Source organism: Eptatretus burgeri, chromosome 24, assembly GCF_056783735.1.
Source record: "Eptatretus burgeri isolate ZD-2024b chromosome 24, Ebu_testis_v1, whole genome shotgun sequence".
Taxonomy (NCBI): Eukaryota; Metazoa; Chordata; class Myxini; order Myxiniformes; family Myxinidae; genus Eptatretus; species Eptatretus burgeri.
In genome coordinates, this window is record NC_140984.1 from 905,251 (window position 1) to 976,765 (window position 71,515).

At 46.7% G+C, this 71,515-nt stretch overlaps 3 protein-coding genes across 6 annotated transcripts in view; all 3 read right to left on the reverse strand.

Annotated features, from left to right (window-relative positions):
- LOC147007852 (uncharacterized) overlaps positions 1-6,839 on the reverse strand; it is an 8,693-nt gene extending 1,854 nt beyond the window's left edge. The window contains exons 1-2 of the mRNA XM_085866285.1: positions 6,414-6,839; positions 1-758 (exon numbers count right to left, since the gene is read on the reverse strand). The exon at positions 1-758 is cut by the window's left edge and continues 1,854 nt beyond it. Coding sequence (XP_085722411.1) covers positions 1-758; positions 6,414-6,483 — 828 coding nt within the window. The 5' untranslated portion in view covers positions 6,484-6,839. The remainder of the gene's footprint in view (positions 759-6,413) is intronic.
- Positions 6,840-9,084: 2,245 nt separating this feature from the next.
- LOC147007853 (cytoplasmic polyadenylation element-binding protein 1-like) lies at positions 9,085-26,757 on the reverse strand. 3 transcript variants are annotated; one of them, XM_085866291.1, is made up of 11 exons: positions 26,467-26,757; positions 25,093-25,225; positions 22,707-23,131; positions 21,875-22,169; positions 21,581-21,694; positions 21,043-21,132; positions 19,370-19,512; positions 18,678-18,876; positions 18,109-18,203; positions 12,041-12,124; positions 9,085-11,469 (listed from the first exon to the last, which is right to left on the reverse strand). In XM_085866291.1, the coding sequence occupies exons 1-11, from the start codon at positions 26,611-26,613 to the stop codon at positions 11,362-11,364; spliced, it is 1,833 nt and encodes a 610-aa protein (XP_085722417.1). In that variant the 5' UTR covers positions 26,614-26,757; the 3' UTR covers positions 9,085-11,361. The 3 variants fall into 3 exon arrangements, with proteins under 3 accessions (XP_085722417.1, XP_085722418.1, XP_085722419.1); XM_085866292.1 differs by having other exon boundaries at positions 26,539-26,755; XM_085866293.1 differs by having other exon boundaries at positions 26,502-26,730.
- A 3,621-nt stretch (positions 26,758-30,378) lies between these two features.
- Positions 30,379-52,899, reverse strand: LOC147007854 (cyclin-dependent kinase 4-like). 2 transcript variants are annotated; one of them, XM_085866325.1, is made up of 8 exons: positions 52,687-52,899; positions 42,839-43,079; positions 39,416-39,551; positions 38,665-38,832; positions 33,165-33,274; positions 32,287-32,337; positions 31,981-32,116; positions 30,379-30,742 (listed from the first exon to the last, which is right to left on the reverse strand). In XM_085866325.1, exons 1-8 carry the CDS (start codon positions 52,808-52,810, stop codon positions 30,599-30,601), a joined length of 1,110 nt encoding a protein of 369 aa, XP_085722451.1. In that variant the 5' UTR covers positions 52,811-52,899; the 3' UTR covers positions 30,379-30,598. The 2 variants fall into 2 exon arrangements, 1 of the variants encoding a protein (XP_085722451.1); XR_015053835.1 differs by lacking the exons at positions 30,379-30,742; positions 31,981-32,116; positions 32,287-32,337; ... (2 more) ...; positions 42,839-43,079; positions 52,687-52,899 and adding exons at positions 35,551-35,786; positions 35,921-36,308; positions 36,403-36,668; positions 36,786-37,324.
- Positions 52,900-71,515: the final 18,616 nt, after the last annotated feature.

Here is a 71,515-nt window from a genome sequence, read left to right on the forward strand (position 1 = left end):
AGAACACTTGTAGGGTTTATCCCCAGAATGTATTCGTTCATGTTTACGTAAAGTTGATGAATACGGAAACGTCTTGTTACACGCAGAACACTTGTAGGGTTTATCCCCAGAATGTATTCGTTCATGTTCATGTAAAGTTGATGAATACGTAAACGCCTTGTTACACATAGAACACTTGTAGGGTTTATCCCCAGAATGTATTCGTTCATGTTCACGTAAAGTTGATGATTGCGTAAACGCCTTGTGACACACAGAACACTTGTAGGGTTTAACACCCATATGTACTCGTTCACGTTTATGTAAATTTGATGATTGAGTAAAATCCTTGTGACAAAGAGAACACTGGGAGGGTTTACCCCCAGAATGTATTCGTTCATGTTGATGTAAAGTTGATGAATCACCAAATGCTTTGTTACACACAGAACATATGTGGAGTTTATCCGTGGAATGTATATTTTGGTGACGATGTGAATTTGATGAAGTAGTAAACGCCTCGTTACAAACGAAACATTTGAAAGGTTTCTTCCCGGTATGCAGTATTGTATGTTGAGATAAAGTTGATGAAGTAGTAAACGCCTCGTTACAAACGAAACACTTGTCGAGTTTCTCGTTTCCTTGGATCTGCTTGATCATCTGTAAACAACTTTTGTGGTTGTTGCAAGAGACGCTGCTCGATTTGTCATTGTCCTGACAAGAAGGATTTTCTTCTGTGTCGAACGGGGCAGAGTTGGTAGAGGAAATTATTTTCATTTCTTTGTCTGAAAATACAATGAAACTCAAAATTAACTGGACAGTGTCTAAAAATGCATCATCAGAACCCCCCCCGACCCTCCCCTCCATCGTAGACCCCCATAATTAGTGCAGATTTTGTGGTCGATAAACTTTGGTTCATCACAAGTGAGGAATGTTGTGGTCAAGTTTCATTGAAATTGTGTGTGTAGTTTCGAAGAAGAAAGCAAATAGGCTCTGTCGATATCGATTTTGTACTCTCGATGAACTCTTGGGGTCAGAGTGGTATGTATCGGTATATCGATATTATTATCAAAAATAATAATAATAATTAACTCATTTTTTAAAAGTAAGTTCTAAAAATACACAATGGTCCAATGGTTCATTATGTATTGTTACGTCTGAGGGGGGGTATGCATTCAAAGGGTAATTAGGATGTTTAATTAGGTATGCCATGCTGTTCGAGTGTACCAGGATCTCGATGTAATAAGTAGCAATTCAGTGGTGATAAGTTGTCTAGTAAATGTCCATTTCTTCAAGGGGAAATAATTGTCACGTAATTAGATAGGAGACGGGATAGGGTAAGTGTGTCTGCGTAAACCCTGTTAGTATTCCCTGGAGGCTTGCCGTGACGTCACAGGACAGTGCTGCGGATGGCTCCGCCCCGTGATCACGATTGGCGGAAGGCGACGGAGGAGGGCCAATAAAACGGCTCGATTGGAAGTGACGAGGACTCGAGGATAAAAAGGTTCTGTTCGGGAAAAAGGTGGGAGGAAGAAGATTGGTAAAGAAAAACCGTTTTGGTGGAGGCTGTTGTGCTGGGAGCGTGCTGTTTTGTTGCGCTGATTCGATCCTGGATTGATCGTGTCTCGTGGCCTTGCTGTGCCTCGTGCCTGACCTCGGTTGGCTCTGGGGTTCTGCTGGCTCGGAGTACAGGGTCGAACGGCGGGCGGACCTGCCTCCCTCTCCTGCTCGCAACTTGGCACCAGAACTGGCTCCCTGGCGGCTGTGAGCGGACTTGCGCCGACACCAGGAGGTTGACAGCACCACGGTGTCTCCTGCCCCTGACGAGCGCAACGCCAGCTCGTCCGACGCCAATCCAGGGACTGTTGCGTCTACACCATGGGCCAGCCTGACCACCAGGACCAGCTACGTTTTGTGTGTGTGTGTGTGTGTGTGTGTGTGTGTGTGTGTGTGTGTGTGTGTGTGTGTGTGTGTGTACCTGGCGCCTTAGAGGGTTTGAGATTGGTATATCCATTGGAATTGTTTGTGTTTTCCCCACGCCCGAACCCACACCACCATCCCGTCGAATCGCCCTGGATCCCTCCTCTTGCCGAGTCTTATTATTTCTGGTTAGAGAAATAAACGTTATTAACTCAGTGAAAAGCGACTCGTGCCACCTTCCTCATCCCGTTTGCGGTAGAGCGATTAAAACCGCCATCTTTGGGTTATAAAAATAAACCGCCTCCATCGTTTCGGCTCATTCTACGTTGGCGGGACTGTTTAAGTCCCGTGGACGTCACAGTATTCATACATGAAATACACATCATTGATGCACGGTCATCTTTCAAACTATTCTGACACGGGGATCCCACCCCCCATGATGAGAACGGTTATTTTACTTTCAACTTCAACTTGTATTAAAAATTATTTTGTTTGAATGGGATTAAGGGTAATAAAAAGACATAAAAAATGTTTCCAATTAAACTTGATTGATAATTAACTGGAAAAAAGTAAAAGTTTATATCATATAGCACAATGTATTGTTATATTGTTGTGGTTCCGGGTTCGGGGGTGGGGAACGACCGCGAGATGGAGCAGATGGACCGCCCCCCCCCCAAACACCCGGAATTGAAGATCATCACTCCGGATAACTCCGAAGTCGACGGGTCGCTTCATGGACCGTGGACGCCAATATTTCGACCGCGCGATTAGGGTCTTTTTGTCTGATTCCAATTTACCTAATTAGCCGCGCGGTCCAGCTACTGAGGAAGCCACACCCTCGGCCGGCTTTGTCCGAACCGAGTCGCTGTTACCGACTCGGATCCGGCGTAACCGAGAGGGAATTACCAAAACCGCGCCGGTCCAAATAACAATTTACAGCACAATCGGCCTCACTATAACTCAAACCCGAACCATGCTCGACCAATGAGAGAGACTAGATCTGACCTCTGTGCTCAGCTTCTTTTTCTTTCCCCACAATGGTCATTATATTGACCAACATTGCTCAGGCATACCGCAGTCCTCTTGGACAGGACATTACCTTTTCGCCCATGTCCTGCATCCTGCTTCTTGATGGTGTCATGCATAGCCACGAAGGGGTTTCTGGACGGAGTTAGTGTCCTCCCCAAGCCGCCCGTGACAGTTGGTACAACCCAGTGGATTTTGTACACCTCCTGTATATTCCCACAAGTCAACGGCACACGTGGCAGGGGAGACCCAACAGTGACGGGACAGGCGGCAGGATGGGCCAGGAGGACTGCAAGTTTGTCACGACCCGTGAGTCAGTCAGGGACTCCGCCAACATCTTGAGGCTGTTAGCAAGGTTAGCTAGGCTGCAGGGCCACGTCATGCTCCAACTGCAGGTCTGATGGCGCGATAATTAACAATTATATGAGAACTACAGTCCCCGTGCACCCTTGGGCACCACTGTGTAGACCGTCCGACATCTCTGCTGGGATGTCCGTGTCACGCCGCTCGGGGCCGTGTCCATCGGTATGAACCACGTGCGTCCCAATCACCACATCCATCACCGCACGAGACAGTGGGAGACCGGTCACAGCTGCAGCCAAGTAGCGACCTCCTGGGACGTCACAAAGACGGCAGGCTCGGTCAACGAGGGCAGTCCACTCTCTGGGTAGGTAGGGATTGGAGTGCTCTTGGTGGCGACACCGAGACCGTCCATCTCGGGTGATGACCCTCATGCTGCAACACGGGCAGCTCATGAGACTTCACGAAACTGGTGACGTTCAGGGACACACACACACGGGATGTTGGAGACATGACTCGCAGCCATGGGTGATGGGAATGTGAGCGAATGGTCTTCATGCTCATCCTCCAGGCTGGAACGGTCGAGAGACGGTTGTGCAAATGGGGTTTAAACAGTCGTTCGTCTCCTCGTCCTTCCCTTCCGGCAATCGGTTCAACACTAAATGCTTGACCACACATGCCATCCTCAAGAAGACCTCAATATCGTCTATGCCCTCATAGTTCACACAGCCTCGGCACACGGGCTCGGAGAAGGTCCAGAGCATAGACCAAGATGCACGTGGAAGGTCACATGAGGAGCATGACCGGTGATTTGCAGCCTCCCCGAGGTGGTTTTCCACGTTAAAAACTCAGGTTTGCAGGCTGCAAATGTCCCTCTGAAGAACGATCAAATGGTCTGTGAAAAGGCACGTTGGGACCCTCAACAACCACAGTGGAAGTGTTGTTGTGGTGGAGTGGGGTGTGGGGCAGACTCGTCGAAATGAAAAGCAGAATGAGTGAACAAACCGTCTGACAAATTGGCTTTGATGAACTCAACGGTTCTTCGGACATAAACGGTTTATTTGCAGGATCGGCAGTGAGGTCACACTGCGTCACTTCCTGATTCTTCTGGTGGAACCATGTGGGGTGAAATTGTGCGAACAACACATTTGTGTGTCCACAGAGTGGATTGGGATTTGGTGATTAATGGTGAATAACAGACCTCCACCAGGATGAACAGTTTACGTTTTGGATCTCACGGATAGGCCGGATCTGCTGACCTGAAGCAAAATTTAATTGGCTTGTTCTTGTCATCTGACCACTCATCCACCAAATTTTGTGAAAGTCCATCCACAACTTTTTTCAGGGATTTAAAGGGTGTAACGGGGTCTGCAGGGTCCTAACTTCCAAAGTGTCTTTGTGTCGAAGGTCTGAAAGGCTCTAAAGTGTCTTCAAGGTTATTTGGGATATTGTGGTTCGAAAGGGCCAGAGGGATCTTCAGGGTCTTATTGGGTTTTCGGGTTCTTAGGTATCTTAAAGGGTGTTACGGTTTGAAAGTCTTCGTGATGTTCTGGTTTTTAAATGGACTTCGGGTTATAAAGGGTCTAAAAGTGTCTTCGGGGTGTCAGAGGGTCTTAAGGTTTGAAAGGCTATAAAGGGTTTTGTGTCTCATGTGTTTCAGGGATATTTTGAGCTTTTGTGTTCTTTTGAGTCCTCTGGTCTTAAGGGGTCTTATAAAGGGTCTGAAGGGTGTTAGGGGTCTTCAAGGGTCTTGCGGTACTTCAGGATCCAATGCAAAAACAAGGACAAATGTGTCCAAGAGCCGCTTTCCTAAAGGCAATAACAACAACTTCCGATATTTCGTCACGTGCCTTGATGGAGCCAATAGCGAGACCAGTCATGGAGGCTCCTGTTCATGACGAGAAAATCGTGTATTTACGAAATCACAACACATTAAATGGAATAATCTTCAAATAGTAACGAGAACTTTTCGAAACTTTAAAGCAAATGTCCGAATATATTTAAAAGTTCATGATAGACGCTCTCAAAAGGCACCCTCAATGTGAGGATGTGCACAGGTGTTTAGTATTCAAGGAGATCCGGATCCTGTATAGAAAAGAGCCGAGTCCTAGAGAAGAAAGGTTTTGTCTTCACCAGAAAAAGAAGAACAACAACAACAACAACAACAACACGGAGCTCTCTTAGAGCCAGCGTTCGCTACGCGAGACGCGGCTAAAAAAGAAAAACAAACAAGAATAAGACATAGTGCAGAGCACGATACTTGGAAAATCCATTCCCTCTCCAAAGGTTGCCATGGATACATCCAATTGTCCATTTCATTCGGATTAAAATTGACAATCTCAATCAAAGCTCAGGTCAATCGGACGAAAATTGATGATTTTTCAGATTGAAATTGATGATTTAGAAGTTTGACCTTCAGTTGAACTTTGACCTGTTGACCTCAATAATAGTTCCCAATTCAGTGACGCAACATGCAAATCAAGTCAATCGGATGAAAAATGATTTTAGAAACTTGACCTCAAGATGACCTTTGACCTCAAAATCAACTGGGTTCTCAGATGAGACGACCTCTACAACTTGGTAAAGTTCCATGATGATCGGTTTTGAATTGTGACCTGTCGGTGATGAACAATCAAACAGAAAGAATGAGCAATATATTTAAAATCACTCACACAGCGACACCTGGAAAAACTCGGGAGAGAACACACCTGTCCGCCAGGTGGAACAGGTTGTGTTTTCTCTGCCACTGATTGGACGGATCGGTATCCGGACTTGAACCAGAATCGAATCGTCTTGTTATTGTCACCGAACCAACTCATTCACCGATCTTTTTTGTTTTTTGGTCCTCGTCTCTCGATGGTGAAGAATTACTTACGGTATTAAAAACATTCCCGGATTCGGATTCGGATCAGATCTTCACCAAAATCGAATCAATTTGTCCTTGTCACACACCGAACCTGTTCACCAAACTCCGTCCGAATCCATCCACAACTTATTAACATATCCTGTTCACAGACAAACAAACATGGATGAAAACATAACGTCCGTCCAAGCTGGGGGGAGTGGAGGGAACAACGATGTGTGAAGAGGTGGGAGGAGCACGGATTTCCCCGACACGGTGATGACGTCATACCGCAGGTGATATCCCGTCCCCATCTCACCAACCCCCCCCACCCGGATCCCTCCCCACTAACCGGGCCGACTTTGCTGATCCTGACAGTCGAGGAATTGTGCTGCGGTCAGTAACGTGTCCATGATGTACATCGCGGGTTATTCAAATGGAGGATCCCGATCTCAGGGGTTCCCCGTGTCCCCCTCCACTCCATCACAGCTCCATCAAAGGACCGATTTCCTTTGATCTGCGATGCACTCGCTTCTTGAGCCTCGACCTTCCCAAATGAACTGCGTGCTCCCTCATCCCTCCCCTCCTCGAGTGCGGACCGGGGCCTAAACCCCATTATTAGGTCTCAGGGAAACGAACCTCCCAACATTCCATTCTCTCGTCCCCATTCCCCGACTTTGAGGATTCGTCACGATCAGGGGCCACACAGAGGAAGGTGAAGCACAAAACTTCACCGGATTGTCCGCAAAATGGCGGATGAGGTGAATGTGATGAGGATCACGTGGTGTCAAAACAGCGGGCGAGTAACAAAATCCGGACTGGATGTTTGGATTCGGAGCGACGTTTATCCGAAATCTTTTCCCAGGCGAACATTAAAACAATTAATGAATTCAACTAAACGGGAAAACTCGTCTGGGCTGAGTTTTTCCACCACAACGGGAAAAGTGGGCAAAAGTACCCGTTCCACAGAACTCCCATTCACCCCACTTTCCCCTCCCCCAGACCCACTATCACCCCACACACCCTCCACCAGACCCACTAACATCCCACCCCCAGACTCACCATCACTCACACACCCTCCACCAGACCCACCATCAACCCACACCCCTCCCCCAGACCCACGATCACCCCCATTCACCCCTCCCCCAGATCCACTATAACCCCACACACCCTCCACCAGAGCCACCAACATCCCACCCCCAGACCCACCATCACCCCCACACCCCCTCCCCCAGACCCAACATCATCCCACACCCCTCCCCCAGACCCACTATCACCCCACACACCCTCCCCCAGACTCACCATCTCCCCTACCCCAGACCCACCATCATCCCACACCCCTCCCCCAAACCCACGATCACCCCCATTCACCCCTCCCCCAGATCCACTATAACCCCACACACCCTCCACCAGAGCCACCAACATCCCACGCCCACACTCCCCATCACCCCCATACCCCCTCCCCCCGACCCACCATCATCCCACACCCCACCCCCAGACCCACTATCACCCCACACACCCTCCCCCAGACTCACCATCTCCCCTACCCCAGACCCACCATCACCCCCATGAACCCTTCCCCCAGACGCACCATCACCCCCCACACCCCTCCCCCTCATCACAACTCCCACCCCCACTAACGTCCATTAAAACTTTTTCATTCCAATTAAAGAAAGTCGTCCCTGTCCAATCACCTTCAGCTTGATGAATTCTCCACCTCCTTCCTTTATCTCTGACCCCGGTTCAGGGTTACTCTCCTGTTGAAAGGACGTTTGGACCTTTATCCACTTAAAAACAACTTCCACCTTAAAAAAAAAACACACTAAGATCCAAACACGTTGACATAACAATCCAAGCTCATCGAGCACCAGATCCACTGTGAAACGATTGAACAACTGGAAACTTCAAATGTAAACGGTCGATGAGCAGGAGACAAGAAACGAACCAGCTCTCTTTCAGCCAACAAAGAAAGCTTCGCTGTTGGGTCACGTGGGGAGAAGATTCATGACGTTTGAAGCACATTGATGAGAAAATGTTTTTACCTGTGACTCGTTGCTGTTGTTGGGTTCTTGCTGGTGGAATTGTGGTCGATATTTGGAATGTGCTCCCATTGATCAGAGAGCTGCCGGACCGCACCCACATCTGTCCCTTGACAACACCCACATCTGTCCCTTGACAACACCCACATCTGTCCCTTGACAACACCCACATCTGTCCCTTGACAACACCCACAATGACACCCAGCCGATATTATATGGCCACCGTCTTGGTTTTCTGGTGTACCGAACACATAAGGCCTGGAGGCCTCTGCTGATTACACACTGCCTGGTTTGTGTTTTTGCGTTCCAGGTTGTGACCATAGTGCAGTCATTTCTCACTTGGTTTCTTTAATTGTTTTTAAATCTGGGAAAGTGAAAAAATAAATTAAAATGCTGTTAACCGACCAACGATTGGCTACGACTACCAACGGTACAACATTTATCAAAAGGTGACAACTCCAACACTTCCATCGCTCAGGATCCAGAAGACTGAGTAGATAGCGAGAACATGTCCCCCCTTCCCCCCCCTCGCCCACCTTTCCACAGCCTGTGCCCCCATGACCTTTTCCTTCGTCTGTGCGATTCAAGTCAAGATTCAAGCTCAAGCTAGATGGTGAAGAGACCAATGTGCAAACCTCGAGAGTCTAGAGTCCCTGAAGTCTGGGATGATCACCAAGGATCTTTATTCAATTCCGAAACTCCAGAATGTGGATTGTACGTGTGTCCTTTGGTTGGAATTCGTGCAAAATCGGTCAGAAGTGTTAACTTACCTGTGGCTGAGCAAACACTGTCCTGTACATGGCTTTATGGTAACAAGCTTTAGAGAAGGTTATCATACCGAGGAGGGCAAGGCCACACTGTAGGCCTAAATTAGGCTCTTTAACTCACTGTTCACCATGATAATGTAAAAGAATACCACAGAACAGAAGGGTAATCGACAAGGAATCAAGATGTCGACACAGATACACAAAAAAGGTTAACAGGTATTTATAAGCAAGTTTAATAGAGTGTAAACCATGAACAGGTTAAAAATGTAAAACATGAACAGGTTAACAATGTAAAACATGAACGGGTTAACAATGTAAAACATGAACGGGTTAAAAATGTAAAACATGAACAGGTTAAGAATGTAAAACAATTCAAAGATAAAATAACGTTTCAATATAAAATCCTTAAACTAAAGGTGTTGTTCCTCTCATCCCCCCACACACCCGTTACGATTCAGGTGAGTGAGGAAATCACTCAGGTGGCAGGTAGTGCACAATAAAAGGTGCAGGAAAACTACAATCTGTGCAGATTTTTCATCCAAATTGAGAACTGCTGTCTCAGATCAAAAAATAAAAAAAAACTACCATCTACAACATCTAACACTCTACTCCCCTTGAAACAACTACCCTCACGACCACCAATTATTCACAAACACCCCCATCCCTTCATACGGCTACCCTCACTACCCCCATTCATTCACAAATACCCCTATCCCTTCATACAGCTACCCTCACGACCACCAATTATTCACAAACACCCCCATCCCTTCATACGGCTACCCTCACTACCCCCATTCATTCACAAACACCCCTATCCCTTCATACAGCTACCCTCACTACCCCCATTCATTCACAAGCACCACCATCCCTTCATACAGCTACCATCACTACCACCATTCACAAACACTCCCCTCATACAGCTACCCTCACGACCACCAATTATTCACAAACACCCCCATCCCTTCATACAGCTACCATCACTACCACCATTCACAAACACTCCCCTCATACAGCTACCCTCACGACCACCAATTATTCACAAACACCACCATCCCTTCATACAGCTACCATCACTACCACCATTCACAAACACTCCCCTCATACAGCTACCCTCACGACCACCAATTATTCACAAACACCCCCATCCCTTCATACGGCTACCCTCACTACACCCATTCATTCACAAACACCACCATCCCTTCATACAGCTACCATCACTACCACCATTAACAAACATTCCCCTCATACAGCTATCCTCAAGACCACCAATTATTCACAAACACCCCCATCCCTTCATACGGCTACCCTCACTACCCCCATTCATTCACAAACACCACCATCCCTTCATACAGCTACCATCACTACCACCATTAACAAACATTCCCCTCATACAGCTATCCTCAAGACCACCAATTATTCACAAACACCGCCATCCCTTCATACAGCTACCATCACTACCACCATTAACAAACACTCCCCTCATACAGCTATCCTCAAGACCACCAATTATTCATAAACACCCCCATCCCTTCATACAGCTACCCTCTCTTCCACATTCACAAACACTCCCCTCATACAGCTACCCTTCTCCAACGAATTTGGGTGTAAAATATAATACCTTGACGAAAATCACGACTGGGGCTTAAACCCGGGGTTGTGGGGAGAGGAAAGGTCTTTGAGCTGTGGAGTTCGAGTGAAACCCGGGTTCGAGGTCATGATCAAGCCTGGTTTGAGTGTGGGGTAAATGGGGGCAATGGGAGTCATATGAGTGGGAATTGTGGGATAAAGGCCTCGTTACAAATCCTATTATTACTGGTTCGAACTTGTAGTTAATGTTGGTGAGACGTGATTACCAAGTCGCTTGTTTTACAACTATAATAACTGTCATCTCACAACACCTCCTCACCCACTTCATCACTCACAGCACTCTCTCATTCTTATCCCAATCTCGTCTCCTTTGTCTCCTCCAACAATAATAACCACATTCAAAAATGCTGTCGATCAAAACAACAGGGAAAACAATTAAATCGATAAATGGACACTTCCACTCGTGCTTCATTCCTGGATCCTGAGCGGGAACAACAATTCCTTTTCCCAATCCCACAAGATCTTTTTTTCAAACTTTAGAAACGGACAATCGTTTGAAAGCATCACGTGACCCTGCGAGGTCCGATCGCTGATGGAACACAACCAGAACGGGCAAGAGGACGAGCCGCGTTCATTGGGAAATGGCAACTCAATTATCAAATATTATCAATGAAACAATTATCACAATAAAAATGGGAAACAATCAATGAAAATACCTTTCATTGGATCGTCATTCACAACGTTCTTCAGGAAAATCAAGATGCAGAGACTTCTTAAATACATCAACCAGGAATTTGGGGAAATGTGAGGGAGCGCAAGGAAAGGGGGAAGAATTTGGGGCTTGAACAAGAAGAAGTGGTGACATTAGCAATCGTAGGGTGAGGCTCTGAGGCCGGGTGATGGAGATCTACAGGTGTCGTTCTTTATGGAAGAGCATGACTGGGCGATGGAGACACCTGTTCTCAGTACCATGTTGTACATCCCAGCAGAATTTGCAGAAGTACTTGAAGCATACCTGTAAGCCGGAAGGTGTGTGATCAAGGTAGGTGGAAACAAGACAGACATTGTATGTTGTGCTGGGAGGCAGGTGCATGATCAGATTATTAAAAAACAACACCTTTCCCGTGGATATTATGACGTCACGTCAAGAATTCACACAAACGAGCAGGGGTGGTGGTGGGAGGGAAGTGAGGAGTGGTGGTGGTGGGAGGAAAGTGAGGAGGGGTGGTGGTGGTAGTAGGGGGAGGGAAGCAAGAATGGGTGGTGGTAGTGGTAGGGAAGCGAGGAGGGTGGTGGTGGGAGGAGGGAAGTGAGGAGGGGTGGTGGTAGTGGGAGTGAACGAATTAGGGGTGGTTGTGGTGGTGTTGGCGGTGGTGGTGGGGGAGTGAAGCAAGGAGGGGTGGTGGTAGTGGGAGTGAAACAATTAGGGATGGTTCTGTTGGTGTTGGCGGTGGTGGTGGGGGAGTGAAGCAAGGAGGGGTGGTGGTGGGAGGGAAGCGAGGAGGGGTGGTGGTGGTGGGAGGGAAGTGAGGAGGGGTAGTGGTGGTGGTGGTGGGAGTGAAGCAAGGAGAACGAACAAGCGTTACCATGTCTCGACAGAACACGCTTCCATGCCGCAGGAAGCACGACTGGCACAATGAACTCTTTTCCAGAAACGGGTCGATCTGGATCTGTGACCACAAAGATGCTTAAAAATTAAACAATTGGAAATGCAGATTGTTTGAAGGAAACGAGTGTCTACCAGCAATAACATGCTGAAACCACAAGCACAATAATGCGATCCAGTTTGAACAATAAAAAAGAAAATCAGCAAATCTCACTCCCATCATCCTTTGCAAGGTCCAGGTGGTGCCTCAAAAATCAATTATTGATAAATTAAAAAAAATTACTGCACTGTATGAACAAAATGAACACCACCACCATCCCCCCCCCCAATCTGCTGCTCCCTCATCCTGCTTCCTCTAAACTTCAACCTCATCCTGCCCCTCTCAACTTCAACCTCATCCTGCCCCTCTCAACCCCAACCTCATCCTGCCCCTCTCAACTTCAACCTTGTCCTGCCCCTCCCAACTTCACCTCTACCCCTCCTGGGTTCCCCCACTCCACACCCTCTCCTTGCTCCTTTCCAAATCCCTACGTCCTATCAGCAGCTCCCCTTCCCTTGTATCTAACTGTGTGGACCTCAAACAACCAAGGTCTCTGCTGCAACCTGACAGGTCTCTCAATCCTGGCTGCTGCCGATAAACCCGACATCATCTGTTTAACTGAATCCTTCCTCCCAACAGGACGTTGTCTCTTCCTCCCAACAACTGACTCCTTAGTGTCTCTTCCTGGCTATTGTCTCCTCCAGTTTGATGGACTTGAACCCATCTTGGCGGCCAAGTTGTGCTTCACATCAAAAACTCCAGTTCTCACTCTCCATGTACTGCTCCTACACCTCCCAAACCCCAGGAGTACCTCTGGCTGCGACTTTGTTTCCACTCCCACTTCATGTTTGTCTGTTTTGTACCGTCCTCCTAACAGTGATGACTCCATCTCCATCTCTCTCAGACGACATGGACCAACATTTAATCACTCATCCAAACTCTCTATCTTCCTCATATCAGGTCAGGTCAGGTATGGGAGCATGTGCCAGAACAGCGCGTCGCTGCGTCCACTTTCCGCCGGTACTCCAGGGGCCTCCGTCTGGCCATCCCCCAGGCAGATGCCAGGCCCATCCCCATCTCCTTGAGATGATGGTCAACCTGCTGCAACCATGAGGCACGTGGTCGGCCCACTGGCCTCCTCCACTCATGAGACTCCCTCGCTGAGAGAATCTGGTGAGCAGGATCAGCGTCAGGAAAACGAGCCACATGTCCATACAGCCGCAGCTGACGCTCACGGACTATGCAGGTAACAAATCCCATCCGAGTCTCTCTCAGCAACCGCTCGTTGGACACAAAATCCGACCAGCGATAGCCAAGGATTCTCCGAAGAGACCTGGTACCAAAGGAATTAAGTCTCCGTCTCAGATCCTTGGTCAAAGTCCAAGTCTCGCACCCATAGAGCAAGACTGGAAGTACCAAGGACCTGAAGACTCGGACTTTCGTCCTCCCGCACAGGTACCGGCAGCGCCACACCCCATGATCCAGTGAATCCATGACCCCCCAGGCCCGACCCAGACGCCTATTGACCTCCGGCTCACAACCTGCGGAGACATGAATATCACTGCCAAGGTAAGTGAATCTATCCACGACCTCAACATCCTCACCACAAACAGACACAGACAGGACAGCAGCATCCAAGATGTCACCGAAAGCCTGGATCTTTGTTTTGACCCAAGAAATCCGTAATCCCAACGGCTCCGACTCCTCATTCAGCACCTCGAGGGCCCCCAAGAGGATGTCTAAAGTCTCCGCAAAGATGACTGCATCATCTGCAAAATCAAGGTCCGAGATCTTGACATTGCCAAACGATGCACCGCAACTTGATCTCTCCGACATCCTCCCAAAAATCCAGTCCATACAAGTGCTGAAAAGTGTGGGGGCAAGTACACATCCCTGACGAACTCCAGTAACAACTGGAAATAAGTCAGAGGCGGTACCACCACACTTCACAGCACTCTCAGTACCAGAGTAGAGTTCAGACATCAGATCGATCAGTTTCGGTGGCACCCCACGAAGACCAAGAATCCTCCAGAGGACATCCCGATTCACTGAATCGAACGCTTTACAGAGATCAACATAGGCTGCAAGCAGCCCTGCCGAAACTCTCGTCTGCGTTCAGTGAGGACACGAAGAGCAAGGATACGGTCAATCGTTGACCTCTTTGGTGTAAAGCCTGACTGCTCTGGACGCTGGTGCTCAAGCAGATGGTGGCGAACCCTATCAAGAATTATCCGAGCAAAGACCTTGCCCGGCACTGAGAGCAGCGTCACCCCTCGGTAGTTGTTGCAGTCTTGGCGATCACCCTTCCTTTCCAGAGAGGGACAACAAGGCCCCTCTTCCAGTCAGTTGGGATGATGCCTGTGTTCCAGGCAGAGCACAAAACTGCATGCAACGACGCGAGTGCAGCATTTCCACCAGCCTTGAGAAGTTCAGCATGGATGCCACAGATCCCTGGAGCTTTGCCCCGTTTCAACTGGTTCACCGCAGCCCGTGTTTCCACAAGCGATGGTGGACCACAGTTGATTCGAGGGTCAGCAACAGGGATTGTAACACCCTTGACGTCCAACTCGACAGCTGGGGGATCAGCCTGGTACAACCGCTCAAAGTAACCGGCCCAGCGAGCCTTCACTTCAGACCTCTGTCAAGAGCCTACCACTCTCTGCCTGAACTGCAGTGCTCCGAGGGATGGGCTTGGATGAACGTAATGCGCGACCCCTGTAAGCGGGACGAGAATCACCTGTCCACAGGTGATGCTCTACCCCTCACAGATTCCTCGCACATAGGCCTCCTTGTCCACCCTCAGTGCACGTACAGTTTTACGCCTCAGCTCCCTGAACAGCTCAGCTCTGCCATTCAGCCTGGCCCTGCGACTCTGGTCAATGGTATCCAGTGTCCCTTGAGAGACAAAATTCTTCTTTGCCCTGTGGTGAACTCCAAGGCATCCACCGGCAACATCAAGGACGGTGGTCTTGAAGGTGCTCCACAACTCTTCAGGACCCCCCAAAGCACCCAGACCCCCCAAGTGTCCACTCAGCCTGTTCGCAAACTCCTCAGCTACTCTCTCATCCCTGAGCTTGGCAACATCCAGCCTAGGCTGGGATGGTACCATTCTCCAGGATTTAAGGTGCAGCTTTAGAGTTGCTACAACAAGCCTGTGGTCAGTATTGAGGAACTGAGCACTCCGGTAGACCCTGCAGTTCTGGATCATCCTCCAACGACCGTCAATGAGGACATGGTCAATCTCCTTTGCCACACCGCCAGCGTTGGAATACCAAGTCCAGCGATGAGCTTGCGGGCGTTGAAACCATGAACCAGCCACCCTAAGTCCATGACTTCTTGCAAAGTCAAGGAACTTAGTGCTATTCTGGTTCATAGTTCCTGACCCATGGGGACCAACACACACCTCATAACCGTCCCTATCAGTTCCAGTCGATGCATTGAAATCCCCCAAGACTAGAAGTGTATCTCGTCTGGGGCACTGATCAACCACAGACTCGAGTGTGGCGTAGAATGCATCCTTCACGGTAAGATCACTCTCGCCTCAGTCGGAGCATAAATAGAGACCAGGGAAATGACACCTAAGGAGTGACGAATCCTTAATCTCATAATACGCTCGTTGACCGGTGTTACCTCAATTATCATTGGGGTCAGCTTATTGGACACAGCTACAGCAACTCCTTGGGTATGGTAACCATCAGAGCGACCAGACCAATAGTAGGTGTAACCACCCACCATTATCTCGCCGCAATCCGGTCTCCGAACCTCAGAGAGAGCTGCAATCCCGATGTCCAAACGCTTGAGCTCAGATGATAACAGAGACAGGTGATCATCCTCTCTTAGGGATAGGACATTCCAGGCACCCACCGAAGGGACCGCCTCAGGTTAACCCAAGGAGACCGCCGTCTGGTGGACGACACCTCAGCACCACTCCGACACACTCTCCCGCAATCTGACCCAGGGATGTTACCCCGTGGTTTCCCTCCTATCAAAGATTGGGGGTCCCGAAGGCTTTGCCCCCAATCCCATCATCCGGTGAGCTGCCCTGCGAAGGGAAGCTGCACAGGAGGTACTTCCCACGGAGTGGGTTTTCAGATTTTTTTGCGTTTTTGCGTTTTGCGGAATGAAGCGTTTTACGGTGGCTGGAGTGCAAATCCTGCCACCAACCTCCAAATAAGAAGTAACCCAACTGCAGGAGGACGTCCGCAGACACAGTTGGGCACTAGATATGGATGGCCGTTGGCTCACAAGGAGCTCCTCCGCCCTTTGACAGGTTTTGTTTTTAATCCTGCTGGGTGTCCATATCCAAACACCCTCCTCACCAGAAAACCTGGTGGGGGAGACGGTTTAGTCGCCGACAACCCGACCATGGAACAGGTTAGTACAGGTTTACATGGTACCTGTAGCAGGTCACAGATCGAACCTGACCTGACAAACAGGTCCTCATATGTGTTGACCGAAATTGTCACCGTGCTAATTGGCTGGGTGTTGGTACCTCTCTCAGCTGCCGTGGCACGTCAACAAAGGACTTCTGTGACTCCATGGGACTGACACAATCTGTGAAGTTTCCCACCTGGATTTCTCCCAATGGCAAATCCTTCCTTCTGGACTCGGTGATGACTAACTTGCCCGCAAATGTATCTTGGTCGTCCTCGACCTCAATTGGCTCATCTGATCATATGCTTGTAAAGGTCAACATCTCTCTGGCCATTCTCAGAGAACAGCCCATACGCCGGCGAATCTGGTAGTTCACTCAAGCAAACTGGTCTCCCATATCCACCGCGGCTAACATTAACTCACCCGGGAATGCCTCCACACAAACCTGCTCTCTGTTCTGCGAGGATTCATCCCATCTCGTCTCCAACTATCTTACCCATCCTCCCACTCTTGGTCCTCTGAACCCTTTAAACAAACTTGCATTCTCTTCCTCGAGAGCCAGAAAACAACATCTGTTCATCCTCAATAATGAACTTTCAAACTTTTCTCCCTCCTCCAAAACCTGGTGGTGCCTTGTTAAGCCTGTCTCTGGTGCATGTTCACCTTCCATCCCTTCCCTTTCTTCAAATGGCACCACAGCCGACTCCGCTCGTAAGAAGGCTGAATGTCTCAATTCTGTGTTTGCTTCAAAATCTTATGTCGATAACCGCTCGATTTCTCTGTACCAACCCTTCTTAGTCACACCCAACCGGTTCTGAACTCTGTGTGTATTGCACCTGAAAAGGTGGAGAAGATTCTGGCAACCCTCGACTCTGCAACTGGACCGGATGGCATCAGCTCACGTGTTGAAAAAAAATCCTGCTCTGCTGCTCTTGCACTTCCTCTCTGTGCCCTTTTTACCTTGTCATTTATCATCGGTCATCTTCCATCGCTCCAGCTGTTCACCACCATCTCAACCACCTCCTTCCAAAATCATGATCTTTTCTACACACGTTAAACCACCCCCTCCCCTCCCTTTGCATTCTCCCTTGCCCCTCATCGTTACCCGCATCCATTTTTATCCATCTCTCTCCATTTCCCTCCACCCTGCTGTCGGCGTTTCCCCTTTTCTCCTGCTGTTCCCTTTGTTACGTTGTGTCCTGATTTGTTCTGTGTCATTGCTTTTCCACGAGCCTCGACCTTGGATTTCCATCCCACTGATGGGTTGGATCTGAATCTGGACATTAACAAAAATCGAATCGCCTTGTTCTTGTCCACCTGAATAACTCTTCCACCTCATTTTGTCATAACTCGTCCACAACTTTTTGAAATATCATCCCCATATATGGTTGTTGGCCCTTTCTTTAAATGGAGAAGAATCACTTTAAAAATTTGTTTCGTCCCAATCCGTCCACAACTTTTTGAGATTTCCTGTTCACAGACAGACAGACAAACAGAAAGCGGTGAAAACATCACCTCCGCACACCTTCGGTTGCAGAGGTAACAACAACAACAACAACAACAACAACAAATAATAATAATCAAATCCAATCAACATTTGCTTTCAGCTCAATGGAAATTTTTAACAAACAAACCTTTCTGTAGAACCTTCGAGTTCTTATTACCACAAATTCAGACACAACCGCCTTCATGTAACTCATGCGGTTTCCAAATACCACAGAAGCTGCCCCTGCAACACAACAACACCAACAACGAGAGAGATTCATAGAACACATTACCAGGTACAGTCGAGAGAAACAAGGACGTGGGCGTGGCCTGTGAGCGGAAATTTTGATTGGTCGTGATACCTGCAGCAAGTCACAGATCTCATCTGGCCTGACCTGACAATTTCATCGGACCAAAATATGAGGTGACGATCGTTTTTTTTTATTTTTTTATTTTATTTTAGACTACGTTGGTTTCCAGAAACTTCGAATCCAGATTGTGCAAAACTGCTTCCTTTCCCGGGATTTGAACTCCACCTATCCATCACCTGCAGTCGTGATGGAGTATCATCTTCCAGTGGAGAAATCTCAAGGCTCGAACTAAGTTTCCCTGGAATAAACTAAGAGTGGACCTGGTTAACCCGAGGGTTTGCTCCCAGCACCCATTATTTGTTCCACTCCAGCTGCGTGCAGGTAAAACAGCTCAGGTGTGCACGCACCGATTGGGTATCGATGTTTGTCGACGTGGATGCGCACGTAAACGACTCCCCCGAAGATGGTGTTGAGCACACTGGCGAGTCCCCATGCTGTTATCAAGCCGTGCAGTTTCCCCACAAACACGTTCAGTCCAGGATCCCCGCGATCCCAAGGATACAAACCAATGCTCGTGTCTGCCACGATCCAGGGGATCACCTTCACCTGTGCAAACATGAAGGCGAGACAAGAGTGAAGAGGATGTGGAGAAGAACCCAAACCATCACTCCATCAAATGGTCGATTGATTGTTTTTCACCATTTCTTGGACGTGCATTTACCGATGTTGTTCAAACTTGGCACACCTATAACGAATGATGGCTTACATATGCACACCATCTTTTTTTTTTTCGACATCAGATCTAAGATGGCCGACCGGCGGCCATTTTGTTACTTAAATGTGTCCCCAACCATTTCCCAGACAAGCATGGTCCGATTCTGTTCAAACTTGACACAAGCACAGCACATGATGACGTACATGTGTGCCTCACTTTATTTTGCGATCTCATCAAAGATGGCCAACTGGTGGAATGGCAGACATTTTAGGTGTACATGAGTATGGGCTTGCCCTTTAACTCCGTCCAGCAAAATTACGGAAACAACAGGGGCTGTGACACTTTATGTGTTTTTTACTTGTTATGATGAAATGTAAAATGTACCTCTCTGGAACACACATCATCTTCAGACTCCATGGTCAGCTTATATATGAACAATGTACCACAATCATTGTCAGCAGAACATCTGCAAGCTCGGAGCAATGCTTCGACACCTGATTCCGACTTGAACAGCAAATACGCATGTCCTACACACAGCACACAACAACATTGTTACACATCACTTTCTCCACAACCAACACCAGCACAACACAGTGACGCACACCACGTGACCATCCCCGTGATTCACAAAGTTATTAACTTGATTCATTTCCAATGAGGTAATAACTGAAAAGACACCTTGATAGCCTCGTTTATTACGCACAACCGGTGTCAGATGATGAGTCTTCCAAATAAAATGATTTGGGTGAAAGCAGGAATAAAAGTTTAAAATTTGAAATAAAAAAAACCAACACACCTTTCCACCGAGTTCAAAGAACAATGGGAAAATGTTCATAAAGGTTCTCTTGGGGAGGTTCAGTCACTGAAACTCCTGGGTCTCACCGTCAGCCATGATCTTTCTTGGACAAACCACATTTCAAAGTTGGACTCCAAAGCCAGCCGCCAACTGGGCATCCTCCGTCGTACAAAGTCCTTCCTCGGCACACCTGGACGCCTATCGAGCGACAAGACCTTGATCCACAGTTTGATGGAGTACTGGTCTCCCCTCCGAGCTGGCTCCCGTGCCTCACACCTTGCTCAGCCTTCAAGATCATTGGAATGTACGGCAATGAAGCTGAGTCTATGGGTCTATCACTTCACCATCGTAGACAGGTCGGTGGTCTCGATCTTCCACCGTCTCCTTTCTGGTCATACACCGTCTGCAATTTCTGTGCTGCCACCCCCCCACCCCAGGTTTCTGCAGGGCACACGCGGTTTTCCAGTGACCCCATTCTGGTGAAACTCAAAAAATCCATACTCATCGCTCAGCTTCACTCATTCGTTCCTCTTTTCTCCCGCCTGTGGAAGCATCTTCCACATTCTCTTCAATCTCATTCTTCCTTCCAGATCTCCAAGACAGCAGTTCACCACCACCTGAGATCATCCCCCATCGGAAACCATGATCTTTTATGCCGCCGCTAATGCCCCCACCTTTTCCCCCAGCCACAGCATCCCCAAGACAACCTCTTTCCTTCCTGAGTTTGTTTCTGTACCCATCGTCCCGCATCCACAACCATGATCTTCTCTACCCTCATTAACCCTCCCCAAGTTCACCTCTTCCTGGGTTTAAGTCTTTCCTTCCATTTCTGGCATTGAGAATTTGCTGATGTATCCATCTTGTTCACCCAATGTGTCCTCCCAGAGCCCTCATTCTTCCCCACTTTTCTTGTTTCTCGAAGTCTCCCTCCATTTTGTCCCTTACCCCTGCTGTTGGTACGTTCCCCCACCCCGTCTTTCTCCTGTTCTTTTCGTTCTGTTCTGTCCTGGTCGGTTCTCTGTTCTCGCTCCTGCAGGAGCCTCCAATTCTTTCCACGTTCTTCGGCTTTCATTTTTGAGATCTTGGAACTGCATTAATTTAATTTTCTTAATTCCAGCGGCGTGTGCGTGTGTTTTGTGTGACTTATCGTTCCAGCTCCCCCATGAACCTTCGACCCAGTTGAGTGAAAAAAAATAAAAAATAATCCCCAAAGTGAAAAGTGTGCACGTGACGTTGCAGTGGTTTTCTCCAGTTACCATACCTTTCATGTTGCTCCATGTGTGCCTGCTCCTCTTTACCGGCCACTCCACCGATACGATGCCAAAAGCGTGAAATGCATCCAACAGGTTGGCTAAACAAACAAAACAAAAAACACAAAAAAAGTTATCAGATTAAAAGGACACATACAGGTTGAGCTACTGTACATGGAGTTGTTGAGCAAACCTTCAAGTCACGTGTCAAACCTGTTGTGCTTATAACAATGAATGTGTATGTATTACAACAATAACTATTTGTGTTGTGTCATGGGGATTTAAAAATGTGATGACCTGGGGACGCAAGAGTGAGACTGGTCGAGTGAGGATTCTGCTCACAAGGGACATGTTTAACACTGAGATAAACAGCTTCGTGGAAAAACAGATTCTCCATGAACATCAAAGCTACAGGTAAGCCACAAACATTGGATCATAAACTTAACATTATTCGGTGCTGATGTTAACACCGACACCGTCACTACAGATCCTCGTTCGAATAAATGGGGAAGGCGAGGGAGAAGGAAGAACAGCAGGAAAAGCCATTACCCTCAGTGACGCTGTCGGCAATTCCGCAGAGGAAGACTTTTGTGGAGAAGACAGGGTTGTTGTAGATATATCGTGGAAGCTCGCCCCACCACGTCCACATCGATTCATCTCTGACTGTTTGGAGGTGGTAAAAGTTCACATCCACACAAACACTCTCTCTCCACGACGTTGAAACACTTTCATCAATCACGATTACAATTCCACATCCCATTCTCAATTCGAACCACAACGAACAAAAAGTCCAAGCACTTCCCCAGGGATTAGAACAGACAGGTGGTCCAAAAAGATGCGTACCAACTGGAGCTTGATGGGGTTGTGGCTGATTACCAATGCTGCTAGACTCTGCTTGCGGTGTTGATGGTGGTGCTTGTGGTTTACAGAATGGACCCCGAGGATACCTTACTGTCTCCAGAGGGTGCCTTGCACTTCTTCCGAGCCAACTTCCTCGTTCAAATCCAGGCGATGTGTCTCTCTGTCTTGCTTGCTTCGTACGAGCGACTTGCGTCTGGCTCGGGCAAGGGTTACGACTCGAGGCAGTAAGTGGAGAGAAGCGTGCCGGAGAGTATGTATCCGGGACATGGAGGCCGGGCTGCAGGGAGTGCGAAAAATACAGTCATATACAAGGAAATACATCCAATTAATGTTAACATAACTACAACTAGAACGGCACTCGGTATAGCACAGAGACCAGATTATAAAAATAACACAGCTGTTGGGGTTCAGAGCAATTCGAGGGAGGAAGGTGAGCAGAGTGCAAAGATGGAGTTAAGGGAGGATCCAGAATATGTGGAACAAGAATGATGAACAACAATGTGCAAAGAGGTAAGGGAAGTGGGGTACAAGGATTAACACAAAAGACATCTGTAAGATTTAAAGAACATTTTTGGGGTGGAGGAGGAGGACAAAGATGAGGACAGAAAACGAGGATGGAAACCTGTCTGCAGCATGTAACCTGAGCTGGACTGGAAAGTCCGAACAAATTACAAAAAGGTAGTAATCAACATTTGAGGATACCTCTTCCACGAGCCTCGACAGGATATCCCAAAAATAAAAAGTTTTAAAACATACAACAACAGGACTCAAAGCAAACCGGCTGGTGGACAGATTTGGAAAAGTTCAAACTTACATTTGAGTCTCCGAAGGCCTTGGAGCCGGAGCTGAAGTCACTCATGTCCGAGTCAGCAGGGATCGTGGAGCCCGAGTCTGCACAAGTACAACCCTCCATTTCACACATCCTTGCTAATTCCGTTCCCAGCTCTTCCATCTCAGCTGATATTCCGTGTTGACCTCCACCGAACATTGGACCCAACTCCGTGCTGGCACCTAGACCTCCGAACAAGCTGCCAAAATGCTCCGTCCAGTCAGAAATAGTCCCTGCAGAACCGCTTGAGTGACATGCCCAAATTTTTTCAACTGCTGAAGATGTCACACCAAAATCCGATGTAAGATGTTCTGTGGAGGCTTCCGGTGGTGTGCTTGTACGTGGGAGGAGGGGTTGGTGCCATGACGGTGGACCCTGCATGGCTTGAACAGGATGCAGGCCGGATAGGGCTGCAAAGGAAATGACATTGCAAGGTTGTGATACAATTTAAAAAATGTTTCGATCACTCGTAACCCCTCCAAAAAAACAAAGAGAATAAATTTTAAAAAAAAACAAATTAAAACTGGAGGGCAAGGTAGAGCACACCCCTCCGCCAGGTTGAACAGGTTCCGTTTTGTGACCACTGATAGACTGGATCTCCATGCGGACATGAAACATGTTACTGTACCAACTCATCCACCGATTTTCGGCCGAATCCGTCCATAAGTTTTTGAGATGTCGTGCTTCATGACGTTTTAGCCGGATCACACAATGGCGAAGAATAACTTGAAAATTAAATAATTCTCGGATCCGGATCCGGATTTGGATGTTCACCGAAATCAAATCAATTCGTCCTTGCCACGCACCCAACCTGTCCTCAAAATTTATCCAAATCCGTGTCCAACCATTTGAGATATCATGTTCACAGACAGACGGACAGACAGACAGACGGACAGGGGTGAAAACATAACGTTCGTCCATGTTCGCTGTTCGAAGAAACGAACTAGAAGGTTCAGAGAACACCCTGTATGTACAGCGTCGTGTTCAAGTATATAATTGAACTGAAATAAAATAAAGATTTTAAAGGTGGTATTAAAAAATTCCGGAAGTTTACCTCCATTGATTCATTGTCTTATCCACCGCCTTATCTAACACGTCCAAGTACTGCTGAACAGAATTGTTTAGAAAATGCTAAAAAGGCGATTTGTGTTCCACGGTGTTGAAGTACATAAATAAATTTAAATGAAATAAAGATTTTAAAGGTGGTATTCAAAAATTCCGGAAGTTTACCTCCATTGATTCATTGTCTTACCCGCCGCCTTATCTAACATGTCCAAGTACTGCTTCACAGAATTGTTTTGAAAATGCTAAAAAGGCGATTTGTGTTCCACGGTGTTGAAGTACATAAATAAATTTAAATGAAATAAAGATTTTAAAGGTTGTATCAAAAAATTCCGGAAGTTTACCTCCATTGATTCATTGTCTTACCCGCCGCCTTATCTAACACGTCCAAGTACTGCTTCACAGAATTGTTTTGAAAGTGCTAAAAAGGCGATTTGTGTTCCACGGTGTTGAAGTACATAAATAAATTTAAATGAAATAAAGATTTTAAAGGTTGCATCAAAAAATTCCGGAAGTTTACCTCCATTGATTCATTGTCTTATCCACCGCCTTATCTAACACGTCCAAGTACTGCTTAACAGAATTGTTTAGAAAATGCTAAAAAGGCGATTTGTGTTCCACGGTGTTGAAGTACATAAATAAATTTAAATGAAATAAAGATTTTAAAGGTTGTATCAAAAAATTCCGGAAGTTTACCTCCATTGATTCATTGTCTTATCCACCGCCTTATCTAACACGTCCAAGTACTGCTGAACAGAATTGTTTCGAAAGTGCTAAAAAAGGCGATTTGTGTTCCACGGTGTTGAAGTACATAAATAAATTTAAATGAAATAAAGATTTTAAAGGTTGTATCAAAAAATTCCGGAAGTTTACCTCCATTGATTCATTGTCTTAACCGCCGCCTTATCTAACATGTCCAAGTACTGCTTCACAGAATTGTTTTGAAAGTGATAAAAAAGGCGATTTGTGTTCCACGGTGTTGAAGTACATATAATAAATAAATTTAAATTAAATAAAGATTTTAAATTAATTAATTCAGGAAGTTTACCGCCGTTGATCCAGTGTCTTATACGCCAGCGTCTTGCACATGATTTTAAATTTTGTGTAACTGCCGGGCAGGCAGACGGTGTAAATAAATTATCTCACTCCTCTCTGCGCTCGCGGGTCAGATCGGGATGAATTCGGACACCAGACAGACAGACAGACAGATTTGAATGCATTGCTTCATCCCGCATTTCGCTTCGCGTGCGCAGGATAACAACATTGAAAGCAACGTCGACACGACCAATCGTGGACCGACGGGTCTCACCGCTCAAGGTAGCCGAGTCACGTGACAAGGCGTGCGAGGAGCTGCCGCCTCCCAGTGATCCGGGAGCGGGCGGGTCGTTGATGTACCCGTACTCCTTGTTGGAGAATTCCTCATCTTCGTCACATTTATATTCCTGAAAGAAACGTTTTCCTGACTCTTCAGGTGTACGAGGAGGTGTACACTGCACAGGTATGTAACTGGTATTTTGAAAAAGAAAAGTTAATGTTTACATACACATACATGAAAATATATATGTATATATATATATATATATATATATATATATATATATATATATATATATATATATATATAAATATTTAACTGATCACATGCCATTGGAGGAGGATGGTGGAGAGGGTAGGAGGGACCAGCTCCCCACTCTCCGGGTCCATGGAGACAGACGATTGGAAGCCAAACCAAATTACGAAGCTCACCTGAGAGGATCATCACGAAGCTCACCTGAGAGGATCATCACGAAGCTCACCTGAGAGGATCATCACGAAGTACCTGTTTGGTGTTTGTATCTTAAGCCCATGGTTCTTGATGTTCAGAACACAATCCGGATTTCTTTATGACCTACTAACACTCATCCATGATCAACGGGTCCATCTCCACCACAATTTGAGCTCAAATCTCCATTTCGGCCTCAAGCACGATTTTTTTTTTTTGGAAACAAAGTCGAGGCTCATGGAGGACTTAGGACATAGAACGGATCAGGACGAAACGGTACAAAAGGTGGTGGGCTTGGAGAGGGGGGTTAATGGGGTATCATGGCTACGCACAGCGTCATTTGTGGAACGGCTGAGCTGTGCCGCTGATGCAGTGCCCCCTATTGGTTTGAGCAGGAATTTGGGATTTGTTTGAAAGCTCGCCTCTCGTCCGCGAAGGACACCGTGGGGTCTTTACCATCCACCAAGCAATGCGACGGACGGGACGCCCGGCTCAACGTCCACCCTGAGGACGGCACACACACCGATGCCTCGGCCTGCCAGCGGAACACCAGGTGAGAGTCTCTACCTGTGGCGGGATTGAAACCCAGGCTGGAGATGAGCACCCCCGCCCCTCGGCCATCCTACCAGCCAGCTTGGTCCCATTTATAACCACGTGACAATGCAGGTAAGGTGTCGCGGTCAAACCATTGTGTTCAACCACTTCAACAAGCGTCCAGTAAAGTGCCAAGCGAAGGTTAACCACACGGTTAAGTGGTTACCTCCAGAGGGTTTACAGCACTTGGTGTCAATAAAAGAGCTTCGTGTGAAGGCAACACCTGGACACGTGACCTTCTCGTCGAACGAACACACCTGCGGACCACCGGCGAACGGGTGGGAAATGCATTCAAACCATTTTAAAGGCGACTCGAGATGATTCCACCTCCATACTGTACGAGGTACGCAGAATTCCCTCACTTCGTCTGAATAACGAGGTGTTAGGAGGAGCACGCACCTCCTCGAGCAGGCCGCTGCTGAGCTCATCCCAATATAAACGGATGAACGAGTCGTCGCTTTGCTGAGCGGACATGACGTCACGCCGCCGGTCTGTGCTCACAGGGAAGCTCGTCGTGTGCCGACCAATCGAGTGGAGTCTTCCTCGACGAGCCACCGCCGTTTCTGGGAACGTTGCTCACGACTGCCCAGAAGAGGAAGTGACGTCACGCGTCCGCTCACTCCCTCCCGGAACCCCCACCGGGCGAGGTCAAGCCACGCCCACTCTCTCGTTCAAATCCTTTCGTTCATTCTTTTTTTTTTGTGCTAATTATGCAACCATCATCATTGTGATTTTCTTTTTCGTCCGATTACGATTAAATTAAGTGTTATTGTACACGTAGAGTGCGATATTAGAGAATAACGTGCGATTATTTCTCCCCAATCCCCCTTTTTGTGAGGGATTATTTCTTGAAGGCGGACGTGGGGGGTGAAAAGACCGCGCGCGTGTTTATCTCTGGGAACTAGTTTTTCTTATTCACCTCCTGCTGTGGTCATGAAGAGTCACTGAAACAGCTCCCGGAGGATTTTTGTGCTAAAATTGATTTGTTTTTTTTTGCTGTCTTGGGTTGATTTGAAGTCCAGCTACTGGAAAATGATGGGGTTCAAATTTTCCGATCCCTCGACCCCCCCTCGTGGGGAAGCCATAAACACAGTCATGTCGTAACTCTTTCTCGGGGTTTCAGGGCACGAGAAAACGAATGGTGAAGTTAATTTTGTGATCAGACTGATCTGTGATGAGATAAGGTCACTTTGAGCAATATTGTGAACAATGTTCATGTGTTTCTGTTGTGTGTGCTTTCAGGTGGGAAGTTGAGCTGCTCCGACCACGATTAGGACCATCGAGCGGTCATGTCTGAAAAGAACCGTGTGTGTGTTTGTGTGTGTCATCCGCAATGAGGGCGCAACCTCAAGCAAGAGACTGACAAACAATCCTGACATGGTTGATGAACTTGTTTCCTGTGGTAAAGTGCGCTCGTCTTCAGGTGAAACTGGCATCAAACAACTTACTGATCACTCAGTTGGTCTGAGTGAACCTGAATGTAAATTGGTGTGTTACCATGGCGATGTGTCGGAAGCCCATTGTTCACAAGAGCGTGATCGAACGACTCCGGGGTAAGCGCGAACGGTCCGATTCCCCTGGATGCCCCCTGTGTGCGAGGGCCTGGTCGCACTTCCACTGCCATTGACTCTGTCCTGCCTAAAGGGACAAAAACCATCCCAAAAGCAGAGGGATGTTTGTTCTCAACCTGCAGCTTCCGTCTTAACGACACGACAGGACCTCTCCAGCGTGTTTTTCCCCACAGGACGGGTGACAATTTCCTCGAGATAAAGCTCAAGACTCAGGATGACCGTGTCCGAACTTGCGTGTCAGGGCCAGAGGACGCTGGGGATGCTTCTCCTCTTGAAAAGTATGATCGTAGACGATGCTGGCGGTCTGCTCAGCGCACCTTTACTCCTGGAGAGCATCGTAACGTTGAGCTCGTCCACTCTGCATGTGATGAACAGTTGCTCCTCTCCGTTCAAAACACACTTACTGATGATGAGGTTTCCCTCAGTATGGCTGATGTGACACGTCATACCACACTTTTTAAAATTTACCTCAGACGTTTTAAAAAATTTACCTCAGACGTTTTTTAAAATTTACCTCAGATGTTTTTCAAAATTTACCTCAGACGTTTTTTAAAATTTTCCTGACGTTTTTTTCAAATTTACCTCACGTTTTTTTAAATTTACCTCAGATGTTTTTTTTTTAATTTTCCTCATGTTTTTTTAAATTTACCTCAGATGTTTTTTAAAATTTACCTCAGATGTTTTTTATTTACCTGTTTTTTTAAAATTTACCTCAGACGTTTTTTTTAATTTACCTCAGGCGTTTTTTAAAATGTACCTCAGATGTTTTTTTTTAAATTTACCTCAGATGTTTTAAAAAATTTACCTCAGATGGTTTTTTTATTTACCTCAGATGTTTTTTTTTAATTTACCTGATTTCAAAAAAATTTACTTTTTTTAAATTTACCTCAGATGTTTTTCAAAATTTACCTCAGACGTTTTTTTAAAATTCGCCTCAGACGTTTTTTAAAATTTACCTCAGATGTTTTTTTTATTTTCCTGTTTTTTTTTTAATTTACTTCAGACGTTTTTTAAAATTTACCTCAGATTTTTTTTTTTATTTACCTCAGACGTTTTTTAAAATTTTCCTCATGTTTTTAAAAATTTACCTCAGATGTTTTTTTTTTAATTTACCTCAGATGTTTTTTAAAATTCACCTCAGACGTTTTTTAAAATTTACCTCAGATGTTTTTTTAATTTAGGTTTTTTAAAAATTTTCCTCAGATGTTTTTTTTAATTTACCTCAGATGTTTTTAAAAATTTACCTCATGTTTTTTTAAAATTTACCTCAGATGTTTTTCCCTCATACGTGGACTCGCGGAGATCTGCAGAATGAGGGAGATTGTTCACATACAGGTTCACATACCAAATCGGCGCCAAGGTGATGATGACAACCCGTGGCGATAATTCATTTAAAATCACAGTTTCAACGACGTGTGTTAAACATGTTCGACGTGTCAGGAAATCTAAAAGCGAATGTCGGAAGAAGACTCGATTCGTATTTGTTCGTTTTTTTTAACACATTTTTATCCGTCATCAGTTCTTCAGCTCTTCGCATCTCTTTTGCTGTGAATTATTTTAATGTGAAGAAGATTCCCGTCGGATGTTCGATTCCCCCTGTTTAACTACGACCGTCACGTGACTGGAATTTCCCACCACGTCCCTCACGTCCATTGTTCAGGTTTACACGAGTTGTGGCTCCAAGATTCAAAAGTTTGTCGGTTTTCCAAACATGTCTGTGAGGAAACAACGATCCGAGATGGCGAGCGACATCGTCCGAACGTGTGGTGGTCCTGGTGTGTGTGTGGTGGGGAGTGGCGCCCTCGGAACCTCTGCAGAAGGACGAAAGTCTGAGTCTTTAAGTCCTTGGTCCTTCCAGTCTTGCTCTACGGATGTGAGACTTGGACTCTGAGCAAGGATCTGAGACGGAGACTTAACTCCTTCAGTGCCAGGTCTCTTCAGAGAATCCTTGGCTGCAGCTGGTCAGACTTTGTGTCCAACGAGCGGTTGCTGAGAGACTCAGATGAGATTTGTTACCTGCATGGTCCGTGAGCATCAGCTGCGGCTGTATGGGCACGTGACTCGTTTTCCTGACGCTGATCCTGCTCACCAGATTCTCTCAGCGAGGGACCCTCGTGAGTGGAGGAGGCCAATGGGCCGACCACGTGCCTCGTGTTTGCAGCAGGTTGATCGGCATCTCGAGGAGATGGGGATGGGCCTGGCATCTGCATGGGGGATGGCCAGACGGAGGCCCCTGGAGTACCGACGGAAAGTGGACGCAGCGTCGCGCTGCTCCGGCGTATGCTCCCACACCTGATATGACAAACTACCCTCCCGTAAATATCCAGTTTTTCCTTCCTGAGAATTTGCTCCTGCATCCATCTTCTCCATCCCCTCATCCCTTGTTTGCCCATCTCCATCTATTTATCCCTTTGCCCTACTGTTGGCATCACCTTCTCTTTCTGCTGTCCCTTTTGTTATGTTATGTCCTGATCTTTTCTGTATTCTCGCTCTTCCACGAGCCTTGACTTCGTATCCCAAAAATACAAAAGCCTGGACATTCGGAAAACGTGGAAATATTTCAGGCGAGGAATAAGAATCTGTTCACGCTCCATTCTTTACATGTTGTCAACTTTGTCTGATTGAGGGGTGGAGGGGTGAGAGGGAGAAGGAGGGATAAAACAGAAACTAAGGACAAAGGAAATAGTATCCTTTATTGAGAAAGTAAGGTTCACATGAAACACGAAAGAAGAAATCACGAACAGGAAAGGTTATGAAGAATGATGAAGAGTTTAAGAGCATCTCAGAGAGAAATCAATTAAAAAGGAATCAGCATTTAAAATGTTGATAAAACAGGATATAAAGGCAAGAAATTGTTTCCCAGACACTCGACCCTCTCATCAAAGATTTCAAGGGTCTTCACTTGTGGTCTTGCCGGGTGCAAGGTCTTCACAGCAGTGTGTCACTGGGTCAACATCGGTCTTGGAGAAGAACTCATGCTGCATTGCGTCACTTGCAGTGACACGGTTTTTGGGGTCGAAGGTCAGAAATTTCTGAAAAATAACGATGACATTAATTATATAATAGGATCATCCGACAAAATCATCAAATCAACTTGAGAGAGAGAGAGAGCGAGAGAGACATAGAGAGATAGATAGAGAGAGAAATAGAGAGAGAAAGAGAGAGATAGAGAGAGAAATAGAGAGAGAGAGAGAGAGAGAGAGAGAGAGAGAGAGAGAGAGAGAGAGAGAGAGAGAGAGAGAGAGAGAGAGAGAGAGAAAGAAGAGAGAGAGAGAGAGAGAGAGAGAGAGAGAGAGAGAGAGAGAGAGAGAGAGAGAGAGAGAGAGAGAGAGAGAGAGAGAGAGAGAGAGAGAGAGAGAGAGAGAGAGAGAGAGAGAGAGAGAGATATGGCAGGGGAGGAGGGGGCAGAAAAGAAAGGTCTTATAATCAGAGCCAAAAGTACCAAATTGAATCGTTTTATATCAATGCAGGGCCCAGGACTAGCAGGATGGACCACAGGTGTACACCCTCTCATCTGAGCTGTCCAGCTTGGGTTTGAATCCCGACCCAGCCATAAACTACCATCCTGGTGTTTCACAGGCTGAACGAGGCAGCAATGTGTGTGCCGTTCCTCGGATGGATGTGAAGCAGGACGACCCATCGGCCCACACTGGGAGTTGGTGGTCATTAAATATCCCACCGTGTCTTTCGTGAGTCGGCGAGTTATCTTTAGCACAATCAACAAATTACAAATTCCTGCCCAAGTCACCTTCAGTCGAACATCAGGCCTGGCCATCCGATTCATGAAAGACTTTGGAGAAAAATGTTTGACCTGCTGAGCCCACAACAATGTGGGAATACTTGGATCTGTTTAAGATTGGTATACCAAGAGTCGTTCCATACAGTCAGTACTTGCCCAGAATTATCTTAACCATTTTAAAGGTAGTGGCATGATTACATCATCAGGTGACATCATAATTACGATTACATCATGGAAATTACGATTACGCCCGGACGATTACATCATGGAAACCCAGACACGCCACCAATATGAACTGAGCTGTTGAATGCGGCGCAAAACCTCCAAAGAAACTACCGTAATCGAGTACTGTGATCCGTCCTGTCCCCCATACCCATAGTAGACGGGTATCTGGTAGTTAGCATAAAACAGGTTGATGAAGACGCACCAATCACACTCTTCCAACAGCAACAATGAACCACTGGTGGCCGTTATTAAACTAGTCGGGACGAGTTCAATATTATGAGTGCGCCAAAACAAGGGAATACTCACCAAAAGCAGATCCTTGGCGGCCGGTTTGATCCCGGGCACCTGGACCCCGGTGGGTGGTTTCTCTCGTTCAGCAAAGGAAGAGCGAGGCAAAACAAAGTCGCTGGACCAGCCATCTTCATCTGGTAACCCCAGCATGCTGCATGGTAGCAAGATGGTGGAAAAGCAATTGCAGTTTAATTTCATCGCTGGTTTTACCTGCATGCCAGGTGTCTTCCTGAACATGCACTCTGCAGACAAGGTACAATCAAACGTGGTATTCAAAAGCCTCTTTGTACTTGATACACACAAGTTACATGAATAACTTACTCAAACATCTTGTTCAGATGACTGATATCGGAGCTTCCATTGAAGAGAGGCCTGCAAAGGGAGGAAAGGGCATCAACAACTCAAATATTGTTGAGGAAATGATTCCTCGGGGTTAACAAATATTTAATAACTGTAAAAAAAAAATTTTAATATTGCATTTTTTTTTGTAAAAACAGAGGGGGACGAAATCTCTAAAACAACCAAGCAAAATCGGAATGTCACCACAATATGATGCTACAATACGACGCCACAATCCTCTTATGGATGAGCATCATGCCATCCGTTGACATTTTACTTTTGTTGTGGGATTGCGATGGAAGAAGAAGAATAACAATGAAGAATTTCACCACCTTACAATGGCACAATACGACACAGCAATCCTCTTCAGGTTTAGCATCACGATATCTTTTGACATTTTACTTTTGTTGTGGGAAGAGGAGACAGTTTGGAAAGTAAAGGAAGTATGAGGGAAAGAAGGGAGTGGTGTGGAAGGTAAGGGAAGTGTAAAGAGGACAAGGGAAGAGAAAGAGGAAGTTGGGAAGGTCATGGAAGTGTGAGGGAGAGAAGGGAAAAGGAGGGAGTAGTGTGGAAGGTAAAGGAAGAGAAAGAGGTAGTTGGGAAGGTCATGGAAGTGTGAGGGAGAGAAGGGAAAAGGAGGAAATATTTTGAAGTGCAGAGGAAGTGTGAGGGAGAGATGTGAAGAGGCAGTTTGGAAGGTAAAGGAAGTACGAGGAGGAGAAGGTGGAAAGTTTAAGTAGTTTGGGGGGGGGGTGGGGGGGAGTAAACGAAGAGTTAGAGAAACAAAGCCCAAAAGTAACAGGAGTGAAGTTAGGAATAGAAAGGTACAAATGAAGAGGATAAGTCATGCATTACGTGACCTGCGACGGTAAAGCTCTGCAAAGATGCACCCGACGCTCCAGAGATCGACAGGTGTCCCATAGCCGGCACCGAGCAGCACTTCAGGGGCACGGTACCATAAGGTCATGACCTGAGAGAGAGAGAGGTAGTCGATTTTGTCATAGGACGGAGAACCTCTGCCTTACAGGCCTCAGTTTCACAAAGCTGAACCAACACCCAACACTACGGTAACAAGTCAGAAAAAAACATGTCGGGATGGAATCCGCAAAAACAACCAAACAAGGCAGGAAGAAATGACAAGGAAGAAATTACAAGGATGACAAAGAATGACACCACAGTACAACACCACAACCCTTCTCCCGATCGATGACGAATGACATATTTTGACATTTTTGTCGTCGGAGGCAATCCTCACGATAATTCACAGAGCGGTGTTTGCTCCTTCGTCACGTTACTCCTCGGACAGTTGTGGCCTCATTACATCCAGATTTACTCCAGCGAGACAGGAACAGCATGACCCCAATTAATGTAAAAGGGTATTTTTATCTTTGCCAGTGATCTTAAGGGAAAGAAGGGGGAAAAGCAAATTTTCAATGCAAATGTGTACGTAGTACTGCTCTGGGTGTTAGACGGTGTCACCAGTGTCCACCATTTACAGGACAGTATTCCTGTCCCCACGTTTTACAGTGCAGTGAGGTGTTTTGAATTATAAGCAGTCGGTATGTTTTCACTTCATGCACATAACCCGGGTTATTTATTTTATTATCAGGAGTGATTGAAGCAGCTGTCAGTTGCCGATACACCTCCCAAATAAAGGAATGTGTCAGAAGGACGTTCTGCATGCTTGGAACAAGATGGCCCTGAAGGGCAGGTGCTCTGCTGGTAGTAACGATTGTATGAAGATTTCTATGTTCGAGGTAGTTGTAGATTTGTGGTGCATGTTGGTGTCATTGTGTATTTTATTTGTTGAGGGATTGTGATGGAAACATGTTGTGAAATTTATTTTTAGTTTAGAAAACGTTTGAGAATAAAAGGTATGGCTTTTAAATGCTTATGATTTCACTCTACGGTAGCTTTTCAGAATATATAATTTCATGCATATTTGATGGGGCGGCCATTTTTTGCCATCCCATCCCAACATGTGTCGTACTACTGCACTCCATGACAACAAAGAAGTTGAGTTTTTTTTTAATTTGTCTCGTTAACGGATCACAAATTCATCCGCACAGATCAGGTTTTGTCCACAGCTCAATGGAGGACTGCTCTCGACTACGGGTTGGGGTTCCAGCACGACATCTGTCTCTGCTGCATTTTGTGGAATCGAAATCTTTCAAAATTCTCATGGAATCTTTCGTGATGAGGCCGAAGCTCAAGATATGTTTCTGTCACATTACAAGCAGATCGGTGGTCTCAGTTTATTACCTCCTCTCCTCCGGTCTGGCTCCCTCCGCTCTCTCAATCCTCAGACCCTCCCGAGCTCCTCCAGTAACCACTTCCTGGTTAAATTTACATAAACCAGGATGACCGCACACCTCTCTTATGTCCTTTGTCCTCCAGTTTCATTAACTGCATTCAATCCCACTCTTCCCTCCAGGCCTTAAATCAGGTGGTGCAACACCATCTCAACCCGAACCCCATCTCTTCCAACAATCTTTACTACCCCTGTTGACTTTATGTCTCGATGTAACCGATTAACCCTCTTCTTGCATGTCACCGTTTCCTCGTTCCATCGCTTGTTGTGTGCACCTGCTGCCCCACCGTCAAGTCTGATAAATACTATCCTCCGTAAACAATGAACAAGACCTAAATGAAAATAATCCCTGCACCCCCATCCTCTTGTCCAATTCCTTAAACCTTGTCTGACTTCTCCATACATTTAATGCCACGTGACACTTCCGGATCCATCCCGACAAAGCATCTTGTTCCCTCGTCGCCCTTTGCCATTCAAACTCTTCTCCCAGTTTTAGTGGACATGTTAAGTGCACACTGCACAAAATAGGGTGTTGACTTCAAATCATGATGCAAATGTCCCCTTTGGCATGGAAGTTCCTTCGGGTCAGAGAAACAAATTTATCCAAAGACACACGTCATATCTCAAAATCCAGGATGGCCGCCGTCGACCATTTTGGAAAACATGGCCCAGTCATCGCTCATGAACCGTTTGTCATAGAAACGATTATGATACATGTTTTCGAGCTAAATTCATTTCCGGCACCAGCTATGCATTTCAGATGCATTTCAAGGTGAAATCCAAAAAATAATACAAATTATAACAAATGTTATTGTTTTTCACATGCAGAAAATTTGAGGAAATTAGATTATCCATCGCACAATGTCGTAATTGCATAAGTTCTTCCTCTTCTCCTCTCTTGTCCTGGTACATCCTGCCAGTGTGGGCGCACTAACCTTGACATCTGCAGAGAAGCATACAGCGCTGTCTCTGCACGCAGCACTTACAAGGAGCTTCACATTCAGTCTTACACTTGCAAATGGCAAGCTCTGGCAAGTCCCGCGAAATGGTGGGAGTTGTTGTGTCGACTGGAGTTGGTGCAGAGTCTGGTGTTTCTGGCTGCCATCCCCCATTCTGTTGGAGATACTGGAGCTGGTGCTTTCACGAGCGTATTACCCCACACGTGTCCACTCTGAAGTGACAAGATAAATTACTGATGAGATAGAATGTATCGATAGCTAATAAAATGTGTGCGATTCAAGAAATAAAAATGAATTCAGCAATCTCGAGAACGATTAATGTCCCCAAAGATGTATGTTTAATTACCTGATGTGCAACTCTGAGAAGGTACTGATGCAGAGCATCGCTGCTTGGAGGCATGTGCTCGAAGTCTCTTCCTTGGTGGAGGTGGAGGGAATGCCGAGCAGCATCCACAGTTGTGATGTTCTCCTGAGTTACACCATATAGCAGCAAGTCGAATCTCTGGAGCACAGATGTGTGAGTATTGATCGTTTCCAGGGTGGCGTTAGGGCATGAGAGTAGCTCAAGAGGCAGCGTGAGCTCACGGACAGACTGCCACACTGCCCAGGCGGTCTTCTTGCCTTTACCAAAGAATGCTGAGGTTGTATCGCATCCTGTTATTGCATGAAACGCCGGTAGTGCCTTTGCCCTAGATGCTCCAAGTTTGTGTACGATGTCGTGCACTGGAATGTACCTGGAAAGGAATGTAGTGATATGAGTTATCTTCCTCATCAATAACCTATTGGCACACACTGAAGGCAACTGGCTTAAAACATAACTGAACTAACCTAAAGTGGCGTTTAATTCCAAAGGCAATCCAGAGATCATCAATCCTCTGTCCGAGTGAAACAAAGGAAGAGACGCCCAGCACTACAACATCGCTGTCACTGGTGTGGACTATCACTCGACGATGACCGGCAGATGTCGCTGCAGCCACATGTAGAAATACCCGAGTGTCGGCTTCCTCGTGTGTGCATGGGACCACTGCTCCAACGTCTCCCCCAGCTGGTGAACTCTCACAGTCACTGAGAATGGTGGTGGAAAGCTGCTTGCCCTGGAAATGAGGAAGTCAATGCAATTGAGGATATGTAGATATAACAGAGGCCTGGGTATTTTAAATAATAACAATTCATAATGTTTGTCATTGGGTCGCAACAATATGTCAACTCACCTGTGGAAGTGTCGCAAGCTTCAAGCACTTGGCGAGCTCCATGAATAACTCCTGCTTGTTCAGGTCAACACGTGGGAAGGCCGCCCAATTTGCAGGAACTTTGGTCGAGACAGTAACCCGCCTCCGAGCTCCACTTCCACGTTGTTCCCTAGTTCCTGACTTGAGGCTCGTCTTGGAGGAGACGTCCCAGACAATGTCAACCCGGTTGTTCATTTCAAACCAAGAGAGGATGTATGGCAAAAACACATCTTTGAAATAGTCTCCGATGGTCACAGCATTTCGAGGACGAAGCATTTGAACGAGCACAGCTCCATCTAGCACAGCGGCAGTCGTCTCTGGTCTGCGATTGTCGAGATTCGCTGGTACAATACAGTCCAGGATCTCACTCTTGTTTCCATGGTACATGTATCCCTTCCCAGTTAGGGAGGATGAGCAGAGCTCTCATGGGAGAACACAGACTCGTTGATGTTGCGACCCGAGTGCGCTGCCAGCAAAATCTGGGTAACCTTTGCTTGTTGGTCTTTGACGATAGCCACCTCTGGTTTCTGGCGTGGTTGAGAGAGCGAAGACGTGAACAATTTCAGCTTGGTATGGGGTATTGTTGCAGTGAATGCCTCCTCTTGAGAGTAGATTCGCTTGTCAACAAATGCTTGATATCTCGCCAATCCGATGTTATTCATATTTATGTATTTTTGTCGATGATTTGACCTTTAAATCCATCAGAAAGCAAAATTGTCACCGGAAATGAGTTCAGTGACCTCAAGTTAGTTAGAAAACACGTATCATAATAGTTTCTATGACAAACTGTTCATGACCTATGACTGGGCCATGTTTTCCAAAATGGTCGACGGCGGCCATCCTGGATTTTGAGATATGACGTGTGTCTTTGGATAAATTTGTTTCTTTGACCCGAAGGAACTTCCATGCCAAAGGGGACCTTTGCATCACGATTTGAAGTCAAATGTCACTTAACATGTCGACTATTTTGCAGAATCCTATTAATCAATCCCAAATCGAATTTGGTGGGAAATTACAGGTCATGCCCTTTGAACCCAGTGCCTCCTGGATATTTTTTTTACCTTTCGACACGGAGCATACGTCTCACTCTTTTCTCATTATTAATGTGATTCTCAGTGCAGTCTGACAAGCTACGACACTTGTGGATGAGTGAACCTCCACCATGATGCAACAGTATATTGTACAAGTCGATGGAACCCTTGATTAATCTGGAGAGTTAATGGAACACCTTAACCCACACAGTGTTGAGAAAAAGGACATCACTTGCGAAGGGTCTTTTGAACTCTGATTTTCGTTTCCGAACACAATCTATATTTTCTACGAGCCGTCAGTTTGTCTGAATCTCAAGACTCCCGAACGCCCAGAGTGGCACATTTAATTGGTCGAGTTGGTGTAAGATGACGTAATAATTTGCCCAGGTGCTGCGAAACTGGAGGTCTTTGTAAGAGACAAGAAGGCGATTTTTGTTCTACAGTGTTCAAGTATATAATTCAATTAAAATAAAATAAAGGTTTTAAAGGTTGTAGAAAAAAAACAAACAAAACATTTTTTGTCGGAAGTTCAGCGCCGTTGATGCACCGTCATTTACACCACCTGAGTTCTTTGTGGCTGTTGCTTGTGTCCTTTATGACGTCCTTAAAAACTGTTTCCTGTTTGGAATGATTTATAATTTTGTTTCACTGCCTTTCAGGCCAAAATTTTTTTTTCTCACTCCTCTCTGCTCATGCGTGATTGGGACGAATTTAGAGCCAACTTGCACACGCAAGATTGGGACGCTTGTGCTTGCACACGGGGTCAAAAACAGGCCCAAACATTCAGCCACAAGACGGACGGACATTTTGAGACTCGCCAAGGTACGTACCACAGACGTGAGCAACTTCTGGCAGTTGTAGATTCGAGCCAGGCCAAAGTCAGCAATTTTGAGCTGCCCACTAGTGGTCACCAAGATGTTCTGTGGTTTTAGGTCGCGATGCACCACCCGGTGGACGTGCATAAAATCCAGGCCTTTCAGCAACTGGTACATCATGTCCTGTGGTTATACCGGAAATGGGTGAACACGTGATTCACACCAACAAATAACGAAAACTCAATGTGGTTCACACACCGCAGAGCTACACAAGGTGTTCATCCATGGAGACCTGAAGTGAGATCCAGGTTCCCCTTTGTGGGTGTTGTTACGCCTCATCTGTGATCCTGGAGGGTGTGGTGGAACCTCAGGCCACGATGGTTAATGGCATCTCTCAACGATACACATTGAAGTTTCTCTCTTAAGAAACAGACAGATGAGCAGCCTATCAGTACTTTGCCACTTTCACCTGGCTTGTCACCATCTTCATAGCAATCTGAAGGTTTATCATCAAACCTAAGTCTCAGCTTTCCACTCGCCTGCAAATAGGGTGTCTCCTCCATGTTTGTCGAATCGAGCTCTTCCCTCCAGCACGAAAAACTGATCACCCACCAACCCATCATGACATCAGCCATTGTTACAACTAACCTTTACCCACACTCATCCCCCAGTGATTGCTAAAAATATAACCAGGAGTCAGTACAACTAGTTATCACAGTGTGCATGGAATGGCTCTTCGTTTATGTGGATGTGAAGAGGAGGGTACCCGGATTTGAGTCTCCGGCAGGCCAGGCGGTGAGACAGTCTTCAGGAACATGGAGAGGTCTTGATCAATGAATTCAAGTGCCAATGTCAGGCTCACCATTTTGTCTGTAAACTCGTTGAAAAACACATTATGCAATCTGCACAAAGATATGCACACACAAAGAACAATTGGTTATTCAAGTCGATTGCTTTGTTTGTTAAAGGGTTTCTCTGAATGTCTGCATTGTCATTGGTGTAAGAAGCCTCATGTGCACGTCACTCACCTCCACAGGTGTGATTTGTCTTAATTCGTTTGTCCGTCTGTGACATTACAAGTTCTGCACCTCCACAAACCTCGATTGTTGAAAGCAAATGTTTCTTTATCCTAAAAGAAGCTCCACTTGGTGCTGTCCCTCTCAAGGTCTGAAGGTCCATGTCACACACGTCTTCACCCTTCTTTCATTCAAAATCATTCACATAAACCCTTGTGGAATCCCTCATGAGTCAAACCGTGGCCTCGACCCTCTCCAACTCCTCCTGGATGTGGACGTTCTTCCATAGTGGAGGGGGATCCGATTTCCTGATGTGGAGGCCATCAAAAGGGCTGTGACGACGGAGCTACGGAGGATTCCAGAAGAAGCCTTCCGGGGGTGCATCGAAGCTTGGAAGAAGAGGATGGACAAGTATGTGAGTCTGGAAGGAAACTATTTTGAAGGGTACAAGTTATGATTTCAACATATTTTTTGGAATAAAATTTCTGTGAAGTCAGTCCCGTTACTTTTTCGACGGACCATATATATATATATATATATATATATATATATATATATATATATATATATATATATATATATATATATATATATATATATATTTATATATTGTTATGGCTGTGGAAATTCGCAAACCACCATTCAGGTCCCGTAAGTGAGATATCTCTGTAAGTACATGTGTAGTTAGGCCCAAACCCGTTGTTTAGAGGGAATAAATGTGATTCATTCGGGCTGCGACGCTTTGAGTCAGTCGTTTTTCTTTCTCTATCTTTTATTTCAAATAAAACCCAACGAGGACGCTCGGTGGGCTTTTCGCACCATTCTTCTCCGCACTTGGTGTGAGGGGAGAGAAGCGAGGTGAGGGCAGCTGGCGTTCGATTGGTGGATGCGCGGTATGACACGGCCAGGGAGGAGGAACGCCCCTCTTCGAGACCTTTCTCGAAGCGCCTCGAAGGGGGGTGGAGCAAAGAACGGGGCGGAGCAACAGGGCGGAGCTCCGAGGATATAAAAGTCGGAGACGGGCGAAGCAGCTTGGTTGATGCTCTTGCTTTGTCGATGCTCTTGCTTGGTCGATGCTCTTGCTGGTAGATGCTCTTGCTTGGTCGATGCTCTTGCTTGGTGGATGCTCTTGCTTCGTGGTTGCTCTCGTCTTCCGGCTCGCTCGTCCTGGTGGCCGCTGGCCGGGTCTTTTGTGGTGCAGTTGTAAGACCCCGCTGGCGGGAAGGAGCATCCGCCATTCCCCTCTCCCGACTTTGGCCATCCACGTTTCCCCCCCTCTATCCGCGCTGGGATAGCGCCGAACACTCGGTCCGTGGCGTCGAGTGGCCAACACGTGCAGGCGCGAGGCACACAGGAGAGGACTCGCCTACCATGCTCGGACACGGAGTCGCGGCCAGGCGGGACCCCGTCGACGGACGTCGGGGAGGGACTCGACACGCTCAGGGAAGTCGCGACTTCCATTTATTTTGGGTTCTGTGTAAACGTGTGTGTGTGGCGCCAGTCTGGTGAAGTAAAACTGTTAAGTGTTGCCGTGTGTCGGTCTTAGTCGGTTGTAGCTCTGCGTCGTTGTTGCTTTATTGTTTTTCGTATTACATTTGGTCTTTGTGCAAAATTGTTTTAATTGCTCTATGTGTGCTCTGTGTCGGTGTGAATAAAGTGTTTGCATGTTGAATTGCTCCCCGTTTCGCTGCGTCCTTTCCTTTGGTTGAATCTCCATCTTGCTTCACGTAACGGGTTCGTCGTGGGCTTAATACGCCCGATAATTAATCGGAACCGTCGAGGCCTACGATAACACCGCTCGGTTATCCCGATAGTACGGAACGGACCACTTAAGCAGTCCGTGTCCGGAGTCGACCTGCGGCGAGGTCCGATCGCCCGGTCTACCATCCGCGTGGGTACTTAGGTAGGTCGAGTTTGGCGAACAACCCTATCCCACGCGGGTGGCCGATTGGCACGATCGTGGTGAGGCCGAAAGGCCCACCCGTGACTAGCTCCCGGCGTTAGTCCGAGAGGGTCACGACAGAATTGTCCGTCCGGTGGGCGACATGCCGCGATTCGAGTCACGTGGCCGTTCGCACGCCGGCGGGCGCGAATTCGCAACAATATATATATATATATATATATATATATATATATATATATATATATATATATATATATATATATATATATATATATATATATATATATATATATATATATATCTTCTTCTTCTTCTTTCGGCTGCTCCCGTTAGGGGTCGCCACAGCGAATCATCCGCATGATCCGCATAGTGATTTGGCACATGTTTTACGCCGGATGCCTTTCCTGACGCAACCCTGGACGTCTCTTACGACACAGGGATATGGTACACCTATTTTAACCGGGGTATACACCAGCCCAGTACACTGGTACTCATTTCGCCGACCTCGGAAGGATGACAGGCTGAGTCAACCCCCTGGTGTATGAATTCAGTGGTCCAACGGGGCTTGAACTCAGGACCTTTTGGATCCCAAGCCGCTGCCCTAACCACTGCGCCAACACCAGGCTCAATATATATATATATATATATATATATATATATATATATATATATATATATATATATATATATATATATATATATATATATATATATATATATATATATATATATATATATGTATATATATATATATATATATATATATATATATATATATATATATATATATATATATATATATATATATATATATGTATATATATATGTATATATATATATATACATATATATATATACATATATATATATATATATATATATATATATATATGTATATATATATATATACATATATATACATATATATATATATATATATATATATATACATATATATATATATATATATATATGTATGTATGTAATGTCTTCAGAGCTGTGGAGGAACTCTGAGAAGGGTTTGAAACAGCAAAGCGCATACCTTGTGTCAGCCTTCTTGGTTGCTTTATGCAGCTTCTTCGGCTGGTACAGCATGGGAGGTGTCAATTTACTTATATAATCCTCGCCACCTGGGTCGAGTTGATTAGGTGAGAGCTGATTGGCTATTTCCTCCAGTCACAGATGAGAGAAATGGGTGTGTCTTTCTTCATTATATATATTTAATTTAGCAACCAAGGCGCTCCAGGTGACGTGCAGGTGCATCGCTTACTTCAAAATGTTGGGGTGCTCAAACGACTGGAGATAGCGCAGCAAAGCAACCTCTCGGAGAGTGCAGTTTGGAACCCCTTCCCCGTGGGTGAGCAGATGTATCTTCTTCAGAGCGACCATCTGTCCACTCAAAAGGTCCTGGGACTTGTAGACCGTGCCATGTGTACCGTATCCAATCGTGGCAACACGCTTGAAGCGATTCTGCTTACCCTCCTGCATCTCCATCAATCCCTTATTCGTACCTGCAAATTACAGGTGGGAGACATTACACAAAGGTCACGCTAAGTACCATGACAGGATTGGCTCGTTAAATGCTTTGGATCAGTCCTGAAGGTCTTGTTGATAATTACAAAGGCTCTTTGATGGCTTGGGTTTCAACTGTGAATTGTAAAAAAATTAACCTTGAAAATGCCAGTCAGGGTTGACCCCAAAACGTTTGGTCCAATTTTCAACCAACCAAATTGATTTTTGATCCAGCCTTACCATAAAAGATGGTCAACCTGACCAAATATTCTTTGGTGAACATAACCATGAAAAAGGTGGTCAATATGACTAAATATTGTTGGGTAAACACAATTATTATAAAGATGGTCAACCCGACCTAATATCATTTATGGGTCAAAAAATACCTTTAAGATATATATATATATATATATATATATATATATATATATATATATATATATATATATATATATATATATATATATATATATATTGTCGAGGTTCATATAAGAGCTAACACACAGAATATATAACAAAGGGAGCAGGAGACAAGAGGGGTAGTAGAGGGAAGCAACAACATGGACATTACAGGGACTTTCAGGAAAGAAAGCAGCGATTTGGAGGTGGTGGGTGTGGGGTGGATTAACGGGGGAAGAAAAGGTGATGGTTTTGGATGGAGGAAAATGTGAGATGAACAGCTGTTTTGAAGACCTGGAGGGAGGAGTGGGATTGAAGAGAGTGTGGGAGTTTGGTCCAGAGGTGGGAAAAAAAGAGGAATGAAAGAGTGAAGGTGAGCCCTGATTCGTGATTTTACCAGTTTCACCAGAAAGGGGTTGCTGGCGGACCTTGAGCACCCTGCGGAAATATCTGGGGGCAGAACACAGACAGAGCAAGGGGTGGGGGGCAAGCCCGAAGAGGAGACGGGAGAAGACAGAAAGACCACCAACCTGCTCGCTGTGAGAGAGTGAGAGACCCAAGAAATCAGCTTCACCGTGGCAGATACCAATAATCCTAAAAACCTTAGTTTCCACAGCGTGAAGCCGAGAAAGGTGTGAGGCAGGAGCACCAGCCAAAAGGGGAGAGCAGTACTCCATCAGGCTGCGGACGAAAGCTTTGTATTTGGTCAGGAGCTCAGTTGTGCCGAGGAAGGACTTTGCACGATGGAGGATTCCCAGTCAGCGACTGGCTTTGGAGGCCATCTTGGAAATGTGGCTTTACCAGGAAACCCGAACAGCTTGGCAGATCGTGAGACCCAGAAGCTTGAATGAAAGGACTTCTTCCAGAGGATTGTTGAGAAAGTAGATGGGGGGAGGGGGAGGGGGTTTCAGACGGTCATTTCGAAGAGACATCGTGAGAGTGTGAGATTTGTCAGGATTGAAAGACACGTTCCACGTGTTGGACCAACTTGCGATTTTATCCAGATCTGCAGAGAGTGAAAAGCCTGCTGATTGCCAATCTGAGGGATGTGAGATGGTATGACAGAGGATGGAGTCATCAGAAAAGAAATATTTTGCCAATTTGATAACATAATAAAGTAGTCTAAATTGGACCAAAACGATCGTTATGGTCAGCCCGACGAAACGTGCACACAAATGCATGAGACACCACCTGTCAGAACTTCAAACAAAAACAGTCTGAGCTGGGGGGCGGGGGGGGGTCTGCAGGGAGGGGAGTGACGTCATTCAGTGGGGAGTCATGAAGTTGGAATTTCCTCCCCCTCGTGGTTGCCAACCTATGCTTGTTTGTCTGTACTTCGTACTCCACTCTGTCCTCCAAGTAAATGCTGAGTATCAAGCAAGGAAGCAGTACATGATATTTTTATGAAGGAAGCAGCACGTACCATTCATTAATCAAGCAAGGAAGCAGCACGTACCATTATTAGGAAGGAAGCAGCATGAACCGTTCATTGATTAAGCAAGGAAGCAGCATGTACCATTATTAGGAAGCAGCATGTACCATTATTAGGAGGGAGCATGTACCATTATCAGGAAGCAGCATGTACCATTATTAGGAAGCAGCATGTACCATTATTAGGAAGCAGTACGTACCATTATTAGGAAGCAGTACATACCCTTATTAGGAAGCAGCATGTACCATTATTAGGAAGCAGCATGTACCATTATTAGGAAGCACTACATACCATTATTAGGAAGCAGCATGTACCATTATTAGGAAGCAGCATGTACCATTATTAGGAAGCAGCACGTCCCATTATTAGGAAGGAAGCAGCATGAACCGTTCATTGATCAAGCAAGGAAGCAGCATGTACCATAATTAGGAAGCAGCACATACTATTATTAGGAAGCAGCATGTACCATTATTAGGAAGCAGCATGTACCATAATTAGGAAGCAGCACATACTATTATTAGGAAGCAGCACGTACCATTATTAGGAAGCAGCATGTACCATTATTAGGAAGCAGCACATACTATTATTAGGAAGCAGCACGTACCATTATTAGGAAGGAAGCAGCATGAACCGTTCATTGATCAAGCAAGGAAGCAGCATGTACCATAATTAGGAAGCAGCACATACTATTATTAGGAAGCAGCATGTACCATTATTAGGAAGCAGCATGTACCATTATTAGGAAGCAGCACGTACCATTATTAGGAAGCAGCACATACTATTATTAGGAAGCAGCACGTACCATAATTAGGAAGCAGCACATACTATTATTAGGAAGCAGCATGTACCATTATTAGGAAGCAGCACGTACCATTATTAGGAAGCAGCACATACTATTATTAGGAAGCAGCACGTACCATTATTAGGAAGGAAGCTGCATGGACCATTGTTTCCTCTGCCACCGAAGGTGGATGGAGGTTATGTTTTCACACCTGTCTGTCTGTCTGTGAGCACGATTTTTCAAAAAGTTGTGGACAGATTCAGATGAAATTTGGTGGACAAGTTGGGTGTGTGAGAAGGGCGAATTGATTCGATTTTGGTGAAGATCACGATCCGGATACGAGAATAATTTAAGTGATTCTGACCATTGATAGATGAGATAGGACCAAAAACGATACACATGATGCAGGATACAGTACACAGCACAATATGTCAAAAACTTGGTGGATGAGTTGGCGTGACAAGAACAAGCCGATCGGAGTTTGGTTCAGGTCCGAGTCCAGATCCGGCCGATCAGTGGATACAAAACGAAAACTGTTCAGCCTGGAGGAGGGATGCACTCCACCGAGAGTCGTTCTAGTTTAATGTGGTGGGATTACTAGGCCTGTTCAGCCTGGAGGAGGTATGCACTCGACCGAGAGTCGTTCTAGTTTAATGTGGTGGGATGACTAGGCCGGTTCAGCCTGGAGGAGGTATGCACTCCACCGAGAGTGGTTCTAGTTTAATGTGGTGGGATTACTAGGCCTGTTCAGCCTGGAGGAGGTATGCACTCGACCGAGAGTCGTTCTAGTTTAATGTGGTGGGATGACTAGGCCTGTTCAGCCTGGAGGAGGTATGCACTCTACCGAGAGTCGTTCTAGTTTAATGTGGTGGGATTACTCGGCCTGTTCAGCCTGGAGGAGGTATTCACTCGACCGAGAGTCGTTCTAGTTTAATGTGGTGGGATTACTCGGCCTGTTCAGCCTGGAGGAGGTATGCACTCGACCGAGAGTGGTTCTAGTTTAATGTGGTGGGATTACTAGGCCTGTTCAGCCTGGAGGAGGGATGCACTCCACCGAGAGTCGTTCTAGTTTAATGTGGTGGGATTACTCGGCCTGTTCAGCCTGGAGGAGGTATGCACTCCACCGAGAGTGGTTCTAGTTTAATGTGGTGGGATTACTAGGCCTGTTCAGCCTGGAGGAGGTATGCACTCGACCGAGAGTCGTTCTAGTTTAATGTGGTGGGATGACTAGGCCTGTTTAGCCTGGAGGAGGGATGCACTCGACCGAGAGTCGTTCTAGTTTAATGTGGTGGGATGACGAGGCCTGTTCAGCCTGGAGGAGGTATGCACTCGACCGAGAGTCGTTCTAGTTTAATGTGGTGGGATGACTAGGCCTGTTCAGCCTGGAGGAGGTATGCACTCGACCGAGTGTCGTTCTAGTTTAATGTGGTGGGATGACGAGGCTTGTTCAGCCTGGAGGAGGTATGCACCTCACCGAGTGTCGTTCTAGTTTAATGTGGTGGGATGACTAGGCCTGTTTAGCCTGGAGGAGGGATGCACTCGACCGAGAGAGAGTCGTTCTAGTTTAATGTGGTGGGATGACGAGGCCTGTTCAGCCTGGAGGAGGTATGCACTCGACCGAGAGTCGTTCTAGTTTAATGTGGTGGGATGACTAGGCCTGTTCAGCCTGGAGGAGGTATGCACTCGACCGAGAGTCGTTCTAGTTTAATGTGGTGGGATGACTAGGCCTGTTTAGCCTGGAGGAGGTATGCACTCCACCGAGAGTCGTTCTAGTTTAATGTGGTGGGATGACGAGGCCTGTTCAGCCTGGAGGAGGTATGCACTCGACCGAGAGTCGTTCTAGTTTAATGTGGTGGGATGACTAGGCCTGTTTAGCCTGGAGGAGGTATGCACTCGACCGAGTGTCGTTCTAGTTTAATGTGGTGGGATGACTAGGCCTGTTCAGCCTGGAGGAGGTATGCATTCGACCGAAAGTCGTTCTAGTTCAATGTGGTGGGATGACTAGGCCTGTTTAGCCTGGAGGAGGTATGCACTCGACCGAGAGTCGTTCTAGTTTAATGTGGTGGGATGACTAGGCCTGTTTAGCCTGGAGGAGGTATGCACTCGACCGAGTGTCGTTCTAGTTTAATGTGGTGGGATGACTAGGCCTGTTCAGCCTGGAGGAGGTATGCACTCGACCGAGAGTCGTTCTAGTTTAATATGGTGGGATGACTAGGCCTGTTTAGCCTGGAGGAGGTATGCACTCGACCGAGAGTCGTTCTAGTTTAATGTGGTGGGATGACTAGGCCTGTTTAGCCTGGAAGAGGGATGCACTCGACCGAGAGTCGTTCTAGTTTAATGTGGTGGGATGACGAGGCCTGTTCAGCCTGGAGGAGGTATGCACTCGACCGAGAGTCGTTCTAGTTTAATGTGGTGGGATGACTAGGCCTGTTCAGCCTGGAGGAGGTATGCACTCTACCGCGTGTCGTTCTAGTTTAATGTGGTGGGATGACTAGGCCTGTTTAGCCTGGAGGAGGAATGCACTCGACCGAGAGTCGTTCTAGTTTAATGTGGTGGGATGACGAGGCCTGTTCAGCCTGGAGGAGGTATGCACTCGACCGAGAGTCGTTCTAGTTTAATGTGGTGGGATGACTGGGCTTGTTCAGCCTGGAGGAGGTATGCACTCTACCGAGTGTCGTTCTAGTTTAATGTGGTGGGAGGACTAGGCCTGTTCAGCCTGGAGGAGGTATGCACTCTACCGAGTGTCGTTCTAGTTTAATGTGGTGGGAGGACTAGGCCTGTTCAGCCTGGAGGAGGTGTGCACTCTACCGAGTATCGTTCTAGTTTAATGTGGTGGGAGGACTAGGGCTGTTCAGCCTGGAGGAGGTATGCACTCTACCGAGAGTCGTTCTAGTTTAATGTGGTGGGAGGACTAGGCCTGTTCAGCCTGGAGGAGGTGTGCACTCCACCGAGAGTCGTTCTAGTTTAATGTGGTGGGATGACTTGCCCTGTTCAGCCTGGAGGAGGTATACACTCGACCGAGAGTCGTTCTAGTTTAATGTGGTGGGAGGACTAGGCCTGTTCAGCCTGGAGGAGGTATGCACTCTACCGAGTGTCGTTCTAGTTTAATGTGGTGGGAGGACTCGGCCTGTTCAGCCTGGAGGAGGTATGCACTCTACCGAGTGTCGTTCTCGTTTAATGTGGTGGGATGACTAGGGCTGTTCAGCCTGGAGGAGGTATGCACTCTACCGAGAGTCGTTCTAGTTTAATGTGGTGGGAGGACTAGGCTTGTTCAGCCTGGAGGAGGTATGCACTCTTCCGAGTGTCGTTCTAGTTTAATGTGGTGGGAGGACTAGGCCTGTTCAGCCTGGAGGAGGTATGCACTCTACCGAGAGTCGTTCTAGTTTAATGTGGTGGGAGGACTAGGCCTGTTCAGCCTGGAGGAGGTATGCACTCGACCGAGAGTCGTTCTAGTTTAATGTGGTGGGATGACTAGGCCTGTTTAGCCTGGAGGAGGGATGCACTCGACCGAGAGTCGTTCTAGTTTAATGTGGTGGGATGACGAGGCCTGTTCAGCCTGGAGGAGGTATGCACTCGACCGAGAGTCGTTCTAGTTTAATGTGGTGGGATGACTAGGCCTGTTCAGCCTGGAGGAGGTATGCACTCGACCGAGAGTCGTTCTAGTTTAATGTGGTGGGATGACTAGGCCTGTTCAGCCTGGAGGAGGTATGCACTCTACCGAGTGTCGTTCTAGTTTAATGTGGTGGGATGACTAGGGCTGTTCAGCCTGGAGGAGGTATGCACTCTACCGAGTGTCGTTCTAGTTTAATGTGGTGGGAGGACTAGGCCTGTTCAGCCTGGAGGAGGTATGCACTCTACCGAGAGTCGTTCTAGTTTAATGTGGTGGGAGGACTAGGCCTGTTCAGCCTGGAGGAGGTATGCACTCGACCGAGAGTCGTTCTAGTTTAATGTGGTGGGATGACTAGGCCTGTTCAGCCTGGAGGAGGTATGCACTCGACCGAGAGTCGCTCTAGTTTAATGTGGTGGGATGACTAGGCCTGTTCAGCCTGGAGGAGGTATCCACTCTACCGAGAGTCGTTCTAGTTTAATGTGGTGGGAGGACTAGGCCTGTTCAGCCTGGAGGAGGTATGCACTCTACCGAGAGTCGTTCTAGTTTAATGTGGTGGGAGGACTAGGCCTGTTCAGCCTGGAGGAGGTATGCACTCTACCGAGTGTCGTTCTAGTTTAATGTGGTGGGAGGACTAGGCCTGTTCAGCCTGGAGGAGGTATGCACTCTACCGAGTGTCGTTCTAGTTTAATGTGGTGGGAGGACTAGGCCTGTTCAGCCTGGAGGAGGTATGCACTCTACCGAGTGTCGTTCTAGTTTAATGTGGTGGGAGGACGAGGCCTGTTCAGCCTGGAGGAGGTGTGCACTCTACCGAGTATCGTTCTAGTTTAATGTGGTGGGAGGACTAGGGCTGTTCAGCCTGGAGGAGGTATGCACTCTACCGAGAGTCATTCTAGTTTAATGTGGTGGGAGGACTAGGCCTGTTCAGCCTGGAGGAGGTGTGCACTCCACCGAGAGTCGTTCTAGTTTAATGTGGTGGGATGACTTGCCCTGTTCAGCCTGGAGGAGGTATGCACTCTACCGAGTGTCGTTCTCGTTTAATGTGGTGGGATGACTAGGGCTGTTCAGCCTGGAGGAGGTATGCACTCTACCGAGAGTCGTTCTAGTTTAATGTGGTGGGAGGACTAGGCTTGTTCAGCCTGGAGGAGGTATGCACTCTTCCGAGTGTCGTTCTAGTTTAATGTGGTGGGAGGACTAGGCCTGTTCAGCCTGGAGGAGGTATGCACTCTACCGAGAGTCGTTCTAGTTTAATGTGGTGGGAGGACTAGGCCTGTTCAGCCTGGAGGAGGTATGCACTCGACCGAGTGTCGCCCTAGTCTAATGTGGTGGGACGACTAGCCCTGTTTAGCCTGGAGGAGGGATGCACTCGACCGAGAGTCGTTCTAGTTTAATGTGGTGGGATGACGAGGCCTGTTCAGCCTGGAGGAGGTATGCACTCGACCGAGAGTCGTTCTAGTTTAATGTGGTGGGATGACTAGGCCTGTTCAGCCTGGAGGAGGTATGCACTCGACCGAGAGTCGTTCTAGTTTAATGTGGTGGGATGACTAGGCCTGTTCAGCCTGGAGGAGGTATGCACTCTACCGAGTGTCGTTCTAGTTTAATGTGGTGGGATGACTAGGGCTGTTCAGCCTGGAGGAGGTATGCACTCTACCGAGTGTCGTTCTAGTTTAATGTGGTGGGAGGACTAGGCCTGTTCAGCCTGGAGGAGGTATGCACTCTACCGAGAGTCGTTCTAGTTTAATGTGGTGGGAGGACTAGGCCTGTTCAGCCTGGAGGAGGTATGCACTCGACCGAGAGTCGTTCTAGTTTAATGTGGTGGGATGACTAGGCCTGTTCAGCCTGGAGGAGGTATGCACTCGACCGAGAGTCGCTCTAGTTTAATGTGGTGGGATGACTAGGCCTGTTCAGCCTGGAGGAGGTATCCACTCTACCGAGAGTCGTTCTAGTTTAATGTGGTGGGAGGACTAGGCCTGTTCAGCCTGGAGGAGGTATGCACTCTACCGAGAGTCGTTCTAGTTTAATGTGGTGGGAGGACTAGGCCTGTTCAGCCTGGAGGAGGTATGCACTCTACCGAGTGTCGTTCTAGTTTAATGTGGTGGGAGGACTAGGCCTGTTCAGCCTGGAGGAGGTATGCACTCTACCGAGTGTCGTTCTAGTTTAATGTGGTGGGAGGACTAGGCCTGTTCAGCCTGGAGGAGGTATGCACTCTACCGAGTGTCGTTCTAGTTTAATGTGGTGGGAGGACGAGGCCTGTTCAGCCTGGAGGAGGTGTGCACTCTACCGAGTATCGTTCTAGTTTAATGTGGTGGGAGGACTAGGGCTGTTCAGCCTGGAGGAGGTATGCACTCTACCGAGAGTCATTCTAGTTTAATGTGGTGGGAGGACTAGGCCTGTTCAGCCTGGAGGAGGTGTGCACTCCACCGAGAGTCGTTCTAGTTTAATGTGGTGGGATGACTTGCCCTGTTCAGCCTGGAGGAGGTATACACTCGACCGAGAGTCGTTCTAGTTTAATGTGGTGGGAGGACTAGGCCTGTTCAGCCTGGAGGAGGTATGCACTCTACCGAGTGTCGTTCTAGTTTAATGTGGTGGGAGGACTAGGCCTGTTCAGCCTGGAGGAGGTATGCACTCTACCGAGTGTCGTTCTCGTTTAATGTGGTGGGATGACTAGGGCTGTTCAGCCTGGAGGAGGTATGCACTCTACCGAGAGTCGTTCTAGTTTAATGTGGTGGGAGGACTAGGCTTGTTCAGCCTGGAGGAGGTATGCACTCTACCGAGTGTCGTTCTAGTTTAATGTGGTGGGAGGACTAGGCCTGTTCAGCCTGGAGGAGGTATGCACTCTACCGAGAGTCGTTCTAGTTTAATGTGGTGGGAGGACTAGGCCTGTTCAGCCTGGAGGAGGTATGCACTCGACCGAGAGTCGTTCTAGTTTAATGTGGTGGGATGACTAGGCCTGTTTAGCCTGGAGGAGGTATGCACTCCACCGAGAGTCGTTCTAGTTTAATGTGGTGGGATGACGAGGCCTGTTCAGCCTGGAGGAGGTATGCACTCGACCGAGAGTCGTTCTAGTTTAATGTGGTGGGATGACTAGGCCTGTTTAGCCTGGAGGAGGTATGCACTCGACCGAGTGTCGTTCTAGTTTAATGTGGTGGGATGACTAGGCCTGTTCAGCCTGGAGGAGGTATGCACTCGACCGAGAGTCGTTCTAGTTTAATGTGGTGGGATGACTAGGCCGGGGTGAGAAACATCGACCTCGAGACTTCGAGAGGGCCCTCGAACAACAACCACACTACGTCTGGTTAAGAGGAGGGTTTCCTCCCCCCACCAAACAACTCACTATTCTGCTGGTTAATTACATTTTATGATAACTTGTGTGAACAAGTCACTCACCACGTTGGAACGAACTTCGCGCCAAAATGTCAGGCCTGCATCGACGTGGTTGAGAAACGCAAATTAATAAAACACTAAATACACACCTGGAGGGGATTACTGGGAGGGTTTCAATCCCACTCATTCATTCTAAAATCAATTTAACTTTATAATGTTACAACAACATTAAAAATTCGTCTAAAACAATCATAAAATTCACGACATTAACAACAACAACAACAACAACAATAATAACAACAGTTGCCAGATTTGAAAAGTGTAAATTTAATATCGTGTTGGATCCTCAACATTATCGTGTTTTTGTTCACGATTCCCACGAACCGGGTTAAAAAATGTATTTCCGGTGTTTACCCACAATGCACAGCGACACGTTTAAATTTGCACCCAGAGAACCTCGTCCGCTCTTCCTCCTGAACCTTCTTATTCTTCACCTCTTCATTTTCTTCATCTCCTTCGCCATCTTTGGCTTCCTTCTTGTTCGGGCTCGCATTTTCACTCTCGACTCCTTCCTTTACCTCTTGGTGTTCTCCACCTCCAGCTCCATTTGTGCCCCACCTCTGTGCTTTTCACATCCTCACAAGCAGCGACCACCTGCTTCACCTCCTCCATGTAATGGAGGCCACATTCATCAGGCCAACCAAGGCCACCATTTTGGTTTGTTTGATCGAAGGTGGCTCTCTCTCATGAATCACGTTTCTTTTTGATGTGAAATGATCATTCAATTTACCCAGCACTGTGTTGTAATCATCGCCATTTGTGTCACACCTCTGACACCAGGTGTCACACCTAATTGTCCGTAATGTGCCCACCTGTCGGCTGGATCGCTCACGTGACCCACACAGTCTGACCACGCGCCATGTCCCAACAAGGGGTTGACTCGAAACCCTCTTTTTATTGTGCATGCTCGAGGACTTCGCGGACCACCAGGGAATTGCCAATCACAGAACAAACATCCATTGACACTGTCGGGTGACATAACTTTTACCATTAGCTTGTTGTACTTATAATCTCAACACATTTTCCCCTTTCAGATCAAATCAATGAACCAAAACAGAGAGAAAAACATTTCCATATTTGGTCTCAAATGTGCACCTGACGGAGGAAATGACGAAGTTCGTTATATCTCAGAGACGATGAGTCAGATATACATGAAACTGCTATGGAAGGTTCATGGTATGTCCTAATTATGTGTGAGAAAGAACCGTTGCTATGCACCCCTCCGTTGCCTAGTAACGGCCGAAAAACCTCCAAATGTGGGGGTATTTTAACGAAAAAACAATCTGCAGCATTAACCCTTGACGCCAGAATCATGAATTTTCTTGTGCTTAATCCTCAGGTCATTCCCCATCGAACGGGCTCATCGCGTCAGGTTCTATTGGGTAGGCGACTACCCATGTCCGCCTACCGGCTTGTTTGTTTGTTTATATGTCAACCGCCTGCAGGTCACAGTTTTAAACCGATCTTCACAAAACTTCGCCACATGGTAGAGTTCGTTATTAGCAAGAAGCCAATTGTTTTTGAGGTCAAGAGGTCAACAAAGAACAAATGTCAACAAAGGTGTCGAATTTCTAAAATCTTCAATTTTCATCTGATTGACTCGGAATGTGAACAGGATTTGCATATAAGGTCACCGAATTCAGCCACCGATTATTTTGAGGTCAACATAGACCAAAAGATCAACATGAGCCAAAGGTCAACAACTGAGGTGAGATTTGTAAAATCCTCAATTTTCATCTGATTGACATGAAATTTGAACAGGATTTTGCGTATCAGGTCACTAGATTTAAGTAGCCAATTATTGTTGAGGTCAACATTGGCCAAAGGTCAACAACTTACTGTAGGTGAGGTTTGTAAAATCCTCGATTTTCATCCGATTGACAAAATTTGAAGAGGATTTATATTTCAGGTCACTGGATTCAAGTAGCCAATTATTTTTTCGGTCAACATCGACCACCAAAGGTCAACGGAGGCCAAATGTCAACAACTAAGGTGGAATTTCTAAAATCCTCAGTTTTCATCCCATTGACTTGAAATTTGAAGAGGATTTGCACATGAGACCACTGAATTCAACTCGCCAATTACTTTTGAGGTTAACATAGGCTAAATGGATCACCCGGAACGTACCAAAGTTTGTTCACGGCATTAAAAAAGAATCGGGCTTTACGGGGGGTTGCCCCCCCCCCCAATATAGGTATTTCCTTTCTCTTTGGAAATTACACACAATGCTGATCAAACTTGACCACAACCTTCATCACCCGTGATGGACCAAAGTTTGTTCACGGCATTTAAAAAAATCGAGGTCTGAGGGGATCTATGGAGGTGTCCATGGGTGGGTTGCCCCCCAAAATAGGTATTTGTTTTCTTCTCCAAAATACACACATGACTTCAATGAAACATTACCACAACCTTTATCACCTGTGATATAGCAAAGTTTGTTCACGGAATTAAAAACAGTCAGGGTCTAAGGGGGTCTACAGGTGGGGAGAAGTTCTGATGATGTATTTTCAGATGATTTCCGGTTGGTTTCGTGTTTCATTGTCTTTGCAGATAAAGAAATGAAAATCTGTTTTTTTACCAACTCTGCCCAGTTCGATGAAGAAGATCATTGCAATCAGAAAATGCCTTCTTATCAGGACAATGACAAATCGAGCAGCGTCTCTTTCAACAACCACAAAAGTTGTTTACAGGTGATCAACAACGTCCAAGGAAACGAGAAACTCCACAAGTGTTCCGTTTGTAACGAGGCGTTTACTACTTCATCAAATTTACATCAACATACAACATTGCATCGCAGTGCAAGTCCCTACAAGTGTTCTTTGTGTAACAAGGTCTTTACTCGTTTATCATCTTCATGGCAACATCAGAACATTCATACCGGAGCAAAGCACGACAAGTGTTCTGTGTGTTACAAAGTCTTTACTCGTCATCAAAAAATACACACGAAGATACAACAGAGGTGCGAGGACCCAGCGATCTCGGTGTGAATCCCGTGTTGTCAGGGAAATAACCAAATACCGGAATCTGGAAAATGAAGTCAAAATAACCTGGAAGTTGAAGAGTGTCGACATTGTGTCAGTGACAGCTGGAGCAACTGGAGTGATGAAGAAGAACCTCAATGGGATCTTCAAAACCATCCCTGGTAATGGTTTTTAAGAGCACGTTACAAGTTTAGCAGAAAAGATGAGAGAAGAAAGAGCTAAGTTCCACGATCATTTTACTAAGGATGGAATATTGTCTTGGCTCGAAGGAATGTTTGGAGGATGGGGAGCAAGATTGTTGCAATGGATTTTCACGGAATGACTTCTGATTGTCATTATTTACGTACTCATTAAATGTGCCACCACAGCACTGCCAGCATTGATGACCTGCTGATGAAAAAGGAAGGCTGCAAAAGTCATGGTTTCTCAACAAACGCCTCCTGATACCGATCCTGATCCCGAGGGATTGTTCCATGACTTGTATGAAATTGGAATTGGAAATTCATAGATCAACGTCATGAGTGTATTCTGTGATTACGGGCAAATGTTCTTCTTGATGCACTTATCAGCCCTGTTCCCAAACCCTGCACAAGGTGTGTTGAAAAAAAAAAACCGGCTTCATCGCCCGAGTGGTGGATCTCCACTGCAATGGCAAAAGGGCCTTCTTCGAAGTCGCCTAAAACAGGCCCAGTCGTGCAACCACCTACAGCTCCCTGCTCTGATGGAGAGGGATGGCGACATGATGGGCTGGGCTCTGCAATATGTGCTTGGAAGTGACCACCCAGGGAATGAATGCACTCGTGCGTGGATATTTATTTCTAATTGATTTTTAAAAAACATTAATTTTGTGTTGTTTTGCCCGGAAGAGCAAAACAGGGGGGAATGTAAAAGTGGACTTCCTTTTTAGTAGTTTATATAATCAATCTGCTTGAATGTGGGCACCAATTAGAATAGTAGCCTCAGTTAATCACTGCATGTGTTATTTAATTACTGAATATTAATTAATTCATCTTGATGTAACTAATTTTATTAGAACTTGTGATCAAATGTAATAATTTGTGTCTCTCTTTTAATAAGGCCTTATTTTGTGCTGGAGCTCAAGGTCTGCAGCCATTTCGCTCCGTCGAAGTGGCTCCAGCGAACCGTTTGGCTCGCTGCTCTGCTGGATGTCTTGAGAATGCAACCCCCAAATATACCCTCCCTCTGCTCCCTCTCTGTTCTTATATTTTTAATTCATGTCCTTGCCATCTGTGCTGACATGCCTTTGTGAAGGAACTATGTCATGTTTGATAATGATAGCTTGATACATTGTCTGTCCAGAATTTCCTTGCAATTCCCTTTTTCCTGAGAAATTACACACAATTCTGATCAAACGTGACCACCACCTTCATCACCAGTGATGTTACAAAGTTGTTCACGTCATTAAAAAAAAGTCAGGGTCTGAGGGGGTGTACGGGGAGGCTGCGGGGAGGGGGAGGGTGTTGGGGAGGGGTTCTGATGTATTTTCAGATGCTTTCGAGTTAATTTTGTGTTTCATTGTCTTTGCAGATAAAGAAGTGAAAATCATTTCTTTTACCAACTCTGCCCAGTTCGATGAAGAAGATCATTTCAAGCAGAAAATGCCTTCTTGTCAGGACAATGACAAATTGAGCAGCGTCTCTTTCAACAACCACAAAAGTTGTTTACAGGAGATCAAGCACATCCAAGGAAACGAGAAACTCCACAATTGTCCCTTGTGTCACAAGGCGTTTTCTGATTCATTTAATCTCCATCAACATGAACGAAGACATTTGGGGCATAAACCCTACAAGTGTTCTGTGTGTAACAAGGCGTTTTCTCAATCATCATCTTTACATAAACATGAACGAGTACACACGGGGTGTAAACCCTACAAGTGTTCTGTGTGTAACAAGGCGTTTTCTAATATCATCATCTTTACATCAACATGAACGAGTACACACGGGGTGTAAACCCTACAAGTGTTCTGTGTGTAACAAGGCGTTTACTACTTCATCAAATTTACATTAACATGAACGAATACATATGGGGCATAAACCCTACAAGTGTTCTGTGTGTAACAAGGCATTTGGTGATTCATCAACTTTACATCAACATGAACGAGTACATATGGGGTGTAAACCCTACAAGTGTTCTGTGTGTAACAAGGCATTTGCCGATTCATCAACTTTACATCAACATGAACGAAGACATAAGGGGGATAAACCCTACAAGTGTTCTGTTTGTAACAATACAAGACATTTGCTGATTCATCATCTGTATCTCGTCATCAAAAAATACACACGAAGATACAACAGATGTGCGAGGACTCAGCGATCTCGGTGTGAATCCCGTGTTATCAGGGAAATGACCAAATGCCGGCATCTGGAAAATGAAGTCAAAATAACCTGGAAGTTGAAGAGTGTCGACATTGTGTCAGTGACAGCTGGAGCAACTGGAGTGATGAAGAAGAACCTCTCTGAGATCTAAAAAAACATCCCTGGGAATTAATATTACTACAAACTAACTACAGTTGGAGACTGTCTGGAGTTAGTGACGATCGTTTTATGTCGACACCCCTGTTTTATTCTCTCCTCCCCCTTCCTAAGCGATTGAGTTGCGTCGGTCCATCGACCACACCAGGTACAATGAGGTCGCCGACACTTCAAGTCTCAACTGCTTCTCTCCTCTCTCTGGGCCACCTCTAATTTCCTCGGGTGTGTGTGTGTGTGTGTGTGTGTGTGTGTGTGTGTGTGTGTGTGTGTGTGTGTGTGTGTGTGTGTGTGTGTGTGTGTGTGACGGCACCGGAAACATAAGTAAGATTGTGGAGGTTAATATCAAGGTAACTCTGCGCTTCGTCTTTTGTTGTTGATTGTATTTTCTTTTGCCGCGCCCACAAATTCCTTTCTTTCCCCTGCTGTACATTTTATGAATAAAACCATAATACTGTGCAACATAATTTTCCCCATCCTTTAACTTGTAATAAATTGCTTTTGTTATGAACGTGCCTGCCTTGTTTAGTCTTTTCCTTTATTTGTCCTGCATGGTCTGCACGTTCGTTTACCGGGAAGTTCCACCCCAACAATCTGTTTATTAGCCGGTGTGTACTTGGCAGCTCTGCTCAGCCACTCCTGATTCGGTAAGCTTAACGCAAGTATGCATCGAGGGCATGTGGCCCTAATTGACCGGCCGGCCACAGGTAAGGTATCACGGGAAGTAATGTAACTACGGCTTGGATTGACCGTGTCAATCGGCGTTCGTGGTTGCCGATCATCCCAAATACTGGTGTCTCAAACTCTGGTTTTCAAACATCTCTGTTCGCCATTCCAACCGAACAAATATTGTTGTGGGCCAGGGGTTGGTGGTGAGGAACGGCCGTGAGACGGAGCAGTAGGGCGTCTCCCACCGAACACCCAAAATCGAAAGGTCGTCACCCCGGATAACTCCGGAGTCGACGGGTCACTTAAAGGACTGTGGTCGCCAATATTTCGACGGTGAGGTCGGGTCCACTTGTCTATTCCAATTTACCTAAGTACTCAAGCCGTCTAACTACCGGGGAAACCACACCCTCGGCCGACTCTGTCCAAACCGAGTCGCATGTTCCGACTCGGGTCCGGCGTAACCGAGCGGGAATTACCAGAGCTGCGCCGGACCAAATGACAACTTACCGCACAAACGGCCTGACTACTTCTCAAGCCCGAACCACACTGAGCCAATGGAAGAAATGAAAGGCAACGAACTGGAACATTTAACAGGGGGTTTATTTATAATGGGGAGAGGGAGACACAGCAGACTTAATCACGAATATGATCAAATGTACAATGAAATCACTGAAACAGTTCTACTTACAGACTGGCCACTGACAGACACACACACCCAAAAAGAAATGGACCCCGTGGGGTCTTTATTCGGTCCTCCAGCTGAGGAGGTTAGTTCAGCTGGGGGGTCAGAGTTCTGCTGTTACCTGGCCGCGTTGCATAGCTTACCGACCTGCCCTTGTGGAGCTCGGGATTCTCGTGGAAGAGCTTGGGAAGATGGGACGCTCCAACCACCACGAGGAAGGGGGGAGGGTGGGCGGTGAGGAGAAGGCGGAGTTTTGAAGAAGCGGAAGAGAGGAGTGGGGGAGGGGTGAGGAGAAGGCGGAGTTTTGAAGAAGCGGAAGGGAGGGGTGGGGGAGGGGTGAGGAGAAGGCGGAGTTTTGAAGAAGCGGAAGGGAGGGTGGGGGAGGGGTGAGGAGAAGGCGGAGTTTTGAAGTAGCGGAAGAGAGGAGTGGGGGAGGGGTGAGGAGAAGGCGGAGTTTTGAAGAAGAGGAAGGGAGGGGTGGGGGAGGGGTGAGGGTGTGAGGAAAAACCCTCTTTCCCTTCACATTCTGCGAAAGGTTATGTTTTGGTCGGCGTGTATTTATTTATTTATTTATTTATTTGTAATCTTGTGATTCGTATAACTCAAAAAGTATGAAACCGAATTGCATGAAATTTGGTGGGATGATTGGTTATGAGCCAGGAAGCATTCGATTAGATTTTGGGATCGTTCGGGTCAAAGGTCAAGGTCAAAAAAAGGTCAAAATCGGCTTTTTACGATAACACGGTCAATTTTTATTCAACTTGCATGCAACTAACGCCAAAATGTTCAGAATTCAACGCCTCATCTTGTGATATGCAATATGACACAATGACGGCCATACTCTTGTTTCCGGTTAGGGGTCAAAGGTCAGGGGGGTCACGACCTTGAAAAATATGCGGTTTTTGTCATAACTCAGTCAATTCTTATTCGATTTGCATGAAACCAGCATCAAACGAGATTACCTTCTCTTGTTGAAACGTTGTATTCACCGAGCTTGCGAGTGACGACTCGCCAAAACGACGTGAGTTGATTGTTGTTTAGTCCGTAGCCCCCGAAAGTCGGGGGGGGGGGTCATGACATTAAAGATATGTGGTTTGTGTCATAAGACCATTCACATGAAACCAGTTCTCCACACTCATACCAAGAACAAAGAAGTAGTGGCGGCGAAGGTATGCGCTCTCTGAGTGCCCGTTCTAGTTTTATTGTGCATCCTCAAGGACTTCGCGGACCACCAGGGAGCTGCCAATCACAGAACAAACATCCATTGACACTGTCGGGTGACATAACTTTTACCATTAGCTTGTTGTACTTATAATCTCAACACATTTTCCCCTTTCAGATCAATGCAAATCAATGAACTAACAATGAACGAAAACAGAGAGAAAAACATTTCCATATTTGGTCCCAAGTGTGCACCTGACGGAGGAAATGGTGCTTTGGGTTGAGGGGCAGCGGTGAGGGCAGCGGTGAGGGGCAGCGGTGAGGGGCAGCGGTGAGGGGCATGTTTAACCGTGGACCAGTCAAAGATCCCGGGGAGTGAAACACAGCAAGGTAAGGATTGGTCTTCTTTACCGTCTCCCACCGGTCTCTTTCTCTTTCCTCCCGCCCGCTCCTCTCTCCACAGAGAGGGTTCAGCCCAGCGTCACCACATTGATTACGGGCCCAGCTGGACTCAGCGATGAGGAGCGGCTGAAGGAGACAAGACTTTATACACCAGAAAGGAGGTGGTGATGAGGGGATATGATGGAGATGTTCAAGATAATGAAGGGCAGAGACATAATTAGTGCAGATGAATTAATTATTCAGCAGAGTTGACAGTGATTGGACCAAAGGCCCATTGTCTGAGAGGAAAGAAGAGGAGAGTGAAGGACGAATCCAAACGTTCCGGATAAAGATCGCTCCGAATCCAAACATCCAGTCCGGATTTTGTGACTCGCCCGCTATTTTGTCACCACGTGATCCTCCTCACACTCACCTCTTCCGCCATTTTGCGGACAATCCTTCCTCTGTGTGGCCCTGATCGTGACGAACCCTCAAAGTCGGGGAATGGGGACGAGAGAACGGAATGTTGGGAGGTTCGTTTCCCTGAGACCTAATAATGGGGTTTAGGCCCCGGTCCGCACTCGAGGAGGGGAGGGATGAGGGAGCACGCAGTTCGTTTGGGGAGGTCGAGGCTCAGGAAGCGAGAGCATCACAGATCAAAGGAAATCGGTCCTTTGATGGAGCTGTGATGGAGTGGAGGGGGACACGGGGAACCCCTGAGATCGGGATCCTCCATTTGAATAACCCGCGATGTACATCATGGACACGTTACTGACCGCAGCACAATTCCTCGACTGTCAGGATCAGCAAAGTCGGCCCGGTGAGGAGGGAGGGATCCGGGAGGGGGGGGTTGGTGAGATGGGGACGGGATATCACCTGCGGTATGACGTCATCACCGTGTCGGGGAAATCCGTGCTCCTCCCTCCTCTTCACACATCGTTGTTCCCTCCACCCCCCAGGTTGGACGGATGTTATGTTTTCATCCATGTTTGTTTGTCTGTGAACAGGATATGTTAATAAGTTGTGGATGGATTCGGACTGAGTTTGGTGAACAGGTTCGGTGTGTGACAAGGACAAATTGATTCGATTTTGGTGAAGATCTGATCCGGGTACGAGAGTTTTGAAATGTGATTCTTCACCAAGGAGAAATCGGACCAAAAACGATGTCTCAAAAAGTTGTGGATGAACTTTCACAAAACTTGGTGGATGAGTTGGTGAGATGACGAGAACAAGCCAAATAGATTTGGGTTCAGGTCAGCAGATCCGAGTACCGGTGGGATACAACACGTAAACTGTTCAGTCTGGTGGAGGTATGTGATCTACCGAGTGTCGTTTCAGTCACCTCCACCACCGAAGGTCGAAGGACGTTATGTTTTCACACCTGTCTGTCTGTCTGTTTGTTTGTCAGTCAACCGCCTGCAGGTCACAGTTTTAAACCGATATTCACAAAACTTCGCCACATGGTCGAGTTCGTTATTAGCAAGAAGCCGATTGTTTTTGAGGTCAAGAGGTCAACAAAGAACAAATGTCAACCAATTTGTCAAATTTCTAAAATCCTCAATTTTCATCTGATTTACTCGGAGTTTGAACAGGATTTTGCGTGTCAAGTCACTGGATTGAAGTCGCCAATTATTTTTGAGGTCAACATCGACCAAAGGTCAACAACTTACTGAAGGTGAGGTTTGTAAAATCCTCAATTTTCATCCGATTGACAAAATTTGAAGAGGATCTATATTTCAGGTCACTGGATTCAAGTTGCCAATTATTTTTTTAGGTCAACATCAACCACAAAAGGTCAACGTATAGTTGGGTCATTTACCGAAATTCCGTGACCGTGGAGAGCATAGGTTCGTTTCTCAGTGGATTTGTCTTCTATGAGGGGTAAATAAAATTTTTTAGCCCCCATGCCTCTCGCAAAAATGCGGGCTGACTCCGTGAGAGCCCCAAATTTAAGATGGCCGCTGTCGGCCATGTTGGAAATTATCTTTCCAATGGTTTGGCCTGCAATGCTACACAGTATACGTACTCTGGGACTTTTTGGGTCAAGGAATTTATATTTGATGTTGGTTTGATGATTTTACCTTCTTTTGACCTTCAAATCCAAGATGGCTGCTGATTTTCAGCTGGGAAATGTCAATTTTTCAATGTTGTCCAAGAGTCTTCATAATCGGATCTTATGAAAGCTCTTTTTATGTTGAGTTGAAGTATGGACAGTAAAACTACAAGTAAATGTACAGAGGTCATCTTGATGGTCAAAAAGGTAAACATTTGTGGTTGATGAGGAACAAACCTTTGCTCTCCATGGTCATGGAATTACTGGAGGTGGACCAACGAAATGTGAATATTCTCATACATTGGCATGCATTTGTACATCAATATCCCCCTATATTAGGGAAGTACAATGTCTTTCACCTGAATTTACAAATTTCCAATGTAACTAATGGACCGTTAGTCTTCATCCGAATCTGTGGATTCTCCGGCCTCACTCCTCTCATCATTGATAGTACTCTCATCACTATTCTCATCTGAACAGTCACAAGGTATGAGCTGCTGGGGTAAAGGGGGGAGGGTGTGGCACACTGGTCGGCACTTCCCATTCAGAATTTCCCAGCCATGGTCAATGGGGGACGGATGCTCTAACAGGTTGGAATGGAGCTGGCAATATGTGATGTCGTTCGTCCTCTCGACATGGAGATCCAACGAGTCATCATCAGGTGGGAGGCGGATCATACTCTTCTTCTTCAGTTTGTGCCACAAAGAAGCTCTGGCCTGCCCACAGGTAACATCTGCACTCTCAGCATAAACTTTGGAGAGGACAAAAGCCTTCATATCAGCTCTGACTTCGTCCTCTAACTCCAGACTCTCACCCACTCGTCATAGGAGCTCTCTCGCCTCAGGATCAGAGATCACCTTCTCCAACACTGGCTTTTTCCCATGCCCATAGAACCCTGATGTGTGATCACTGCCAGTGATGACATGGACAGGTATGATGATATCTGCAACCTGTTCTGAAAGCATGGCATGGCAGTTGATAAATACATTCTTGCGTTTAATCAACAGATCACCTCGGAGTTGTTGCGAGACATAAGCCGCCTGGACATACACGTCGGTGTCCTCGCTGTCTTGTATAACTGCTCCAGTGTAGTTTCTGGTCCTCAGCTTGGCATAGGCCGAGAGCAGCATTGTATCTGCCTCTGGATGCTTGAAGACATAGTCCCCATTTGCCACACCAGTGCTCAGGTAAGTTGACATCTCACCCTCACAGTATATGATGCTACTCTGCACCCGACCAACTTGTTTTTTCAACTGTTCCTTCACAAGCTTTTGCAGTCTGACCTTGTATCCTGAATTGACAATGAGTTTGTTGAACTCAGTGGCTCCTGGGAACATGTCTTCGGGCTTCGTGAAAACATTTGGGATGTGGAGATGTTTTGCTGCCCGTCGATCATGCTCATCATCCTTGATGCGAAAGATAGGGCCATACTTGTCATTGATGAGGATGATGAGGCATGCACCAGCATGGCGTGAGAGGATGATAGCGCAGATCTTATCCAGGTAGTCACTCCAGCACTCTGAGCCATCCCGCTTCCTCGCCTCTCGGTCCTCGGGCGTGGGGGTGGCTAGCCGCCACATCAGTCCCAGGTCCATGAGGCTGATGTGGTCCCTTGGTTTCTCAACAACTGGTTGAACAGTTATAACAACTTGCTCTTCGCAGTCTTGCGCATTAATCCATCTACATTGTAGAGTGAGAGGCACTCCTCAGTCACTCTCCCCTCAAGGGCTGACTCAAGCTGTATCATACCTGATCCCTCCATAAGTTCTACCAGGGCTGCCAGCCCTGACCTCTCCATCTGGGCCACCTTCATGGGCACACCAGATGGTGCACAGATCTGTACACTAGCAAAATTATTCCTCTTATTCCTGTGGATGGTTGCAGTGAGAGACTTCATCTTGGTGAACACTCGCTCTTGCAGGATTGTTTCAACCTGTGCTTGGCCATCTTGTAGTGCGGTCTTGAGGTCATGCACTAACTCCAGTGATGCGACCCGGCCAGACTGTGGTGACCTCAGTGTAGGTGAGGAGATGTCAAAGGGCTCAGCATCAAAACCCTTCATGCATGCCTGCAGGTCGTGAACTGCCTGCTCATCCTTCTTCATCCTCGCTGGCTGACACTCAACATGTTTCCTATTGGAACGCTGGCACTTGAGGTTCCGATTCACAGTAGCCTTCACCCTCACGACATTGTTTGCATTCCTTGTTGTTGAGAACAGTTGCTTCTCATTCTGCAAAAGCTGAAGCCATCCCTGCTTCAGCTTCGAGTTCAGATTCATAATCGTTTCTATCCACAGGTCCAGTGGCTGGCAGAAGTAGGGTAGCCCTGTCATGGACTGGGTGACGTAATCGTTGAAGAAGGCCATTTGCTCATCTGACAGAAAAGAGAGCATTGCCCAATAATCTGGCAACCACCTTCCATAGTCATAGTTGGCATATGCCATTAGTCCAGGCAACATGTTGTATGTTGATGATAGGTACTCTGAGCCATTTCTTGCATGACATGCATCAATACTTCGGACAAGAGGATCTGACATCTCTATGAATGAGACCCAGAAGTTGTCCATGTCTGTGCCAGGTTTCTCATAAACTCTGTTGATCAGCTCCTTCATGTCATCATCATCCTCAAGATGACTGTGAGCTTCCTGTAGAGCCTCCTGTGTCTCGGTGAGTGCATTGCGAAGAGTGTCAAGATTCTGCTTGATATCCTCTGATAGTTCCTCATACTCAAGAATCTCTCAGTCGTTTATGGATAAGAGCCTCTCTCCAGAGCAGGATGCAGCGCACACCCCACCTGTAGTGCTTCCCTCATAGTGCTTGGTCAACAGAACCCTCCACGACTACACCTGCTGTAACCAGAGTATCTGCCATGCCAGAGCCCTTGAATGTTTTATGGATAGCATAGATGTAGGACATCTGCTGGTGGAAGGCGCCAAGAATCGGGATGATGTCCTTGAACAGTTCTTGATTCTCCATCCTGAGCTGCACGATCAACTTGTCGGTGGGCATGTCACCAACGAGAAAGGAAAATGGAATATTCTTCTTATGCATGGCCTCCACTAGTTTCACCATGATGTCATGCACCACCGACTTACTTGGAGGTTCTGGGTAGGTTGTGTGGTCGTCGGGCTTGCTCTTGCTGGGCGGTGGATGGCGGCAGGACTGGACACCACTGTGTGCTGGAACCCGCTGCTTGTGAGGTGGTGGTCTTGTACCATCATTGTCTGCACGAGACAGTGCATGTATCACAGAGCGAGCACGCTGAGGAGTTGTACCATTCACTGGTGGATGTACCATGGGACGAGCTGGTGGCTCACTCTTGCTGCCGGGGGGGGGGGGCATCTGTACTGCTGGACCTGCGTAAGCTCTGAACACTTTTGTTTCAGCTGTGCTCTGATTTCCTTCTTCTTGATGAGCCTTGCAGCAGGCTCTTCATCTGGTTTCTTTTCATTGTTCTCAGGCTGCACAAACATTTAACATTTGTTCGATAAGCTCCTGTTGCATTGTCTGTCATAGTATCAATCTTGAAGTCGTTGTTGTCGACGATCACAATGGCTGGCTTGCTGTCAGTGATCTCCTGTGGACAGGATGCTGATGCCTCAACATCCATCAGAGCCCAGTGGTCATAGAGGAGCAGCGTGTCTGCATAGCTGATGCAGATACCACTCTTGTGCAATGTTTCAACCAGATCTTTACTTCTAGTCATTCCGTGGACATTTATTGCCAGGTTGATAACAGTGGTTGTGCGATGTCCAGTGATGTGGTAGGTGATCATGGAGGCCAGGCTCAGTGTGGTAGGGCTTAGATCGGCAGTTTTTCTCTGAGGCTGTTTTAACCAAGTGAACAGCTTCAACAGCAACTCACACACCTCTTCGCCTTCTTCGAATTGATCGATGTCAGGTGGCCGTGGGACAGTAGATGTGTCTTTGATCTTCTTAGACAGCCATGGTGCCAAGTTCTGGAGGAGCTGCTCATCACTGATGCCAAGGGATGACATGGCAGCCTCAATGCAGTCATCTCCTCCCCCAACATTATAGACCCACTCGCTCTTGTTCATCTCACTTTGCTCTTTGAATCCAATTGTCTCTTGATACTCATTAACAAGTAGGTCCTTGAGATATGATGATTTGCATAGCCATTGTCAATGATGATGCGTTTGTAGTCTGCCAAGAGGGACTGCAGTGAACGGATCTCATGCTCAGTGAAGAGGACACAATCCACATGTCTAAAGTACAAACTCCTTGCCTCTGAGAGACACACATTCTGAAGATGCATTGCATCATTTGGCTTTAATTTTGTGTTGTTGACATGCTTCAGCCAACAGGCATTGTGGTACATGATATCATTTGCGAAAGGATCTGACAGCGCTTATGTTGATTCGACAAGCTGTGTGTGGCGCTTGAACGAGCACCATGCTGAATGTGTGTTGGGTCTGAACAGCTGACCCCGTGCTCTGTTTGGGTGCTTTGCATCCACACCCTTCATGCACCACACACATTTTGTTTTGTCACGGAGAGGCCCACACACAGATGAACGCAGGCGCTTGGGTGGCAATGGTTCCTCTGTCTCATCATCACACAGAGCATGATGAGCTTGCATTTCAGAAGTTGATGTTCGACTGGGACACTGAACAATGTCGGTTTCTTTGTTTTTGCGCTGTCTGGCTTTTTCAAGCTTGTCTGAAGACGAGATTGATATGTATATATATATATATATATATATATATATATATATATATATATATATATATATATATATATATATATATATACATATATATATGTATATATATATATATATACATATATATATATATATATATATATATATATATATATATATATATATATATTGTTGCGAATTTGCGCCTGCCGGCGTGCGGACGGCCGCGTAACTCGAATCGCAGCACGTCGCCCAACGGACGGACAATTCTGTCGTGACCCTCTCGGAACAACGCCGGGAGGTAGTCACGGGTGGGGGTTTAACCCCACCACGACCGTGCCAATTGCCCACCCACGCAGGATCGGGTTGCTCGCCAAATTTGATCTACCGAAGTACCTGCGCGGATGGTCGACCGGGCGATCGTACCACGCCACAGGCCGACTCCGGACACGAACCGCTTAAGCGGTCCGTTCCGTGCTACAGTGATAACCGAGCGGTGTTATCGTTGGCCTTGACGGTTCCGATTAATTACTGGGATGTTGCACCCACGACGAACCCCTTTCTGTGATGCAAGATGGAGGGTCAAAAGAGAAAAGACAAAGCGAAACGGGCACAGTTCAACAAGCAAGCATTTTATTCACACGCACACACAGACAAGCACGTAAGGCACGTATTTACAGCAATACACAATCAAAATGCACATAAAGCAATTAAAACAAAAGAAACGATGCAGAGCTACAACCAAATATGCGTACACACGGCCACACATAAACAGTTCTACTTTACGAGACACTGCGCCACAAGATCCATACAAAAACCCCAAAGAAAAGAAAGAAAGAAGTCGCGACTTCCCTTTGGCTGGTGAGTCCCTCTCCCGCGACCGTCAGCGTGGTCGCGCCCGGCCCCGACCTCTCTCGCGGCCGGCGAACCCCAACCGGCACCCCCCATCCTGAAGCAAAGGTCCACCTCACAACGGGCGCCGCCGCGTTTCCCGTCCGTGCCTTCGTGACACGGCCGCTCGCCAAGGCGTGGGCACAGGATCTCTTCCTGAAGACCAACTCTCCACCAAAACCAACCAACTCTCCACCAGAACCACCAGCCAAGACGAAGAGGAAGAAAAAGCGCTCCTTGCACCCACCAGTGTCCGTCTTTTATCGCCCGGGGCTCCGCCCTTCGCCCCGCCCGTTCTCGGCTCCACCTTCCTTCGAGAGGGTTCCCCAAAAGGGTGTTCCCTCATGCTTTCCCTCCACCCCACTCCGTCCGAGGGCCGAGGGAGTCAGTTTTTGGCTCGGAGCCAGAGAATTACTCCCCCAAAAAGAGGCCCCACCTTTACATGACCTCTGACCTTTGACCTGCATTGCTCTTCCTCCACTCCAAAGCGCGAGGAAGTCAGACGGGAAAAACAGGCGGGAAAAGCCCACCGAGCATCCTTGTTGGTTTTTGTAACCAACAAGGATGCGGATGAGCGATCGTAACCGCACGGAGCCTGTTGAATGGCGAGTGGCGAAAATGTGGTAGCGTAGATGGTGGAGGTGGCGTGGTTGCAGTGTGGTTGGCGCTGTGATGGGGATGGCGTGGTTGTTGAAATGTTGTGTGTTTGAAATAAAAGATAGAAAAAGAATAACGCCTAAACAAGGATCGCAGCCCGAATGGATCACATAAATTCCCTCGATACAACGGGTTTGGGCGAACTACACATGTACTTCGAGATATTTCACCTACGGGCCCTTTATGGTGTAATGCGAATTTCCACAGCCGTAACAATATATATATATATATATATATATATATATATATATATATATATATATATATATATATATATATATATATATATATATATATATATAACATGTCTGATGCATGAAATGATTCCTTAGCCCATCTTTCCATGAAGTGGTGATGTTTACGTCACCGAATTTGTCATGTCCTGACCAGTTTTTGGCTTTTAATTGTAAACTGTCCCATTTACCTTGGCCGATAGTATCAGAGGATTTACATCGCTTGCTACATTGGAGTACACAGTCATAAGGCATTTTGCTTTAGAAAACAAACAATCACTATTATAAGTGATGTATATACCACCACCAGCCAAGATACTTCTTCTCTACACTGTCTATTTCAAATTTCGTTCATGCTGCATTCATTCAACCTTGATCTTCAGTTCATGCCATCGAAGTACAGAGCAGCACACACGTAGGCCTGAAAAAATATAGACAAAATAAAGTTAAAATATGTGAACATGAGTACCAGAATGAGGTTTCCAGGGCATGGATAAGTCATTACATCCCACATTACTGTGGGATGTCATTACTTGTCCTTGCCCAAGCAGTTAGATCGATACAATGGAGAGCAATGGTTTGTTCCTCATCAACCACAAATGTTTACCTGTTTTACCATTGAGATGACCTCTGTGCATTTACTTATAGTTCTACTGTCCATACCCCAACTCAGCATGAAAAGATCTTTCATTGGAGCCTATTATGAAGGCTCTCGGACAACTCTGACAAAGTGCTGACGAAGTTGGAGGCTTGTGGGCTCCGCTTGAACAGGGACAAATGTGCGATCTTCAAACAACGGTTGGAATACCTTGGGCACGTCATCACACCGGAGCGGCTGTTGAAAGGCCCACGGAAGGTGGAGGCGATCCAGTACATGCCACCACCACGGGACAGGACTCAGCTTCGCTCATTTATTGGTATGGCACAGTACTACCAGATATTCGTGAGCAACCTGAGCTCTGAGTTGGCCCCGTTAACACGACTGCTCAGGAAGGAGGAACACTGGGCATGGAGATCCGACAACCAGGAAGCTTTCGATCGTGTCAAGCTGCTACTCACAGAGGATACGGTTCTCGTCCACTACAAGCCGACACGTCCGCTCTTGCTAGCATGCGACAGCTCCGCGTACGGCATCGGAGCAGTGCTATCACACAAGATGGACGATGGTTCTGAGCGACCTGTTTGTTTTGCATCTCGCACTCTGTCGGCAGCTGTGCAGAAATATGCCCAGATCGAGCGGGAGGCTCTCAGTCTCGTCTGGGGAGTGTGGAAGTTTCATCAACACCTGCTTGGTCATCATTTCACCTTGCAGACTGATCACAAACCACTCCAATTCATCTTGGAACCAAAGCGAGGTGTCCCAGTGGCGGCGGCGGCGGCACGAATACAACAATGGTGTTTGTTCCTTGTTGCCTGCAGCTACGATATCCAGTTCCGGGGCATCGAGAAGCATGCCAACTGCGACGGTCTCTCGCGATTGCCTTGCAAGGGGGACCCACCTTCGTCTGAATCATCCGATCATGTTGATGTGTTTACACTGAGCGAAATCCAGTGTGGGCCGGTCACGGCAAAGCAGGTGCTGTTGAATCAGCCCACGATCCTGTGCTCACCTGTGTCGTACAGGCGATCACCACTGGAAATTGGAACGACCTGCCTTCCAACACCTGAGTATCAACCGTTTGCGTCTAAATCATCAGAGCTGTCGTTAGCTCAAAGTTGTATCATGTGGGGTATGAGAACGGTTATTCCCCCAAAGTTCAGGCAACATTGTCTTGAGGAGCTGCATGCCAGTCACCTCGGCGTCGTTAAAACCAAAAGTCTAGCCTGTAGTCTCTTGTGGTGGTCGGGTCTGGACAAGAACATTGAGCAGATGATTAGGCATTGCACTACATGCCAGTCAGACACCGACAATCCACGGCGGGGGTCGTACTTATGGCCGATTCCAGACAGGCCATGGCAAAGGAATCCATGTAG

Excerpts from the sequence above, each read along its gene's own strand:
- LOC147007853 (XM_085866291.1), bottom strand. The coding sequence starts at position 26,613 with ATGTCCGCTCAGCAAAGCGACGACTCGTTCATCCGTTTATATTGGGAT. Across the intron at positions 21,133-21,580 it reads TGCCGACAGCGTCACTGAGG|CCAACCTGTTGGATGCATTT; the intron begins GTAATGGCTTTT and ends TTGTTTGTTTAG. Across the intron at positions 12,125-18,108 it reads CTCGAAGGTTCTACAGAAAG|ATCCAGATCGACCCGTTTCT; the intron begins GTTTGTTTGTTA and ends TTGTGGTCACAG.
- LOC147007854 (XM_085866325.1), bottom strand. The coding sequence starts at position 52,810 with ATGAGTGGGATTGAAACCCTCCCAGTAATCCCCTCCAGGTGTGTATTT. Across the intron at positions 32,338-33,164 it reads GCAGAGCTTTACCGTCGCAG|GCCTCTCTTCAATGGAAGCT; the intron begins GTCACGTAATGC and ends CTCCCTTTGCAG. Across the intron at positions 30,743-31,980 it reads CCGCCAAGGATCTGCTTTTG|AAATTTCTGACCTTCGACCC; the intron begins GTGAGTATTCCC and ends GTTATTTTTCAG.